The sequence below is a fragment of the Hoplias malabaricus genome, chromosome 4 (assembly GCF_029633855.1).
Source record: "Hoplias malabaricus isolate fHopMal1 chromosome 4, fHopMal1.hap1, whole genome shotgun sequence".
Taxonomy (NCBI): Eukaryota; Metazoa; Chordata; class Actinopteri; order Characiformes; family Erythrinidae; genus Hoplias; species Hoplias malabaricus.
Genome location: NC_089803.1, coordinates 8740665 through 8812753, shown reverse-complemented (window position 1 = coordinate 8812753; position 72089 = coordinate 8740665). Strand labels below are relative to the sequence as shown.

Sequence of the window (72089 nt, the reverse complement as noted above, 5' to 3'; positions counted from 1 at the left end):
AATTTATTTTTGAAGCTGTCAAGTTAAAATTTTCAAAATAAACTATGAACAAGAGCTAATTAATTTTCTTTATGTAATTTTGTAAAGATGGACTGCAGTAAAAAAATATAGCGGGGCAGTGAGAAATGCAGATAGGATTTTGCTAAGCTTCATGTTTGGGAGCCATTTAAATCATATGTAGTGTCTTTACCTGTCCAATTTTAGCTTGGACAAGTAGGTCATCACGTTAGATGACTTTACACATTAAATACCAGAATTAGCTAGAATTAATTATTATTAATGAATTATGCTCATAGGTTCTTGGCTCCGAACTTGAATCTGAGCTAGAAGGAATAATTTGGTACAAGAAAAGTGCACACACAAATAACCAAGGATTGGTTTTATCACACAACTGGTTTATTAATAATAATACCAAATAATGAGTATTGATTATACATTCATATAATGAAATTAATTACAGCGATACATGAGGGGAGATTAATAAATGAGGGAATTTCTCTATGATAATTACCCTAAATTCTAGGAAGGCTATTGTTTATCCCAGCAAACATTCAGCACCAACCTCTGGAGTTATGAAGAAATGAAACCACGTGATCTAACGTATCTATGGAGATGCTGGGAGTATGTCGCTGACGCGCTGTGCTTTCCAGCGCAGGCTCTCCTGGAGCACTGCAGCTGCTGGCATTCCTTTTTTCCCCATTTTTTAGAGACACAGTGACCTCTCCATCGGAGCTGGTGGCGTTCTGTAGGTCTCTGTGGGGATTCTTTGTCATGGTGTGACAACGTCCATGCAGGTCTCACCTGGGCCTTTTTCTAAGGCGGCCATTCTGAGGGTGCATATGGCCTTCTCCATCACTGGTCTGGAATCTAGAGGTCTGAGGTCTCCTTCATGCTCTGGATGGCATTGAATTTTGCTGGAATTAAACTATAGCTTTTCTTAAACTATAGTTTTCTACTAGAGATAAAATTAGAATAGAACTTCTGTTCTATCTGGAACACGCTTGAGGGGTACAAGTCTGTCTAAGAGAGCCATAAGAGAAGCTCCTGCAGGGAGCTGGAGAGTCCTTTCAAAACCCAAGTAATTTCTCTCAAGCCTTGAAAAAGGCTTAAAAAGAGAAAACGTGTGAAGCGTGGAGTAAAACGGAGGCTGACGCCTGAGGGACGCAACAGGGTTTTTAACCAGAGTTTAGAAAACCCGCCTTGAATACCTGATTGGTCCTCAGCGATTAAGGATTGGAGCATTTTTTGCCCTTGATTGGCTGTTACAGGAGTACCTTGGCACCTTGGTAGTGACATCACGCAAAATGTATGACCCTAAAACGATACCTGCTGAATGACTACCCCAAGATTTTGAATCAAACTTTTGCAATATAAAAGATATGTTAACACAACATAATATCATTAAGAAAACCCATGTTTTACACCAAATATCACACAGAGTATGTGGCTATCTTGGTTCTACATAAGTTCATATGAAAAGATGATTTAAAACATATGTAAATTAATTTCCACCCGTTTTGATTGTCTAAATGGAATTCATTTCACACAGTGGTAGACATATGTAACTTCAACTTATTTTAAACCAATGGGAACTAAGATTTAATTCTATAGTTGGAGAAGTTCTGAATTAAGTACTTTTACACAGCATAAACTGATCCTGGGGAGTGTCTCCCAAAAGATTCTTCTCTTGACCCTGTGTCGTAAACGGTCAGTTTTATGACCCTCTGACCCTCTGAGTGCCGGTGCTTGCTGGAAAGCTTATCTCAAATTCCAATCTTGGCTTGTGCAAAGAGGGGGTGTCTCTGAAAACCAGCTAAAGTCGGAGTATTAAAATCAAATCTCAGAAAGTCAAATTTCTTATTAGAAATTGATACACATTCCTCATATCGCATATAGAACTGATGTATGCCATGAATCTGAGCCTAAGTGTCAAATGTGTTGTGGAAGCTCAAACTGTTATAAAGTACCCTTCTGCCATGTAGAATCTCTTCTATTATTGTTTTATTTTTTTAACTTTTCCAAACCTACTAGTGAAATGTTAATTTTTGGATTTTAAGCGTTTTGTTATATGGCCTTAGTTTTAGTACATAAGTTACATATTTTTAAAGAAAAGTCTGAATGTAAAAGTCAGTTCTTAGGGAGTAAAACCAATTATGTTTCTTTAAAAAACAGTATATGAATGTTAATTGGATTTAGGAAATCACGACACTGCCAATTTAAAAATGTGTTTTCTATTTTTATTCCTATCATTACTGCCACCTACTGGTGTATGGTGACATAAACCCCTCACTTCAAAGATAATCACAGAATTCACTGCTGAAAAAAAGGCATTTGTTAAATTGAGATTTTTTGTTCAATTCCATTTTGAAGATTTAACCTCTCACATTTTAATGTATATATAGAAGTAGACATATATAATTAAATAAAACATGAGTAAATGAATGTATCTTTAAACATATTATGCATGTTTACAAAAAGAGGAGGATCTGGAAAATATTGTATTAATAATAACTGTATTATTATTATATAACTTCATAAAATTCTCAAATTTTTCATAATTTTATATCAAACAAGCATCACAATTCTCTCACACTGTGTGACAAATACTGAGACGTAAATCGTCTAATATAATATAAAAACTAATATGCATGTTTACAAATTGTAAGGTATTAAACAGCAGTCTTTTATTGTGAAAAATAAACTTCCTGTTGCCATGGGGATCAGCTTTACTAATATTGCTGTCTTCACACTGCTCACGTAGGGCTCAAATTAGCCATAGGTCAGCGCTTAGCTCACTATGTCACTAATAATTCAGATGAAACTTAGGAACTATGTTCACAAAGGATTTATGTTCCGTGTCAGCTACAGTGTGTGATGTAAATACTATTATGAATATGTAAATACACCTGGATTTGAGGCCTCCCACTGGCGAAACCCTTGAGATGCGTTTAAACGTGTTATTTTTGGTCACGTTATCACGACATAATTGTACGTGTTAATACACAGATTTTCAATAACGTGTTAACGCGACCCCAACGGTGTTCCATAGACTAGGGCCGAGTCATTCGCGCCGCGCCTCAGCCACAACACTCGGCCAGAACTCTCGGCCCGCTCCACGTCCGAGACAATGCCGACTCCGCGTGCAGGCATCGGGCCGAGTGTTTTTGTTCCGGCGTTCGTGAGTGTGGGCCGATACAATTTTGCTAGCTGGGAACGGTGTGTAAGTCTCTCTCTGATCTTTATCTTCAGTAAAACACGGTATAAACGGGGTGTGAAAGTCTCTCTCTAATCGTTATCTTCAGTAAAACACGGTATAAACGATGTGTAAATGTCTCTCTTATCTTTATTCTCAGTAAAAACACGGTATAAACGGGGTGTGAAAGTCTCTCTCTGATCTTTATCTTCAGTAAAACACGGTATAAACGGGGTGTGAAAGTCTCTCTCTAATCGTTATCTTCAGTAAAACACGGTATAAACGATGTGTAAATGTCTCTCTTATCTTTATTCTCAGTAAAAACACGGTATAAACGGTGTGTAAAACTCTCTCTGATTTTTATTTTCAGTAAAACACGGTATAAACGGGGTGTGAAAGCTGTACACAATAAAAACATTTACCTTCAGTAAAAACAGGTCCTGATTTCTCTCCAACACGCAGCTCTCATGAAGGTCTGACGCGTCTGAGCCGAGCTGAAGTTACGAGTCCGGCCAATGCGTCTGTCCAGTCAGAAGTCAGCTGGTGTTTGAGTGACGCGTCCACAGTGCAATGAATGAAGCCTTTCTTTCTCCGTTCAAAATGACCGTGATTCTGATTGGACGATGCTGGGACCTCTGCTCCTCCCTCACACACAGCCTACAAACACCCGCCCCCTGAGATACGATTGGCTGGAGTTTAAGAACAGCTGGTCTCTGATTGGACAGCCCCCACAGAAACAGTATCCTCAGTCCAATAGAAGCTTTTCCACTGGAGAGCACACAGAGGCAATAGATACGAGTTTTTATTGTCATTTTACGTGAATATAACGAACTAGCGACGTTCGATACCATTTCCTTTCCGATCCGATACTAAATAAAATTCTGGGGGTTGGAACTTAGGGATTGGAACAGGGGAACATTATCTTGGCTGAGTGAATCATTATCTTGGCTCGGCCTGGATCCGTTTTCAGGTGAACGTCTGTAATAAAAAGGTTACACCCCTCCTCTCTGATAAAACTACCGAATTTTGTCACATGGTCATGTGTCAATAGCTATTTTGGTATCGCCCAAATGTAGTTAACATTGTTAATGTTATGTACGTTATTCTATAAACTGCTATATGTTACATACGTAATATTGAATTTTTTTTTTTCAAATGACAAACTAGCTAACCTGTTTAACTCTAGCTAGCTCTTTTTTTCCCTCTGACAGAAAACATTTAAATGTCATGACAATTGGTCATACATGAGTTATTTTAATTTGAGTAATTATGTGGTATGATGGTGTATTTTACAAGACAATGTGAGCACTTTTGTGGGGTTTTATGTCACACAGAACCAAATTATTACAGAAATATTACAGGTGTATTCCTGCCTTGCGCGTAATGATCCCAGGCAGAAAGTTTCCCAGACTCGCGCTAGAACTACCGTCCCACTCTATGGCCATACATCACGGCCGAGACAATGCCGAATCCGGGCCGGGTGTTTTTCTTCTGCCGTGCGTGATTCGGCCTGAGTGTGGGCCGATACAATTTTGCTAGTTGGGAACGGAAACCAAACGCTGGGACAACCAAAATATAATTAATATAAAATTAATAATTACAAAATTATTAAATAAATATGTCTGTATTAAGGAGCACATACAACAACGGTTTCTTTCTAGTTATAGCAATTAATAAAATACATTTCTGACTTAAAGCTCTTCTACAGCAATGTTGCAGAACTTGATATCACTTTCGATAGATGTCCGCTCAAAATAGTAAATCCCAAAAGCACAGTAGAACAACTTAACCAAGCAGTCTACTGCAGTTGTGGTTGCCTAATTATGTAGGAGATCATTTTGAAATAAGAGTAGCCTGCATTAATTTGTGCCTAAAAAAATCACTGAAAAGGGGCAATCAACATTAGCTGGACAAGACGATCATGAACTCTGAAGTCAATGACATTTAGATTTTTTAAAAAGTTTGAAAGGCATCTACATTTTGTACTAGTCCTCAGATTTTGACCACTTCAGATATGTTTCAATACCTCTAAAGGTTTATTTTACAAATTTGAAGGGTTATGTAACATTACATCACAATACTGCATCTAGTTTAGTCTCTACTTGAGCATGAACCTTCCAGATTTCCATATGTAATTTCAGGCAGAAAATAGAAAAAAAAGGCCTGGATTGCTACCTGATTAAAACAAAATGAAAGTCCATAACAATTTGTTTGAACATGGCTTTCTTATTTTTATTTTTAACAAAAATATTCAGTATATTTACAAATATATACAAAATCACATGTCTAGTTTTACAGTGACAAACATGCTTCATTGAAACGTTTTCTTTAAAATAAATAAATACATAAATAAACTTTAAAAAACAAAACAAAACAAGCATTAACGAATTAGTAGTTCTATTAATAAAGTAACTCAGTGAATAAAAGTATTTTCATTCTGTCAGTCATGTTGTAGTGTCAAACCACCTCAAATACTCAAAAATAACCGATTAGTTTAATTATAGAAATAAACTAACGTAAAAGTGCCATCAGCAACTGCAGACATGGTAAGTCTCTACTGATTAACCAAACTGAACAGATTTCACAAAGAGCTTAACATCAACAACCCAATTTACATGTACCACACCATGAGTACTGGACACAGTTGTAAACCATGTATTAAAAGTAAACAAAAAAGTAAAGAGCACCACAGCAATATTTATCCAAACATTAAAATTTCTAAGCTACAAGCAACATGTACTTCAATGTCCCCCTCAGAAGCTAGCGATAATATGTTACCAGACAAACTGTTGAGGACTACTGAGCAGGAAGGCACAAAGTTTGGCTCAAGCATTTAGTGATTCATCCAACATTCCTTCGGTGTCACTCACATTAAAATGCTCACTTTCCAAACCTAGCTGGAATGCCTCTCCTGATGATTCTTCCTGCTCATTGCTAACAATTGATGGTTCACATCCTGGTTTCCAACCATGCCTTCAGTATAATTAATTTTAAAAGGCCCACTGACTGAAAGGTGCTCCTCCAATGCTGAACAATCTTTTGTCAAATGTTCAACTTTGTTCTCATGCAAATATTTCAGCAACACAGAAGATGTTAGAATTAATCTGGTTTCCCCAGACTGTGTAGACACTACTGCAGTGCCACTTAGGGTAGACAGATAGCTTTCAGATTTCTGTAATAGTTTGCATCAGTCACAACGGTGACTTAGCCCTTCCCTATTAAAAACATCCTGGTTTTTGTTACAGCAGCGACAACGCTTTTTCTCCAATACCTCGATACCACTAATTTATACTTTGATTATCTGCATCTGCTGTAACAACTTCTCTTCGGCATCATCAGCCACCTCATCTGGGACATCAAAGATCAAAGTCCTGTACCGGTTCAATCTGGGTACTCCGTGTTGTTGTTAAATACAGGCCATTACGCTGTCATGTGGCAAGTTCAGTACACATGTAACAGCCGCTCTCTTGAACCTCAGAAATTTGCTTCTCCCACAGAATCAGCCACGGTACACGCTTGAACTTCCACATTACTGCCATAGACGTTCACAACACCTGGAGTGCTGTTCATCTTCATGATCTTTACCTAAATCCTTCCAACCTGCAAAAGAGCACATATACAATGTTTAAGTAAAACTAAAAATTTTGCCACTTTGTTTGCAATGTTAACATACTAAACAATTGATACAACTCCAACTATTTATTTTTATTTCATTAATTCTTAAATTTGGACAATCTTATTACCATACCAAGTCACAGAATTAAACAACCTTCAGTCACAAAATACATTAATCAACATTCAACTACATTTGTATGAATATATTTTTAATAAAACTGTAGTGTTCTCTTAATTATACACTATACATAGTTGTAAACATAAATGCATATATTATTTTCCTGCACCAACAATAGCTGCCAATAGGGCTGTTAGCCTATACACATGCAAATAATCTGCTTTTATCCATTCGTTTTAACTTACTGTTCTTAACACTGTCTTTTAACATATGAACATATTTATTACTAGATGAACTTACAGAACTGCCTTTATGATGCTTTACTTCAAGTGGAACACATTCAGAGCATGAGATGCACGTGTGCCACGTTTTATTTTCCCGGCTAATGTCCGCAGTAAAACCGGAAGTGATGTCATCGCCAGCCGCTGAAGCCAAATTAAAGCAGTCAAACTAAAAGTTCTTATATGGTTATTATTATATTGTGGTTAATATTATATAATATTAATATATTATTATATTAATATTGTGTTGGTCAATTTTAAACTAAACAACAAATACTTGTTAATTTTAATAGTAGGTAAAGAAGAAACTAAATAAATGCTTCAAGGTCAACGCAAAAACTTAAAATATAAAGCAAAGAGCTGCACAGTGGCGCAGCAGGTAGTGTCACAAACACACAGCTCATGACATTTGTGGATTCAACTCCTGCACCAGTTAATTGTTTATAAAGAGTTTGGTGCATTCTTCCCCACGTGTTTCCTCCCACAATCCAAAAATACACATTACTACATGGATTAGCTACTGGAAAGTGTCCATAGGTGTGACTTTTTGTGTTTGACAAATGGACCCATGTTTCAAAAGATAACATTTTTTTCAGGGACTTACAGACCCTGACACAGCAAGAGACGACTCAAATTAATTTATTTGGCAGCCACAAGCTCCACAAATAATGTGCATGTCTTCAAAACTTATATTTCTTTTATTACCTGCTTTTCCCCTACTGACGCCATTTAACTGCAAAAAGGGTGTGAGAAAGCTTGCCTCACTCTACAGCCAATCAGGATGAAGCTCCCACCTCCCAACACATCTGAGATTTAAAGTGACACTGTATCGGATTACATACAAATTTATAAATATCAGAATAAACTAGGTAAATCACAATGTAATACAGCATGAAAGTTTTTTTTTTTTGAAGATAAAGATACTCAAAGACAGTAAAGAAAAACACTAAGATGTGGGCATTAGAAACCAGAAACACCACACTTGGCAGCAAAGTACAGCAAGTTTGAAATGGCTCAGCCAAGTAAAATGACACTCCTTGGCCTCATAGTGGCGCTATAGCAAAGTGAAACGCACCGAGGTGTATATCTCCTACACCGTGAAGCCTACAGATGAAATAATTTTTCCCCTGATTCATTGGCTTAAGCCAAACTAATTTGCCATTTGGATCATTTAGCCCATTCCACTTAGATTTTTAGCTAATTTGCATAATTTTAAAACCTACTTTTTTCAACTACTCCATGAATTTCCATCCAATTCTTTTGAGCTTGCTGCCAAAACCTTCACATGGGTCAGACCCTCAGTAATGATCAAAATAGTGTTATAATTTCGAGTCAAGATGGCCACCATATGCAAATGAACCTCTTTGGCTTACCGCATGTTTCACTTGAATGTCTGTAACTCCTTCATAATTTACTCAAATGGGTTCAAATTTCAGATTCTACTTAGGAACATGATTTTAAAAGTAGCACATCAGAGATGGCATAACAGTTCATGTAGGGTGCACTACTTAACTTGAAACCTCGTCGACATGTTTTCCCCATTATGCAAGAACCCTGTTAATTGCCACTTGCGGCTATATTTACACTTTGAATTATGCACTGTATTATATTACACTGTTTTATACTCTGTCTTGTGTAAATCGAGATTTTATACACAGTTTATTTGATGAATGTAACACATTTTTGGGAGGAAATAAATCAGAATGTGGCCTGCGCAAAATTAAAGCCCATTTAAAATGTTACATTTTATTACTTTATTAATTTCCCTCCACAGTTTTCATCAAATCTAATTTTTAATAACTGATAATGTATAATATTTCTTTTTATTTTAATCAGAAAATGAGAGAAACCTGCTCCATGGTCTTCAGCAGGAAGTGTCCAGACGTCCTAAAGCTGTACACCAGGGGACGCCATTGGACAAGTCACTGCTCTCAGACACACAGTCAAAGACACTCTCCAAAGGTTTACAGATACGCCTTGTTCTGAATTAATTCTCTTTAAACTTGTTTACACTGCACACACACTTTTCTGTTCATACACCACACAGACTAAAGTCTGTGGACACCTGTTCATTCATAATCTCTTCTGAAACTCAGGGAGTGAATGGGGAGATGGTTCCTCTCTCCTTTTATAATCAGTGTTTCCTTCTGTGTTTATTGTTTCCTACAAAATAAAAGTCTCAGAGGAGAGAAATATTAATGATTGTCTGTTCAGTGTAAGTAAAACATCCAGGCGTCTCTGTTCTGATCCTCATCCTGTAGGGAATGAGAGATGGTTCCTCTCTCCTTTAGTAATGGCTTCTACTCTTCTGGACTCCTAAACAGAACTGGGGGACAGGGAGAGGACAGGGGTCCTGGGGAGAAGACACTGAACAGTTGGAGGATAAAGGACAGGACACTGCCCACAGGACGCTGTCAGCTGGATGTTTCTGTACAGCCATCTACAGAACAAAATGAGGTGTAAACAAATAATGTTTATTCAAAAACAATATATAAGTAAACAGTTTTAACAATAATAATAATTTAATTATAATTCACTTTGTGATCAGTGCTCCAGCGTCCAAGTCAGCATTCGTCTGATTCTGTAACAGCTGCAGTCCTTAAGGTGGAGTAGAAGAAAAAGGAGCAAACATTCCAGATAGCAACAGTACATTGGCCCAACGTTGGCAAAAAAAATACAGAAACATACACCACATTCAAGTGATAACATTAAACAACCTGAATGTAATCAGCACGGACTATTGTCTTTCTGATGAAAGTATGTGAAAGACTATATCTCATTGGTTTATTTTTACTGTTTTACAGCTTTAAAAATGATGTGACAGTCTGAGCACGTGTTACACTGAGCTTTTATCTGTGTGAGCTTCTTTATATGTTTATTATTCATTCATTTTCTGTAACCACTTCATCAGTTAATCTCATGATTTTTGATTTTTTAAATTGAGAAGTGAACATCGTCTACAAAGAAACACAAATCTGGACACATTCAGATCTGAGTTCATAATAATAAAATAATAAAATATAAATGTGCTGACCACGACCCTGAAATGGAAAAGCAGAAAAGAAGATGATGATGATGATAAACGTGCTATGAGTGTGACACAGACAGTGATGAAATTTTATGTCTCTCCTCTCCAGGTTAAACTCTCACCATCAGGCTTTTCTTCTTGTAATAAACACTGACATTTTAAAAATAATTACACATATTACACAATCAAATCTGAAAATGATTCCTCTGTCATTTATTGTTAAACATGTCAGAGAGAGAGAGAGACTTAATAAAGAACAAGGGCTGTTCTCTTCAGTTTTAACAGTATTCATGGTGTTTAACAAAGATTAACAGGGCTTTCCCCAGGGGGAGATGCCATCATCTGTGTCCAACTGAAACAGGTGGAGAGTCCACAGACCCGATGATAAACAAACACACACTTTCACAGAACTGTAACCAGAGGGAAATAAGGCTTAGTGAGGCGTGACATCAGTGAGGTAATATTTAACTAAAGTCCTGTAACAGTATATAACTATCTCTACACACACCGCTGTGTAAAAGTGTGGGGTATTTCTAATCGACTGGTATTTTAGCTGTTATTTAAAATGTAAAAGTAAATGTATGGCCTTTTCTGAGACATTGGCCTGTCACAGTGGAGTGTTTAACTAGATTCACTGGCAGCAACTTCCTTTATTTCTGTGCTGTAGATATACAGGTTTCTGTGAAATTTCCCTCCAACTCAACACGATGCAGACCGCAGCTTGTTTCAAACCTTTCACTCGTTACTTTAAATTGCCTTTGTGTAAGAAAGGTGCTCTATAAATAATGTTGTCTCGCCTAAACGTCTTAAATGTCTGAGAGAAACCTTGCTGCCTTGGTTTGGAAAAACAGTTTAAAAACCACTGCATTGCTGTTACTTTCATTTGGTGTATGTTAATGTTTTTATCACCAAAGAGACAATGTGTAGAACCCAAAATCAGACAGAATTAAAAGGAAGTGATTAATAATTTAAAAGGAAAGTATGGAAAATAAATTTTGTTTTTTCTTACACATCCAGTTCTGCCTTTCAGCCCTGCACCGTATTCTGAAGAAAGTTTGGAAATTTAATAATAAGGTAAAAAAAAAAAGATGTGATTATATGATTTCAAGCAGGTGATTTTAATCATCACTTGTAAAGAGGTGTATTTAGGCATAGTTTTTAAAAGTACAATATGAAAAGTACATACATGAAGCATTAAAAATATTAGAAAAATTGTGAAGGCAATTATACATTTCAAACCAGTTGTAAATTTCCACAAATAAAAATTGTTATAAAACATACAGATGTAATTAAATACACACTAATGTATTATTTTGTAACAGATTATGGCAGTTTAGTTTAAAGTAACTAATATTTAAATACAACTAAAATAGCATAGAAGTTTTAATTTTGCCTTTGAATGTTATTTTCCTGATAGATTCAGCAAACTTAAAGAGAGTAAGTCATTTTTAAACAATAGTTATTTCACATGAAGTACATTATGTAATGGTTTCTCCAGACAGGGTTTAGGCCTAGTCCTGGACTACACCGCATTTTGAATTGTTGTTTTTCACTGAAAGGAGAATATAGCCCAGGACTAAGCTTAATCTGTGTCTGGGAAAATGGCCCTATAGGTGTACTACTCTGTACTGATGCACACGGTGCGTACACTATGCTTTATTCTCAATCTACTCTAACTGACAAGCATTTTAAAATTTAAAACACACTATGATATTTAATTAACTCACAAGTGTAATGTTCATTTCTAAAGTGGAAGCGCTCACATTGCTGTGTTCTAATAAATGCTCATGTTGCATATACTATGCTTTATTTAAAATGCCAAGTAACAAGAACTTTAAAATCGCATTATCACTTATATGTTAAACATATTAGAGGTACACACAGTTCATGTTGCAATTAAGTTGACAAACCTGCATTCTAAGAAAAATTTAGACTTTTACTTACTACATTAGTATTACATTTGTAGTGGAGGACGGATCCAGATCAAGAAATAAAAAAACGCTAGGATTCAAACTTAGACTTTCTTTCATCAAGACCTCACATTCCACAGAATGAAGACTCCTCAAGCCTGATGTAGGGGAGCAGGAGAATCTCACAAATAGCACACATCTAACTTTAAAGAAGTAAAAACTTGCAGTGACACTGTGACATGCACAATTCACTCACCATACAGTGGGCATGTCCTCACACCTTCTCCCCAGCCCCCAACCCCACGACATATGGGGGTTGGCATGTGGTATTTAAATTGACACCGGTGGTTTTCTATGGCTAAACACTTTAAAATGTCTACAGCGTTTGTAAATCAGACACTTTTTATTTTAAATTCAACAGTTACACCGTTAGTTCTAGTACTAGTGAAACCAATTTGGTTTTTGCGCCAAGGAAGAGACGGCATGGTAAAGCATTTGGCAGCAGTCCTCGCAAGTATTTTAGGGATGTTAAAATAAATCTGTTTGATTCTCTGGCTTATGATGTTTTTGGGATGGTCAAAAGTGGATCACCGCCTTCCAGCGATGTCTTAAAATAAACACAAGTCTGCATTGAAAGCACACAGAGTCAAGACAGGACCAACACATAAGCCATCATGTTTGAGGACTTTCTTCCAGCAGACCGTCCTGACACCCATGGACCTATGTGGTATGGAAATTGCACTATTGCACTACTGTGCTATTCACAGCCAATGACACGGTTACGTAGTGAATGTAGAAAAAATAAAACAATAGGCTTCCAGATGACGAGCGACGTTACCGCTGCCTGTAACTCAAATAAAAGAAAAGAAATTAACAGCACATACTGTTTTTTCTAGCACTTTCCCTCTATAAACCTCCCATGGATAGAGGCTACTCACCATTATTCACAGTTTCTGGGACACACAGGTTCACACACAACTCTGGAAAGGGGACTTGGATCATACCACCAGCTAAAGCACGGTTCACAAAAGCCTTAAGGCTTGGGTCAGAGAGGCTTTAAACAAATGGCACAGATGACTGACTGACCTCTGTGATCTAAACCCAGTTCACTGTGTTAGACTGAGCTGATTTACACTTTCCAGCCCTTAGTTAGGATCTAAAACCTGTGACTCCAGCCTTAGAGAAGTCTGTGCCCATCACTCATCTGGTGGGAAACAAAGACTCATCGAGTCCATGATGTTCATCACTGTCCCTCTCCACTGTAGACAGACCGCAAGTGTTTAACACAGGAGTAAAAACTGGACTCAGGGAACTGCTTGGACAACTACAAAGACACTCTGGGCCTTGATTTATCAGATCCACAGGAGGGTCCAGCACAGATACATAAGATTGTTGACCACCAGCTCTCTGCCACGGTACGACAGCTAGGGAAGAATCCACCTCCACACCTGGAGCCTCCCCAGAATATTTTCTTTAATCCATTTCAGCATGTACCTCTCTGTGCCAAAGAAATCTTCAAGGACTTTAAACCCCTCTGTGTTTCAGGAGCACTGCTGAGGGAGACTTGGGCGCTCTCCTGAGACCACTGTAATAATAACAGCTGTGGAACAAGAAGGTGACAGTTGGAGGATCCTGATGGATTTATTGAGTCTTAATGAAGATGGGGGACTTCAGAACCATGGCCGCAGATTTAGACTTATGTTTCTGTTCCTCTCTTTACTTCTCCCCATTTCTGTAGGTGAGTCTTTATTAAATCAGATGTGTACCATCCCACACACACACACAAATACACACCAAGGAACCTCCTGTGTGCTCATTAAAACAGTTTTAACAAAAGCCTTACGTTAACTATGTTAATGAGCAAACAAATTAAAAAAAATCTGAAATAAAGGACACATAATCTAGGTTCATTCATGTGTCATAAACTTTGTGGGAAAATTATTAATTATTGTGGGAAAAATATGTGCATGTGATACTGTGTCATGAGTATTTTTAGTGCAACATGTCCTCTGCTGTGTCTGGCACCAGTTGCTGGGTCTTTAATGCAGTCCAGGAGAAAGGAATAATGTGTGATACTCACCATTTGGTTGATTTGTTTTCCACCAGTAATAAACTTATGTTCATGGTACAATAAGCATCATCAAGAGAGAGAGCCTATTACACTGGACCTGGACATGTTGTGTTTTTTAGCCCTTAATATATATTTTTTTAATTTAAGTTTACTTTATTAATTAATACAAAGAAAAAAATATTACTTACATATTCATGTAAAGATTTTTAAAAATCCAGCTTAAAGTATATACAGATACACATTTAACTACATACATAAACAAACATAATCTCATATATTTAGAGTTTCGCAGAGAATAGAGTCTTTAAAAGGAATATTAAGAGTCTTTTGTCTTTTTAATTCAGTCCTAATGCTTTTCATAATTACATCACTAGAAACAAAAACTCTTCTGTAGTCATTTTACATCGTGTTTTCCACAATTTAGGTTTTACCAGACATATAATTTACCATATACAACTACATTTGACTTCATCAATATTATAATCAAAAATGCCATAATATATACATTTAATTTTCACATCAAATTTAAACCAATATCCTTTACTTTTTCCCACACTTGAGACCTGTAACACTCTAATAAAAATGTTCCAGGGATATGGGGGTTGGCATGTGGTATTTAAATTGACACCGGTGGTTTTCTATGGCTAAACACTTTAAAATGTCTACAGCGTTTGTAAATCAGACTCTTTTTAGAAATTCAACAGTTACAAGTGTCTGGAGCCTTGAAGTGAAGAGTCAAACATCGGAGAAAAAGGGGCAGAAGCCCAAAAAGCTCAAAAAGTTTGAAAAGCTTCAAAAAGCTGGAAAAAGCTTGTGTCATTTGGCGCCACAGGTTTTTAACCAGAGTTTAGAAAACCCGCCCCGAATACCTGATTTGTCCTCAATGAGGGAGAATTTGAGCCTTTCTTGCTCCTGATTGGCTGTTTCCTGTACCTTGGGAGTGGCATCACATAGAATTTATGACACTTGACAAGACAAAGACTTGACCATCCCTGAGTGAATACTTTGCAATATTAAAGATTATAGGTTAACGCAAATTAATATAATTAAGAAAAAGATAACCATGTTCTATATAATTATTAACCAACTAAACACATAGTATGTGACTACCTTGGTTCTACATAAATTAATATAAACAAAAATGACTTTAAACACATGTAAATTAATTCCACCTATTTTGATTGTCAAAACGAGATTAATTTCCTTTAAAGAGGGCATTGTGAGTTTCAATCAAGATTGAGTCTCTGTGTCTCTCTGCATTCTTTTATTGACCCTGGGGGCCCTTAAGTCATAAAAAGGGTCTTTGGAGGGGGTTTTACAGGCCTGCTCTGGAGGTTTATCTCACCTTTCATCTGCTAGTGAGGAGATGTCTCTGAAACGAGCTAAAGTTTGGGTATATCAAATCACATCTTCAGAAAGTCACAATTTCTTATTAGAAATTAATACACATTCATCATATCCACTACATATCCCCCCTTTCAGATCATGCTTTCTTTCTAGAAGCAGTGAGCTGATAATGCAGAGATGAATGTGAACAGCAAGGTCAGGAATCATTCATTCATACACTCAGGGTTGATACCTTTCTGGGATCATTTAATATGAGAATAAACCTTTATTGGACTTGATCCAATATGCTGGTATGAGTGTTCCTCTTACTTTAAAAGTGTCTGTTAACTAGGAAATATTATTTTTATCAAAGGAAATGTTCAAGGGTAGTTATTCAAGCAAATACTTAAAAACATATCTTTGCCTTAGTGATAATTACTGGATAAGCAGGGTGTTCCTCTATAGTTAAGCTAACTACTAAGAACTCTGATTTAACATGACTAGTGGGCATAGGCCTGTTAGGCATTGAATGTGAGCGTTATCATTTTTTATATGGTCTTCTGGGTGTCTGCTGCTCTTTTATGACTTAACAAGGGTGTTGTTGTTCCCTACAAGTCTCATGGTGATTTGGTGAGGTTCCATCTGGTTGTGAGGAACCCATTTGAAGTCAGCACTTTGCTGATCTTTATTCGCATTCCTGAACAGAGGATGACTGGTGGGGGAAAGATTTAGGACCCTGTGTGGGTCTGACTCATGTGGCAGGAGCTTATGAGCCTGTTTCTCACCTTTCATGAACTTTTGGGCCAGTTTAATTGAGTTGTACTTTTGCAACTTGTTCCCCCTTTTCTGCCTTTCACGGAACAAATTTTGGTCATAACCATTTTTGCATCCCCTTTTTGCTCTTTTCCAGTCTCTGCTGGCTGACTGCAAATGCGGCTCTGAGGAGTTTTGCAAGCTGCCCTTATCTTGTTGTGTGTTGTATGTATTTTGCTGGACTATGTGATGTTTCCCTTTTTGTCCTGCACTTGAGAATTGAATGGAATCAAAATCACATGGGAGGTTTTTGTGGTTACCCAGGTTTGTCAGGTCTTTTAATTTATCTCTTTCTGGAGGCCATTTGGGATCCAAATGGGTGTTAGCAAAAGGGACTGTTATTGTGTGGACAGTCATTTGTTCATCGTGAGCTGAGATTCTCTGGCTCATGGCATCCTTTGTCATTGTTGGAGTGTGAAAGGTGTTAGTAGTCTCTGTGTACCTGGTGTTTAGGTGACAGGACTGAGCTTCAAGGTGGTGTGAGTGTGAGATGGGCAGGGGTTTGTGAACCTGGGCCCAGATCTTCAAACACTTGAAGTCAATCAGTGGCTCAAGCCTGTTGAGCAGGTCCTTGCCAATAAGGAAGGGAATGTTTTCAATAGGAGACACATATACAGGGTGAACTAGACTTATAGGTCCAATTGTTATGAGCACTCTTGCCACAGACTTTATTTTGATACCAGTGTATGAATAAGGCATAATTTGGAGGGAGCAGTTTTGTAACTGTAATCTCCGTGGGGCATGGTCTGCTGCAGCCCACACTTCATCAAAGAGTGTGGATGACATCAATGTGATGTCTGATGCAGTGTCCAAGAGAGCTTGTTGTACAAGCTTCTTTTCCAGGACTGTGGTCAGGTTTAGTCTACGAGCACCCCCCTTTTCTGTTAAATGGCAAAGGAACTGTGGTGCAGGTGGATCACCTTGAATAAGCGTGACATTAAGAGGAGTCTGATTTTCACCCCCCTTATTAAACTGGTCAGATGTGCAAGTCTGAATTGCAGGGGTCCTTGGGACATGCTCAGTTTCACCTGAGGTGTCTGAGAAGAGGTTAGCTGTCTGACGCTCCTCTTTACACAGGGGCGAAAACACCAGTTCAGCGGTTACTAGGACAGGGGCTTTTGTCGCGTGTGTGAGAGTTTTGGGACCATCTGTGGTCCAAATTATTTTCCTTGGGTGCTGGACTCTCATGCCTACTAGCGGGGAATGTATTCTGAGGGTGCCCTGACATTAACTGATTAACACAGGGGTTTGGGTGATGTTGAGTTTCACCTGACCAGTGAGGACTGGAGTGAGGAGAACTCCTATTGGATTGTAAAGGGTTATTATTCTCCTGATTTTCAGTAAGCCTGTGAGATGGCATGGGTCTTGGATATCACGATATATCCATATATGAAAGACAACTGCTTTTAATTAACTTGCACTTACACAAGTCATACACAAGAGTGCACCAGAGAAACTTTAAATGCAGTAACGCAAGTCATGCAAAAGGGGGCACTATAAATTGACTTCAGTTGCAATAGCACAAGGGTGCACCAGAGAAATTTTAAATGCAGTAGCGCAAGTCATACGAAAGGGGGCACCATAAATTGACTTCAGTTGCAATAGCACAAGTCAGCCACAGGGCTCCTGGTGTTTCCAGGGCTGGGTCAGTGGCGACACCTTATTTACTTAACTCCTCCCCCTGGGGTAGGTTCACTGGTTTGGCATAATTTAAACCATTCCAGTTCGAAAACTGAAGGGAAAACACACCATTGCCAGTCTTAAACAAAACAGGGACCTTTGTTTGGGCCGCTTTAGAGCAAGTTCACTATTCACGTTGTTTTACAAATTCAAGGCACGAGATTCGTGCAATTATGAGCGCGGGATTCGCGGTCTCACTACTTATGGGTTGACACAAACAATTCTTGCATTTATGAACGTATTTTAACGAGCCGTATATCAGAGGTACAAAATTTGTCGATCAAAAGCTGGAATTCGCAGACTTTTGGGCAATTCAGAACGTACACATACACAGAGATTCGCGCATTGTGATTAATTTAACCTCTCACGGGTGTGTCATACGTTTTCATGCAGGCGATTAAACAGTGACGGAGCACAGCTGACAAACCCACAGTATTACTTCACAATTAGGCGCACGGCGGCAGCCTAATAATTTCACGAATGAAAAGCGTGTTCACACTAATCATTAAATCAAAACAACAGTGAAATGACAATCATCGCTCACATTCAAGGCTTAATTTAGGAACAGGTCCTAGTTATGAATTAGAGGGGATTAAGGTTGGGAGGAACCAGTTGTGAGGCCCGTATCTCTTAAACAGGCTGCTCTTATCGCTGAAGCACAAGGATGCGCTTAACTTACTGGTGTGCATTTTTTTCTTCTAAAGGAATCATAACTTCTGATCACGACTATTAATCAAAAGCCCCACGTTGGGCGCCAAAATTAAATTATATATATATATATATATATATATATATATATATATATATAGTGGAAGTAGTATGCACGGTGGCATTTGCACTACATAGCGGAGTCAATGATAATTAATTATTATTTTATTAATAATTAATTATTTAATTCATTTTGCTAAGCTCCATGTTTGGGAGCCATTAACTAATATGTAGTGTTCTTACCTGTCTTAATTTTAGCTTAGACAAGTAGGTCATCTTCACATATTATACAGCAGAATTAGCTAGAATTAACTATTATTAATGAATTATGCTCATTGACCCGCTGTGGGTTCTTGACTCTGAAATTGAATCTGAACTAGAAGTTATAATTCCATACAAGAAAGGTGCAGAGTTTAGAAAACCCGCCCGAATACCTGATTCGTCCTCAATGAGGGAGAATTGGAGCCTGTTGTGTATTTTTTTATGTTTTATGTCTTTTTTGCACTTTAATGTGTGTGCACTGTTTTATCTTTGCACTAGTTGCACTTTAATGTTGTGTATTGTATTATGTAGCACCTTGGTCCTGGAGGAACGCAATTTCATTTCACTGTGTACTGTAAACACTGTATACTGCTGAAATGACAATAAATGTCTTGAACTTGAACTTGAATTTTGTCTCAAAAATGAGGGGAAAATGTGTATAAAATGATATAAAAACTACATTAAGCAAGACTATGAAAATTGAGCTTTTTAATCTTCTACTCAACTGAATGGAGAATCAACACTGAATTAGGGAAGAAATATGAACATCTGCAATGCTACTATTTAGCAATTATGTAAAGCAGAGCATCATACACATGCTGACTATTTAAACAAATCAAATACAGCTTTGAAGAAATGAGGCAGATGTTTAGAGACTGTGTTCTACTTTGTATCTGAACAAATTTGTCCAGTACCTACAGTTTTAATATGTCTTCTATTTATTTTCTGTTCCCCAAAGATAATCACTCTCTGTTTTACCTCTACACCGTGCAGTCTGAAGACTCCTCACACAACATCTACCAGTTCAGTGTAGAGACTCTGCTGGACGACACACAGATGGACTCCTACAGCAGCTGGGATGGTATCAGGACTCCTAAACAGAGCTGGATGAAGGAGATAAAGGAGAGTGAGTGGAGGACAGGAACTGAGAAGCTCAAGTATGAAGGACAGTGGATTAACAAGGTTCTTCAGTTACAGTTGGAGGTCTTCAGACACAAAGAGTCAGGTGAGAACATTCACCTTTCCATTCATGATATCATTTATAATCTTTATGAGAGTGTTATGTATGTGATCAGCTGATTGTACAGTGTTGAGGGTGTGATGATGATTCCAGGTCTTCTCCTGTTTCAGAGCGTCATGTTCTTCAGTGGAGAAACGGCTGTGAGGGGGAAAAGCTTCCTGACGGCTCAGTGTCAACTTTAAACTGCATTAATGAATACGGCTACGATGGAGAAGATTTAATGTCTTATAACTGGACCTCGAGACAGTGGTCAGTCTCAGTGAAGGAGGCCCAGGAGACGGTGGAAAAGTTTAATTCTGGAAGTGGTCAAGATCCTGCTCTGATTTGTCAGGACTGTGTGAAGTGGATGAAGGTTTATTTACAGTACAGTCCTCAACACACACCCAGTGAGTATCTGGAAACTTGTCGTAATCAGAGTCTTTGATTTCACTCTCATTAATAACAGCAGGAACAGTAGAGTCCATATCAGTGTTGTACATACCACAGCTGTGTGTTGGTCTCTCTCTGTCTCAAACACACACACACACACACACACACAGTGGGAATATTAAAACAGCATTAAAGATGAACTCCACTTGTTTCTTGCTGGTTTAATTATTAAATGATACAATTGGTTTAAGATGCTGTGACACATCATAAGTGATGTTTTCTGTGGTCCCTGGGTGTTTATGGTCTTTCACCATCAGACACCTTCACCCAGGTGACCCAGATAGGAGTGATCAGTTCCCGACTTGTGTCCCAGCACTGGAACACAGACTTAAATTCTTACTCCAAAGCTACCTGAAGTCTTACTCTGGAGCATCACATGTAGGCTTCGGGGCCCTCCTTTTTGCCATCTCAACTACACTAAGCTGAAACAAGACCTTACAGAGCAATCTGCCTGCTAATCCGTGACAGACAAATTCTACAGGTTCACAAGGAGCGTTCTCAGTGGGGACTCTGCAGCTTCCAGTGCCTTGTCTGCTCCTGTTCTGATTTCAATGCCAACTGATGACGATATACCAGAGTGCTTCTCTTGTGCGTGCTACCATAAATTCTTCAGTGAAGCTGCTGAATGGGAGTTGCAAGATGCTACTGCTGCCATAGAGTGTTGTGCTGCTAAGTCTGTGGGGTATACCAAGCTAACTACAAAGGTAGAGTGACAAGTGAAATTTGTCCACTACCTTCCCCCTTTTTAACACCAGAAATCTAGACTTAATAAGTATGACCGTCATTCTTGCCCATGTGATGAAGCCCTCTAGGCCATGAAGGATACATCTAGCCTCAGTTACCGATGTTGTGGTAATAGGAAGATCATCCATGAAGGCTCTAATTGGGGGTTGCCACACTCCAGACAGTCTGTGGGCCTCTATACTCCACCTTTGCAGATTTAACAGTCATGTTCATAGCAAGTGTGATTAGAGTGACTGAAATGCTGCAGCCGATAATAATACCCTTTTCTAACCAATGCCAGTCTAATGTGGAAGACCCAGAAGTGACCCTTAACTTGAAATTATTGTAGTAATCCTATATAAGGTCCTTGATTTTACATGGTGTCTGTGAAGTGTGAGCTCTACCAGCAAATAGGCATTAGCAAGGTCCAACCACAGGACAAGCAGGTCTTCTCTTCCCTCATGAGCTTCTCTGATAAGTTGTGTTACCACCCCTGTATGCTCTAAACAGCATGGAGCTGCTGGAGCTCCCCCATCCTGTACTGATTTATTGAGGTATTTGTGCTGGAGGACAAACTCAGAGGTTGGCAGCTCTCCCTCTGAAGATGTTTCAGAGCTGCTGAACGAGTTCTGGACAGCATTTGTAGACCAAGTATAGTGCACCACTGGGTCCTGGAGCAGAGGTGGATCTTGCAACCTGAATGACACCCTGCACCTCCTTGAGACTAGGTTCTCTCAGGTCAAAGACCACTTTAAGGGGTGAGGGTTTGATAAGAGCCCTGTGTGGGTCAGGCACTTTGTCTCTCTCAGGACTGCTAAAAGTCCTTATGAGGAAGCTGTTCACTTTTTCTGGGGACCACAAATAGACACACAATAAGTTTGTCTCCAAGTAAATTTTTCAAAGCCAAAGAGCTTGGTAAACAAAGCTATACACTTCCAAGCTCTCTCTCTTCTTCATCACTTATGCTGCCTGGCCCTTGGGATGGTCATGAGCTTCTTTGGCACAATGCACCACAGCTCAGTTAGAGGTTGTTTTTGTTCCTCTGGGTGCGCACTTCAAATGCTGTCATTTGTAATTTGTAAACAGCCATTGTAACTATGTGGCTCTATGTTTCTTCCTGTAGATAGTTCCAGGTGTCTTTTTATCTGCATGTCCAAACCTCTCGCCTGCACAGCTGGCTATACTCAGGAAATGTTTCTCGACATCCCCTTTGGCTATGGTCAGTGTGAGGTTTCTGACATCTGTATCAAATTTCTGACAGTCACTCTGCCTGTTAAGCTGGGGGCCACTTTATGCTCTTGGTAGGCATGTGATGGTGGGCATGTGATGAACCAAAGTGCAAAACAATTTTATTTATATCCTCAGAAACAAATAACCTCTAAAAAACCTGAAATATCTATGAACAGAGCTTCTATCTTTTAATTGCTCTTTAAAAAATTTTCCCTTGTGGCTTTAAAGCCTTTTCTTCTCCTCAGTTTAGTTTTCTCTTTTCAGCTATTTTCTCTTAACACTTTAATTTATGTATTTATTTTTTCTCTTTTCTGTATTATCTTTGAGCCTGTGTTTGACACTGGCTTTATATGTGGCACTGCACAGCTGAAGCTGGTTGGTGCTGACTGTTTCTGAGGATTCTGGGAATTTGAGTCCTGAGACCCTCCAGCTCTTCACCTGCGCCGGCCTGGCCCCCTGCTGCTGGCTGGCTGCATCGACCGGACTCACAAGAGACTGATAAAGTTTCTGTAGTATTTTTACATTTGTATTCTCATTTTTGATGTGGTATTGTATATTTATTTTAACAGTGAAATAGAAAAGTATTTAGAGTAGAAATAGAAGGCAGAAATTACTGACTGAATGTATTTTGCAGCTCATCTTTATTGAACTCTTAGATTCACCTCTTCCCCTCAGTGAAAACCGCTTCAAACCTAAAAACACTGCTCAAATCAGAGTGATTTCCACTCCAGTTCATTTATCTCCTCAGTTCAACACCGGTCCATTTATCCCCTCAGTTCAACTTCGGTCCATTTATCCCCTCAGGTCAACTCCGGTCCATTTATCTCCTCAGTTCAACTCCGGTCCATTTATCTCCTCAGTTCAACTCCGAATTTATTTTTTTTTGGATAATTTCAGGTCAATGGCATTTTTCTCAAAACTGACAGTTGTCTTTTTCTTTTTCTTTCTTAAGATGGAACATGTGATGACTGTGAGGAGGAGAGAAGTCAGGTTTTACCTGCTGTAATGACACTGATGGCCCTGGTCCTGGTTTTGGTGCTGATCTGTTTTCTGAAACAGAAAAGAATAATCTGTGAGTAGAGCAAGCTCACTTTAACTCTTCTCACTGTCAGCTTGTCTCCTCTTTTTTCCTCTTAGTTTATTTCAGGGTTGTGGTGATAACAGAGTGAACAGAGAAACCCAGAGTGTGAGCTTGTTTTACTTTAATCTTGTGTGTGTTTAACAGACTGGAGACGTGATGGAGGATCAGATCCAATCAGAAATTACCCTGAGGGATTTACTCCAGTTCCTACAGGTGACTTACTTTTGTAGATCTGGAAGAGTCTTGGAACTTGGCTGAAGTTTGTCTTGAGTTTTAAAGAACACTATGTAATATTTTACACCTGACACGATGCTTAAGGTCTGTACAGACAGTGGATCTGCAACATTTTCATTACTCAATCCATTTGATCTGCAACACTCTCATTACTTCCTGCACCAGAAACTTCCTGTGAAGTGTGCTCTATGGGTAAACCCCAACGTGGGATATAGCCTTGAACCAGTGAAACATTCATTCATTATCTGTAACCGCTTATCCAAGTCAGTGTCGCGGTGGGTCCAGAGCCTACCTGGAATCATTGGGCGCAAGGCAGGAATACACCCTGGAGGGGGTGCCAGTCCTTCACAGAGCACCAGTAAAACATCAGTGAAAAAATTATTAGTTGATTCAACAAGCCATACTTACAAAATTAATTAGCTTCTATTTAAAACAAAAATAGTTTTTTTTAGTTTTACTATATGTACATGAGTATATGCAACTCAAAAATGTTTTTATTCCCTTAACGTTTCTTATCCTAATAAATGCATTGAAAGAACGAATGTTTTTTAGTTGTTTCAAATTCCAGCTAAATACCAGCATTTTTTGCACCAACTTCATCCATTTTTTACCTCCAAACAACGGACTTCAGGTAATCTTCTCAGGTAAGACATCATAATTTAATACTAAGTAATTCTCATTTCAGTTATTATGAATATGCTTAACCGTAATTTGCTCCATGTAGATGAGGCTTGGTTGCATCTGTGCTTTGGTGAAAATCTGCTTCAACTAGTGATGTGCAGATCAATACTGAAATATCAATATTTTTGATACTTCAGTCATTTGAGGTAATATGTATCATTAACAGGAACACAGTGGAAATTAGCTAAACTATTGAGATCTTGTCTAAATGATAGATGGTTGGTGGGAACTACTTTTTCTTTTTTTACTTTTTTTTCTTTTACTTTTTTTAAGTGCGTTATGCGTGAGTGCAGCGGCACACTGCTCAGTCTGTCAGTCACTCAGTCTGTAGACAGACCCAATGGCAGTGTAAACTGAGTCATGTGTGGAGATATTTCAGCTCTGTCTCACTTCAGTTTCTGGCGGAGTCCTTCAGTGCTGCAGACACTATCCAGATACAGAGGGAGAAAATATGGAGCAATAAGTGGTGCTAAGCACTGTTAAAGTGCTTTAAAGTGTTTAAAGTGAATTACATAGACTAGGTGTCATTAAATTATAGCTCGACTGTATTGTAAATGAGGCCGCTACCTCAATATACTTCAGAGTTTAAAATAAATAAATTACTCTGTTGTCTTGTATTCTATGAAGCTATGATTGAAATACATTAATTTAATTTTATTTTTTGAATTTACCAGACACATTGGGTGTATTTGCACAAAGTATTTGTATCGGACCTGTATCGCAGACACAAGCCTGAATTTCACTCAGTATCGGATCAGAAAGGAAAGTGGTATCGACCATCACTACCTTCGACACAACAGGGGACAAGTAAATTTAGTATTAGTTTGTATTTTTTATGATGTGGTCTTTTCTGAGTCTTTCAGGCTTCAAATCGCTCTGAATTCCAAAATCTCCCCCTGCCCCATGGGGATATAGTTAACTTTCACTAGTGTGCCTTCTGTATCAAATGGTAAATGTGGGTCAAAACAACACATTTACGTGCAGCCAACGATGCTCGATGATGTATTTTTATAAAAAAGGGAGCCTTTTGGGATTAGGTTTAAATATTGCTCAATGGCATACTACTTTAGCTTAAAAAAACTTTACTGAGATAACTTTAATTAAATTCAAGTGTGGCATTACCTCTTATTTAATATCATATCAAGGCTAATGTAGAAATAATAAGCAGTTCAGCTGGTTTGAAATGGATCTATACAAAGCATTTTTAGTTTGGATGAAAAAAAGCTTAAAAAAAAAAAAAACTATACTGTTGCAGGGCAAACTATGGTTAATTTAATTTAAACGTGTCATTTGCCTTCCACTCTAGATGACCAAATGAATCCATTGATTCAGATTTGCTGAATATACTTTTGTTGGATAGTGTTTCTATTTTCCCTAAAACATAAAGGAAAGACTTCTCTAAAGACTGAGAATGTCCTTACACCAGTAGGTGCATATAAACAATGTACAGTTGTCCTCCGGTTTCCTCCCACAGTCCAAAAAAACACGTTAGTAGGTTGACTGGTGACTCAAAAGTGTCTGTAGGTGTGAGTGTGTGTTGCCCTATGAAGGACTGGTGCCAGGGTGTATTCCCACCTTGCGCCCAATGATTCCAGGTAAGCTCTGGACCCACCACGACCCTGAACTGGATAGGGGTAACAGATAATGAATGAATGTTTAATCTTATATTGGATTATACTCTGATCAGACTGGTTTACAGTTCCCCACTGGAATGTGGGTTTTTCAGATTTTTTAATAAACTCTATACACACACCATCACTTCAAATCATAAAGGATAATTTATTGGAATAAACAAGGATTACTTATCATTATAGTACAATTATTAAAACCTCAGACTAGGTTAAAACATGTGAAACTCCTCTTATGAGTCCTAATTAAAATAATATGACCGTGAGGTATGGTATACTTGGCTAAATATAATCTAACTCTAAGGTGGGTTAACTACAGTGGATATTTTATCAAGGGGACAAATGGCATCGACTCTGAAAATGGATCCGAGGCTTACTTTGACGCTGTCTCACTCAGTCCAAGGACACCATGGGTCTCATGTGAAGATGATCCAGTTTGGGAACTCGCTGTGAGACTCAAGCGGTCTCGTCCACGGTATTGAAGGCCAGACTTCACTGGGAGGTCTAGGCGGTTGTGTCCACGAATCTGTTCACTTGTTTACCAAATAGGGGTGAGCAGACGATTTCACGGCTCTGGCCGGTTAGACTGGTACCGGCAGGTAGTTGATGTGCCTCGTTAACCAGTTTCAGAATTAATGCCTGGAGCCTGTTGATTCCTATCTGATCTATTGACTAATCTCAGATGTGATTATTCTGGTTGAGAATTAAGTTTCACATGCTTTAATCGGCCTTGGTGAAAATGCTTTACAGGGGAATGAAGAAAAACAAAAAACAAACAACAAACACGATAAGTTGCAACTAATTTTACCAATTTTATTCTTCTTAAAACGGTTTCATCTTAACGATATGTAACTCGTTGTGTTTAAATGATCTAATTTAAATCTCGAAGTTGGTCAGAGCATCCCCTCAAATTCCCTGGGTATTTCATTTGTAGCTACACCCTTATGAGAAGGAGCTACAGTTCTGGATGGTTACTGAGCACAGAGAACATGTAATTGACCAAAGTCTATAGGCAGCAATCCAAACACAGGTTTTGTTAATAAAATGAAAGGGGCTCTTATTTTAACATGTGACTTTCTTGTGATTCAGTCCCAAACTCAGTGTAAAATTATTCACCCATTTTACTTATAATGACAACAGTGGATAAAACCAATTTCATATTTTGGTACCTATTTTTTTTTCCTGGATGAATAACTTGGTTGCCTTAGTACAGGTATACAAACAGTACTCTAGATTAGTAGAGATTAAATACATACACATTTAAATTGAGGAAGGAATTAATCTCTTTCTGGTTACAGGCATTTAAAAACCAAACATGCTGGGTTCTTTCTACATATATAAATACATATGAGCATATATATATATATATATATACACACATATATACATACATGTATGTATATATCAGCATAAAAAAAAAATAAAATTAAAAACAGTTCTCTGGTTTGAGGTAGTGAAGTATTGTCCACTTCTGAGCACTGTTGGTCCATGCTTGATTCTCCAAGAGTCGTATTATATAATTAAATTACGCTGCGGGTCTGTGCTCTCCAGTGTGAGAGAGATCAGTCTGCGTCTTACAAAGTCCTGTGTTTAATTCATGTTATAAAAAAGGAAATAAATGTTATAAAATTCTAAAAATCTTTAAAAGCTTCTCTAGGCTTGAATGGGTGAGAGAGATGTCTGTCTGATGTGGCTCGTCAGGAAACGAGAGGCAATCTTTTATGGCAGTCAAATGTCTGGAGATATCCAAACCTTTGTTTTAACTCTCCATCCTCCAAAGGCTGGTGACGAGGGAATTTGGAGGACAGAGGGAGAGTTTCAGATCCTCACTCAATCAAATAACTTAAATAATCCATAATGTAATCAGCATATTTCATCATTCTTCCACTACAACTGTTACTCATTTTTACATTGAATTGACCCCAACATAGTACTTAAATCCAAATATCTGAAGGCAATCCCGCACACTGAGTACTACTGATTCTGTTCTGGGTTAACACAGGGATGTTTCCGGACAGAACCCTGATTAGTAAAACTCTTCCCACACTCTGGACAGTGATACAGTTTCTCTCCTGTGTGAATATGCTGGTGGTGTTGAGGATTATCCTGTCTAGTAAAACTCTTCCCACACTCTGAACATTGATACGGTTTCTGTCCTGTGTGAATGCGCTGGTGTTTTTTGAGATTAGCATGTCCAGTAAAACTCTTCCCACACTCTAAACACTGATATGGTTTCTCTCCTGTGTGAATGCGCTGGTGGTAAAAGAAAGAATCCTGATGAGTAAAACTCTTCCCGCACTCTAGACAGTGATACGGTTTCTCTCCTGTGTGAATACGCTGGTGGTGTTGAAGATTATCCTGTCTAGTAAAACTCTTCCCACACTCTGAACAATGATACGGCTTTTCACCTGTGTGAATGCGCTGGTGTTTTTTGAGATTACCCTGTCCAGTAAAACTCTTCCCACACTCTGAACAGTGATACGGCTTCTCTCCTGTGTGAATGCGCTGGTGGTAAAAGAAAGAATCCTGATGAGTAAAACTCTTCCCACACTCTGAACAAAGATATGGTTTTTCCCCTGTGTGAATGCGCTGGTGGTTTTTGAGACTAGCCTGTCCAGTAAAACTTTTCCCACACTCTGAACAGTGATACGGTTTCTCTCCTGTGTGAGTGCGCTGGTGGTTTTTGAGACTACTCTGTTCAGTAAAACTCATCTCACACTCTGAACAGTGATAAGGTTTCTCTCCTGTGTGAATGCGCTGGTGTTTTTTGAGACTACTCGGTCCAGTAAAACTCTTATCACACTCTGAACAGTGATACGGTTTCTCTCCTGTGTGAGTGCGCAGGTGGTAACAGAAAGAATCCTGATGAGTAAAACTTTTCCCACACTCTGGACAGTGATACAGTTTCTCTCCTGTGTGAATGCGCTGGTGGTTACGTAAAGAAACCTGATGAGTAAACCTCTTCCCACACTCTGAACAGTGATACAGTTTCTCTCCTGTGTGGATGAGTATGTGTGATTTGAGAATACCCTGGTGAGTAAAACTCTTCCCACACTCTGAACAGTGATACGGTTTTTCTCCTGTGTGAATGCGCTGGTGTCTTTGGAGATTACCCTGATTAGTAAAACTCTTCCCACACTCTGAACAGTGATACGGTTTCTCTCCTTTGTGAATGAGCTGGTGGTAACGGACAGAACCCTGATGAGTAAAACTCATCCCACACTCTGGACAGTGATACGGTTTCTCTCCTGTGTGAATGCGCTGGTGGCTTTTGAGACTACCCTGTCCAGTAAAACTCTTTCCACACTCTGAACAGTAATACGGTTTCTCTCCTGTGTGAACGCGTTGGTGGCTTTTGAGACTACTCTGTCCAGTAAAACTCTTCCCACACTCTGAACAGTGATACGGTTTCTCTCCTGTGTGAGTGCGCTGGTGGTAACAGAGAGAATCCTGTTGAGTAAAACTCTTCCCACACTCTGAACAGTGATACGGTTTCTCTCCTGTGTGAGTGCGCTGGTGGTAACGGAAAGAAACCTGATAAGTAAAACTCTTCCCACACTCTGAACAGTGATACGGTTTCTCTCCTGTGTGAATGCGCTGGTGTGTTTGGAGATTACCCTGTGTAGTAAAACTCTTCCCACACTCTGCACATTCGTAAGTTTTCAGTTTCTGTTTACTTGTCTGAGTTTTTCTGCCAGATGTACAAGTGTAGGGAGTAGCCAAGGGTGTTTCCTGAGAACTGGAGCTTTTGCCCTCCATATCTTCACATTTAATCCCTTCTGATTTCAACATTATGTAATATTCCACTTGGAAATGTTTCTTGATGCAGTTGTGGAAAAACTGCAGAACTGTCTTGGACAACAGGAGCCAGAGGAAATATCCAAAGAGACGTTCTTCTTTTCTGGGGAAAAAAAAAAAAAAAGAAACAAAGATAAGACTGACAAATTCACTGTCACCTGGTTCTCTATTGGTCTGATTTGGGGTAGCGGTTTGAGTCTGTAGTTATTTTACTTTAATGATTTCATTATAGTTTGTGGAGTCTCATTTGACTTGTAGTTTTTCCCTTTTTGTGGTCATTTTTTTTCTCTTTGGAAAAAAATGGTGTAGATTAGCTGATGCTAACAATAGTTCTCAACAAGATGTAGTTTATAATTATGTAATTATAGTTGTGAAACTGTCACAGAGGACACATTATGAATTTGGATTCATAATTTCAGGAACTCCTCACTGAAACATAGTTAGGCTAAAATGGCTGTACTGGGCTTAAATGCTTCCATAGTGATTAATGGTGGAAATAAATAAAAGATATATCTAAAAAATCATGCAGGGATCTTAAATAAAATGTGGACTATGCCTCATAACTTAATTATCTCACATACAGAAACATGAAGCTATTCTCATTAAAATTTAGCTTGGGATGCCTGCTTTCTTGTAGCATTGTGCCATTTAAACCCACCTTAATACAGAGCAGATTTAAAAAAATATATATATATTCCACTGTTCAAAACTACATATTTGCAGACCAATGTAAAATTTGGGGGGATACTTCACACCAGACAATCATTTCAGTTTGTATTGTGTCAATAGTTAATATACATTTTGTCACTAATCAGTTTAATTAAGAAGTATCAACAGAGATAGCAGCCGCATTTGGCCGGTGCGCAGAGCAGAGTAGCAACCAGGAAACCAAATAGACACTCAGTCGACAGTACAGCAGAGATAGCGGCCACACTGGGCCGGCGTGTACAGCAAAGTAGCAGTGGGGATAAAGCCACACGCAGTCGGCAGTACAGCAGAGTAGCAGCGGGGGAAGCACTCTAGAAAGTATCCAGTTCATATAATAACAGATCTCCCACACCACACGAGGTCACCATAAGCCTACATGCTAATAAGCCAAGAAAGCCAACAATAAAAACACGAGGAATGGCATCGGGAAAATCAAGAGATCTGTTGCGACTGGTTTTAGTTTGTTCTATAGGATGTACTTAATATAATAAAAATAGATTTGTAGTATTAACAGACTGTTAATAAAGGTATTATAATCAGAATAAACTACAACAATGTAATAAAAGTTAAAATAGCCCACATTTGAGTTATGGTTTGTTGTAGAGGACGTACTTAAATAAATCTATATTTGTAGTGTTGTATTGCTAAAACTATTTATTATTATAATCATACACAAAACAAGAAAATGAAAAATATCCTATGCCAATCCGTTAGAGCTTCACAGAGGGCCCACCCCATTCTCTTCCTACCAGCAGCAACACAATTTCTATTGTTCCTATCTTATAGCTACACCCTAAAGATGCTGTGGCCCTTTATGATCCTATCAGCAACCAGCTACCCTTAACATCTATGGTTTCATATTGAGCCTAGCCCATGAGTACACAGACCACTCACTGCATCACTAGCTCTTCACAGGGGTAATCAGGTAGGCACCTCTCCTTGTCATTGTTTTGCTGAATTAAGCCTATGACACCTCCAGAAGGTTCCACTCTGGCGTCCCCCCCGAGCCAACTTTACAGTCCTACCTTACACTTAAGCATCAACAATCATAAATCCACACTGTACCTAGCCCCACTGGCACAATTAATACATGCTCAGTACCATGAGATTCTTACATTCTACATCACCAACAGCACCTCTACAGTGCATTACCCCAACTAGTCTGTTTTCTCCTTATCCACAACCACTGACTAGACATTTCAGCTGTTCTAATAACCCCTTCACAGCTGCTGGGATATGGTGATGTGGCCTTACTAAATGCTTTCCACTAATCACCTGAGCCAAGGCCCACTCTTTGGCTTTGCACTTGGCCAATCACGTCCCATAGCTTTAATGAGCTCATGCACTGCCACTTCCTTCCTACAAAAATGGACTACAATTAACTGAAATTTAAAAATACAAATCAAAGGGTTGTAATTTGTCTTATAAAATGTTCTTGTTTAAATAAAACTTATTTTGAAGTTCTGTGTTGGATTACTTAAAAGCAATTGAAATTTATTCCCAACAACCCATCACCATGGGCCAGTAACAGTCATCAATATAAGATGTGTAGTATGTAATTTGGGTTTCATTTGACCAATTATTATTACTACTTCATTTTGTAACATATTCATTCATTATCTATCCAGAGCCTACCTGGAATCATTGGGCGCAAGGTGGGAATACACCCTGGTGGGGGCGCCAGTCCTTCACAGGGCAACACAGACACACACACACACACACACACACCCCTACGGACACTTTGGAGTCACCAATCCACCTACCAACGTGTTTTTAGACTGTGGGAGGAAACCGGAGCCCCCTGAGGAAACCCATGTGGACACGGGGAGAACACACCAACTCCTCACAGACAGTCACCCGGAGTGGGAATCGAACCCACAACCTCCAGGTTCCTGGAGCTGTGTGACTGCGATACTACCTGCTGCGCCACCATGCCGCATTTTGTAATACAGAATAATATAATTATTTATAAGTAATTCTGTTTATTGGGGACAGCAAATCCAACTACCAGCAATGCCATACATTGCAAAATTTTATTTATGTACTTCATTTTTAAATATTTTACCCTCTCCACAGAGCAATTATTATAAAACTGCTCTATTATTATTTGTCTCATAAGTCCCAATTTTGTATAAATCACCATTGTGATTTATTCATTATAAGTCTGCCCATGTCATGCATGCCAAATCACGAGTGTACTGTGTAGTTTGCAGACAGCCCCTTACCTCCCGCAGAGGTAGCAGCAGCCCATAGAAACCAATATGTTTCGTGGTTTTCAAAAGGCAAATGTTTCTCACATAAACCAACTTGTAGCTGCTTGTCTTGGATCCCAAAGACAATGATTTGCCGGTATTAACCCATTTGCATGCACCGTTCGAGAGCCATTGATGAAACAAATCGGAATATGAAACCAACTTTAATCGGAGTGTCTCTTATCTTTATCTTCAGTAAAACACTGTATAAGCAGTGTGTAAAAGTCTCTCTCTGCTCTTTATCTTCAGTAAAACACTGTATAAACGGTGTATAAAAGTCTCTCTCTGATATTTAAAACATGGTCCCAGCTAGCAAGATAGATCTGGGGCAATTTTGGCTCAGGTTCGGCATTGTCGACTGGCTGCCGTCTCAGCGTGAACGCGGGACCCTGCATCTGTCCCAATTCCGGTTGCACGTTGGCACATTCGGCTGGCGAGGCGATTGCCATTGCAGATCAGAGCATTTTATGTTTATTTTATGTTAAAGAAATAGAATCATTATTTTAACTTGTTAAATGCCATACAGTTATAGGTAAAATTTGTTAATATTTTACAAAATGTATGTAATGACTGAGACATGAACGACAGAAATGATTAGGAAAAATAGGGTTAATAAGGAGACAGTGTCCTGCTGAAGAGAGGAAATTGTTATTTAAATTTTTGAAGACAACTGCACTGGAACAACAGCTTTAAAATGAACGAACGCTGAATGAGAAAACGGAAGGTGGCAGAAGCGAACCGCTGTAAAAACACAGAAGACGACGATGAAGATTCATGCTCTTTTCTGTGACTGCCGCATATGAGCAGCTCTCACCTGCCTCAGGGAACAGCTTCCCGTAAGTCTTTCAGTTTAACATTCTATTTTGGAATCGTCCAAAACTAGTTAACATCATTAATGTATGTTATTCTATCAACTGCTGTATGTTACATACATAATATTGAATCGCCTTTTCAAATGACAAACTTTAGCTAACCTGTTTAACTCTAGCTAGCTCATTGTTTTCCTCTGACATAGAAAACATCTAAATGATATGACATTGGCTATTTTTAGAGAGTTTCATTTTTAATAATTATGTTGTTTGATGGCATATTTTACAAGACGATGTGAGCATTTTTGTGGGTTTTTATGTCACAGAACCGCTTCCCTCAGTATAAGAAACAAAATAAATAAACCTGCCTAAACACAAGACAACAAAGTAATAAGTAGGTTAAATATAATTCCACATACAATAATCCTTTGTTAGGAAGTAGCACTGATTTTGGGCTAGTGATTAATGAGTTGAAGGAGGTTATATTGAAAACAGAAGCCTATATATTGAGAGAAAAAAAATAAACAAAAGCATGTGAAATAGTTTACTTTTGGAGCTATGAAGATAGTTAAATTTTTTAAAATTAACTGAACATGAACCAACTCATTTTATTTATGTAATTATGTAAAGATGGACTGCAGTAAAAAAAAAAACTAGTGAGCAGATAGGAGGTTAAGTTATTTATATGAGATCTTTAGCATCAGTTGAAGCATAATCATTTGTATAATCTTTTGTACAATCGTTTGTACTATAACCTGATAATCTTTTACATTTGAAGCTCTGTATTTAAAGAATTTGCAGTTTACAGTTTGTCATTAAATATTTTTAAAGAAAATATATTAAAGAGAACAGAAAATGTACATAATCTCTGTTTAATTATAGAGCTGGAATTCAACAAGGAGTACAACTGAGGTGACTACACTTGAGCGTTCTTTCACTACAGAAGATCTTTGTTGTCCAGGCTGACAGAGATGAGGGTACGGCTGATATTTCCATCATTGTTGAGGGCAGTGAGGTATTGACAAAGTGTGACAACACAGCAGAGGCTTGTAAACTGTTGATGGAACTGATGTATGCCATGAATCTGAGTCTAAGTGTCAAACGTGTTGAGGAAACTCAAACTGTTGTAAAGTACCCTTCTGCCATGTAGAATCTCTTCTGTTATTATTACTATTATTTATTTATTTTTTATTTTTCCAAACCTTCAGGTGAAATATTTTTGGATTTTAAGCGTTGTGTTATATGGCCTTAGTGTAGTACAGAAAGAGGATGATCTGGAAAGTTCATTTCACTATGGGTTTGTATTGACACTGTAGTGTTTAGCAGTATGCTATTAAAAGAATGCACATAATTTATCAATGTGAATGAATTACGCCTCAGTATGTGTCACACAGTGTGAGAGAATAGTGATGTTTGTTTGATATAAAATTATGAAACATTTTAGAGCATTTTATGAAGTTATACTGTAATATGCATGTTTACAAATTGTAAGGTATTAAACACCAGAGTCTTTTATTGTGAAAAATAAACTTCCTGTTGCCATGGGGATCAGCTTTACTAATATTGCTGTCTTCACACTGCTCACGTAGGGCTCAAATTAGCCATAGGTCAGCGCTTACTCACTATGTCACTAATAATTCAGATGAAACTTAGGGACTATGTTCACAAAGGATTTATGTTCCGTGTCAGCTACAGTGTGTGATGTAAATACTATTATGAATATGTAAATACACCTGGATTTGAGGCCTCCCACTGGCGAAACCCTTAAAAAGCGTTTAAACGTGTTATTTTTGGTCACGTTATCACGACATAATTGTACGTGTTAATACACAGATTTTTAATAACGTGTTAACGCGACCCCAACGGCGTTCCATAGACTAGGGCCGAGTCATTCGAGCCGCGCCTCAGCCACAACACTCCACGTCCGAGACAATGCCGACTCCGCGTGCAGGCATCGGGCGGAGTGTTTTTGTTTCCGGCGTTCGTGATTCGGTCCGAGCTGCTAACTGGGAACGGTGTGTAAAAGTCTCTCTGGTCTTTATCTTCAGTAAATCACGGTATAAACGGTGTGTAAAACTCTCTCTGATTTTTATTTTCAGTAAAACACGGTATAAACGGGGTGTGAAAGCTGTACACTATAAAAACATTTACCTTCAGTAAAAACAGGTCCTGATTTCTCTCCAACACGCAGCTCTCATGAAGGTGCGACGCGTCTGAGCCGAGCTGAAGTTACGAGTCCGGCCAATGCGTCTGTCCAGTCAGAAGTCAGCTGGTGTTTGAGTGACGCGTCCACAGTGCAATGAATGAAGCCTTTCTTTCTCTGTTCAAAATGACCGTGATTCTGATTGGACGATGCTGGGACCTCTGCTCCTCCCTCACACACAGCCTACAAACACCCGCCCCCTGAGATACGATTGGCTGGAGTTTAAGAACAGCTGGTCTCTGATTGGACAGCCCCCACAGAAACAGTATCCTCAGTCCAATAGAAGCTTTTCCACTGGAGAGCACACAGAGGCAATAGATACGAGTTTTTATTGTCATTTTACGTGAATATAACGAACTAGCGACGTTCGATACCATTTCCTTTCCGATCCGATACTAAATAAAATTCTGGGGGTTGGAACTTAGGGATTGGAACAGGGGAACATTATCTTGGCTGAGTGAATATGAGAGCGGTAACTTCCCCAGTGGCTCCACTTTGGGTTGTGGATGAGGAAGAAGCCTGAGTGAAAAGGTAACGTGTTAAATGACTACATTTTAAGTAGTCCCATTCGGCCTGGATCCGTTTTCAGGTGAACGTCTGTAATAAAAAGGTTACACCCCTCCTCTCTGATAAAACTACTTACCAAATGATATCACATTGTCACATGGTCATGAGCTAAAAGAGAAAAGTTGATGAAAAGGTGCATATCTGAATGTAAAAGTAATGCTGTGTGATCTCCCTTTTCTCAGTGAATAACTTTTCCTTAACACTTTCCCAGGTGAAATCTGGAGAACGCTTAATACCTTAACCATTGTAACTGCTGCAGTAACTGTTCCATGTTCAAATTAATTTGCTGCTCAGAAACTATTTTCAAGTATCTATGGAAACACACTCGGAGGATAAATATGGTACACAGCAGTGCTCAAACTCCTGTTTAATCCAACTGTGTTTATTTAAACACATAGATTTGCATCAGGATAGGATTAAATTTTAGACGACCACTGAGTTCAGTGAAAAGCCATAAGTAGTTCAGCCTGTAATTTTCTTTGGGGACATTGGTGAAAAAACACATACATGTACCACTAGACTGTAAATGAAGAAATCCATAAATTCTTTGCAATTGTACGTTGAGTAACGTTGTTCTTAAACTGTTGTGGACAATTTACTCATGCAGTTGTTCACAAAGTGGTGAACCTCGCCCCTTCCTTGCTGACTGAACATTTTTACTTTATTTAACACTTCATTTAACTGTGTCCCAATGTCTTAGATGTCACATTTTATATGTGTTTTTTTTTTCTTTTTTTCAACAAATGACCATTTTTCAGTGAAAACCTTGGGAATCATTTCTTGAGCATCTTTTAAAATAAAGCTTCATGAAAATTAGAGCCTCACAGATTCCTGCTTTTTTCACATTTTACACAGTGTCCCTTGTTTCTGTAAATGGAGTCTGTACATCTTTTCTACACTAATGCAGTTGAAGGGGGGAGATTGAGTGGTATTTTATACAGCGTCCAAACCACGCTCTTCTCTGACTGTGGGGTCAGTGTGAACGCTCAGTGAGCCTCTGTCTTCACTGTAGGTCACTGTAAGTCCACTGTAGTGTTATATTAGTATAATACAGTGTAGTGTACAGTGTACTGGTGTAGTACTGTTAGCACTGGGAGGTCATTTACTCTGTGTTGAGTCCGGTGTGGGTCAGAACACCACTTCAGACCAGAGTTAGATCAGGAGTTTACTGAGGGTCACAGACATGAGGGAGTGATGTAAACTGTGCTCAGGGAGAAACAGATACAGATAATACTGTGAGTATTAACACGGGATGTGGTAGTGTGCATCATAACAGTAGAATATACAGCTTAAGACAAAATGGCAACAAAAACATACACTATATTGCAGAAAGTATTTGTTCATCAGCCTTCACACACATACGTATTTGAGTGACAACTGATTCTTAATACATAGAATTTAATATGTCGGCCCTTCCTTTGCAGGTATAACAGCTTCAACTTTTCTGGGCAGGCTTTCCACAAGGTTTAGGGGTGTGTTTATGGGGATTTTTGGCCATTCTTCCAGAGGCACATTTGTGATGTCAGACATTGATGTTGGACGAGGCCTGGCTCACAGTCTCTGCTCTGATTCATCCCAAAGGTGGTCTAACGGGTTGAGGTCAGGACTCTGTGCAGGGCCAGTGAAATTCCTCCACTTCAAACTCACTCATCCATGTTTTTATGGACCTTGCTTTATGCACTGGTGCCCAGTCATGCTGGAACAAAAAGGGGCCGTCCCAAACTGGTCCCACAAGTTTGGGAGCATGAAGTTATCCAAAATGTCTTGGTGTGCTGAAGTATTAAGAGTTCCTTTCACTGCAACTAAACCCACCTCCACCAAACTTTACACTTGGCACAATGCAGACAGACAAGCACTTTTTTTCCTGGCAACCGGCAACTCAGACTCCTCTATTGGATTGCCAGACAGAAAAACACAAACACACACGTCATGTGACCTAGCTCAAACCAGTCTGTCTGTCTGTTTGCTCTAGCCCTCTGTGTTTAGTTTCTTATTTAGTACTGTGTTTATGTTTAGCGTTAGCTATCTGTGTTTAGTTTCTTATTTAGCACTGTGTTTATGTTTAGCGTTAGCTATCTGTGTTTAGTTTCTTATTTAGCACTGTGTTTATGTTTAGCGTTAGCTATCTGTGTTTAGTTTATTATTTAGCACTGTGTTTATGTTTAGCATTAGCTATCTGTGTTTAGTTTCTTATTTAGCACTATGTTTATGTTTTGCGTTAAGTTTCTGTGTTTGTTTATTTATCTTTCTAGGTCTTAGTGAAGTATCTCTGTCTAGGTCTCTGTCAAATATGTCTGTCTGTCTTTCCTGTTTGCTATAGTTCTCAGTTTTAGGTTTAGTCTGCCCAGCTCTTTGTATTTTAGTTTAGCCTGCTTAGCTCCCTTTGTCTGTCTCTGTTAGCTCCCTGTGTGTTGCCTTTCTGCTAAAGTCTCTTTGTTTTTTTTATAGTCTTTTTTTAATAAAGTATCTGTGTTTTAGCGTGTGCGTCCGCCTCCATCAGTCCGCCATCCGTGATTCCTGACACAATTAAGTGAATGATGTCAATATCAGAGCTGAAAATGTTATATGACTGGACCCATCTGTAGTTTAGTACGATTTATTAATTTTACTAATCTGTAATATATTAACTGTACTCAGTCAGTTATAAATGTGTGTGTCGTCAGTGCTGCAGAGATTAATATAACATGTTAAGTGTAAGCCCTGGTGTCACTGACAGCAGTTTATTCTATTCTTTCTGCTCTGGAGTGTTTGTGTTTTAGTCTGTGCTCCTACCCACTGTCCAGTCACAATACACTTTGACCTATGTATTCTGTACTGTATTCTGAATACTGCCTTTTTCCAATGTTAATCAATCAGAGCATGGTTACTTATGATTTGTATTCTGAGTATGTAATTCTTTTACATGTATTCATTACTCACCAACACTGGTTTAAGCCGAACATTTAATGCTCTTGACTAGTAATTTTAACAATGATGGAAGCTTAAATAAATTATAATTTACTGTCATAAGAAGGTAGAGATATAGATGAGAGTCAACACTTCACACTTAGTCATTGAGTGGACACTGGTGGGGTCAAAGGAAAAAATCAAGAATCTAAGGAAAGCAAAAAATGCCTTGGATATTTTATTGAAATACAGCAAGTTACAAGATCTATTTTTTAAAATTCAAGTTTAATGCTAATGACAAAAAATTCACACAGAATATAAAGTAAAAAAAATAATGAAAGGAAACAAAGAAATACAGGTCATAGATCTAATTAATATGGTGATTTTTAAGTAGTTAAGTATACAGGAAAATGTTTCTATTAAAGCTTGAACAAGGAAAATATTTAGCCTTAGCTTTGTCACTTTTCAATAGCAGAGGTTGCCAAATTGCCAGAGACCTTAAGGTTCTCAAGCTGATTTTTCACAAGGTCATATTGTTTCTGCCATTCCTCCGTGGACAGGGAGGTGGGGTTGATCTCCAGGAACTTGTAGGCATCTTTAGCCTGACTTTGGAATATCTTAACAGATTTGTTACAAGACACTCCAAACATGCCCCAAATCTGTGAAACAAATATTTAGTCTCCATTAATTCAAAATAACAAATAAGGAAAATTCAAATACATTAAAATCCACGAAATTTATAAAAGATTTTATATTACAACTGGTGTCAATAAGAACCTTTACTTATTTACAACTTCAACAAAGCACTAACAAGACCAGAAGACCTCAAGAAGAGCCAAGACATATTTGCTCTTATATCATCCAGAGTTGCTGGAGCAGTTGTGGGCAAACTAAGGCCCACGGGCCACGTACGGCCCCTTAGGCTGTTTTTTTTCCGGCCTCTGAGTATTTAATATATTGTCCTAAAACCGCATTGATTTCACCTTTTCCTGAAATTCAACTGAGTCCATTAGATGTCACACTAAAACCATCACACAAATTCTTAACACAAACTGTAGTTAAAAATGCTGCTTTAAACGCTGTACTGGTTTTGTTTAGACTGTGATACACCAAGCAGAAACAAAGAAAAAAACTATATCAGAAACTATAGCAGAACGGTGATGTTTATGTGACACTACATCTGTTATCTTCCTGTTAGGTTTGAAGAAACCTAATATCAATTTATAGGGACGTAAAGTCAAAATATATCCGATTCTAATATTCCCTGTATTTGTGTTTTGATGCATTGGAAGAAAGAAAAACTACATTAAAATTAAGTGGCATGTGTCTTAATCATTTTAAAAAACCCTCTTTCTTCCTCACAGTCTTGCAACATGGTGCAGATATTGCTCTGAAACATTCATCATCCATTATTTTCATAGTCCTTGTTCCAAAGCATCCTGTTGAGATAGTGATCTTTGAGCATCTGGAATTTGAATTGTAATTTAAATGCAAAGGGTTTTCCAAAGTGTTCCCAAGCCCATGTGGCCATACTAATCATGGCAGCATGACCGTTTCTCATGCCATGTTCTCAAAGGCACTGCAACAGACAGAGATTTCTCTGCATAGCCTCAATCGTTTTATACATTATTCAGAGCAGATGGAAAAATATATTGAATCTTACACTAAACTGTTTTTGAACAGTTTAACAGTTTTCCCACCCAATTTGGCATGAAGTGCTGAGCCACAACACATCTTTGATTGCAAAGAATGAGCCTTTGATGGAAGCTCTTTGGTATCCATAACAATTCAACTGCTTATTATGGATGGTTTTAAGTTTTAAGGATCTTAAAATTCTATCATTATTTTACTTGTGCCTGATGGATGATTTGGACATTCCATTTCCAAAGTTGTGTGGGAATTTAACATTCCTTGATCCACAGTGTGACATGTTTACTGGAGATATGCCATACAAGGACATTCCAAAAAGTTGCATCTGGGATAGTGTTTACCACTTCACCATCACTTATAAAGCTGTTTGAATCAGATTCAAATCTGGTAAATATTTGTTTTCAAAAAAAGTCTTTGGACTATTTTAAAGAAAACAAAAAACAACCTTATTGTTCAACTAAATTTACCTCAGAGGATGTATGCATTGACTTCAGAAATTCTTCCTTAAGGTCAGGTTCATTGATGAGATCTTCACCCACAAAAGTCTTATTTTTGATGACACCCAACAAGCTGTGCACATTGTTCCAGAAGGCTTTCAGCTCAGTGAGGACTTTCTGATTTTTACTCAGGTATATCTGGACATCTTGAAGGTAGGTCGGTTTGGGAATGATGCCTAGTGAAAGTGGAATTGACATAGATGCATTAATTAATAATCTGTGTTTTTCTGCATTTCACACTTGAAAATGTAGTGGCTGTAACATTGTGACTTGTGGTGGGATTAAAACTGTTTTCAAGTGTGACAGACCAGTGAATTATACCTAAACGTGCTCTCCCAGGAATTCTCAAAATTCAAACACACAAATGATCTGCGGGGGGGGGCACAAGCAAATGGATTATTCGCGGGGATCTAGAGCCTACCTGGAATCATTGGGCGCAAAGGGCGCCAGTCCTTCACAGGGCAACACAAACAAACACACATTCACTCACACCTACGGACACTTTTGAGTCGCCAATCCACCTACCAATGTGTGTTTTTGGACTGTGGGAGGAAACCGGAGCACCCGTAGGAAACCCACACGGACACGGGGAGAACACACCAACTCCTCACAGACCCGGAGCGGGAATCGAACCCACAACCTCCAGGTCCCTGGAGCTGTGTGACTGCGACACTACCTGCTGCGCCACCGTGCTGCCCTCAAATGGATTAAGTGTTGGTAAATGGTAAAAGGTGAGAGATGAGAGACTCGAGAGAAACCAAACACCTTTAACAATTACTGGACATTCTGGATCGCGGGAACCAATGGAAATGATTGAGCACTGAGCTTCTACTATGTAGAGGTAGAGAGAGGTGTGTAACTGATTACTTTCTAAGTCCCACTCCAGTCATTGATGCCCCCTAAAATCTCAGTTTGTAAAAATTACAAATGTAGAAGCTATTAGCAAGATATATGTCCCTGTAATACTGTAATTCTACACTTTCACCTTAAATCATCACAAACACTCATGCTAACAATGTTAAAAACAAGATTTTCATTGGTTTTGTCCTTTAACTTGTATGTCCCTGTGGTGGTCAGGAGCAGTGTAGCAGATTATTTCAGCAGATCCACTGACCATCAGATTGTACACACTGTACCTCCAGTGTAACTACAACTGTGACCCCCATCATCATACACTACATCAAAAATGTTTATGCTACTGTTATTGCAGTAATGGATAAATTATATATTAATTGTCATGCTTGTATAGCGTTATGCACATCTTACTAGAATAAATTTAAAAATTATACAAATACAAACAGGATTCAAAAAAGTTGGGACACTAAACAAATTGTGAATAAAATCTTAATGCAATGATGTGGAGGTGCCAACATCCATCCATCCATCCATTATCTGTAACCGCTTATCCAATTTAGGGTTGCGGGGGGTCCAGAGCCTACCTGGAATCATTGGGCGCAAGGCAGGTGCCAACATCTAATATTTTATTCAGAATAGAACACAAATCACAGATCAAAAGTTTAAACTGAGAGAATGTATCATTTTAAGGGAAAAATATGTTGTTTCAAAATTTCATGGCATCAACAAACCCAAAAAAAGTTGTGATAAGGCCATTTTTGATCACTGTGTGGCATCCCCCCTTCTTCTTACAACACTGAACAGACGTCTGGGGACAGAGGAGACCTGTTTCTCAAGTTTAGAAATAGGAATGCTCCCATTCATGTCTAATACAGGCCTCTAACTGTTCAATCATCTTGGGCCTTCTTTGTCGCACCTTCCTCTTTATAATGCACCAAATGTTCTCTATAGGTGAAAGATCTGGACTGCAGGCTGGCCATTTCAGTACCCGGATCCTTCTCCTACGAAGCCATGATGTTGTGATTGCTGCAGAATGTGGTCTGGCATTATCTTGTTGAATGCAGGGTCTTCCCTGAAAGAGATGATGTCTAGATGGGAGCATATGTTGTTCTAGAACCTGAACATAGTTCTCTGCATTAATGGTGCCTTTCCAGACATGCAAGCTGCCCATGCCACAAGCACTCATGCAAACCCATACCATCAGTGATGCAGGCTTCTGAACGGAGCGTTGATAACAACTTGGGTTATCCTTGTCCTCTCTGGTCCAGATGACATGGCGTCCCAGTGTTCCATAAAGAACTTCAAATCGTGACTCATCTGACCACAGAACAGTCTTCCATTTTGCCACACTCCATTTTAAAAGACCCCTGGCCCTGTGCAAACGTCTGAGCTTGTGGAGCTTGCTTAGAAATGGCTTCCTCTTTGCACTGTAGAGTTTCAGCTGGCAACGGCGGATGGCACGGTGGATTTTGTTCACTGACAATGCTTTCTGGAATTCCTGAGCCCATTCTGTTATTTCCTTGACAGTAGCATTCCTGTTTGAAGTGCAGTGATGTTTAAGGGCCCGGAGATCATGAGCATCCAGTAGAGTTTTACGGCCTTGACCCTTACGCACAGCAATTGTTCCAGATTCTCAGAATCTTTTGATGATGTTATGCACGATTGATGATGATAACTTAAAAGTCTTTGCTATTTTACGCTGGGTAGCACCATTCTGGTATCACTGCACTATCTTTCTGCACATTACATTTACAGTTACATTTACTCAGATTACACTTTTGATCTGTCATCTATGTTCTATTACGAATAAAATATTGACATTTGCCATCTCCACATCATTGCATTCAGTTTTTATTCACAATTTGTTTAGTGTCCCAACTTTTTTGGAATACAGTTTGTACAAAAACAAATAATGTAACAGAGTAAATCTAACAAAGATTATATTTTGTAAAATAGTAGATTTGTTGTGAGCTTAACGTGGTGAAGGAGTTTGTGTGCCTACATGAGTTAAGGAGGTATGTTGTCAGGGGTTAAGAGGTACTGCAAATGCTGGAGCCCTATTGTTTTTGTCTGTTCCCAATTTTTCAACATGCAAATATGGAATATCTCAGCGAAATATAAAGATATTTACAAGCAGTTTGCTTTATTTCATACTCTGCAAATTGCCTTACAACTTTGCAATTACAACTATTGTCAAAAAATTCATACTTTATCCACAATAGTCAGGTATGTGAAAATGGAGCTTTTCGAACTCCTCCCTGGAAATTTGTCTTAGCAATAAACAACTGGTATTTTTGAAGTCTGTATAGACTGTAGGTAAATAATTATCAAAAAAATGTAGAACCTTTGACACGCTCTTGTGGCAGTTATTTAACAAATATGCATGGGCGGGGCTCGATGCACTCTTTGAGCTATAACTACAACAAATTTCACTCAAATCAAACAAAACTTGGTACACATATGTACGTCATTACTCTGAAGTAGTGTGCCAAATATGACCACATTGCACAGAAAGGGGGCGCTACAATTAGACAGCAACTGGTTGCACAGGTTATTAATTGATTACACTGCCACCTAGAGATGCAGTACCAGCAAGTTGAGATAGATATATTCTGAAGACCACGGGAAAGGACCTTGTGCATTTTCGTAACATATGCCAAAAGCATTTTTGAGTTACAGCTGTTTTTTATGTGATGTTTCAAAGGCAAGCTGCACATCTCTATTTAAGCAGAGGCTGCAATCACAGTAACGAAAGTTCCACATTTTTTTGATAATTACTAAAGTTCAGGTTCTTACGATTCTCATGATACCACATATGTCCAAGGACTAGTTCTTGATCAAATATTTGTCCGTTACATCTCATTTACACCTGCAGACTCGTTATGCACAATCCCCCCTCAGCCCCTCCCTCTCCTCCACACACAGACTTTCACCTCTCCCCCTCCCCTCCCCCTGCCAGTCAGAGAGGGCCAGAGGACACAGACATTTGAAAGCAGATCTGAACAAATCAACAATAAAATTATGACCACATCTTTATTTTACTTTCAGTGTTTTCAGCTCCGCTGTCCACAGGAGAACTTTGTAGATCTAAAATGAGAGAGAAGGGTCCACTTCTTGCTCTGCATACTTTCATTGCCCTTTTTCATATGTTCTTCAATGGTCAGGACACCTACATAGCAGCTATGCTGAAAATGTATAAGCTATTGCCTCTGCCTTCATTTCTATAATGTGGACCAGCAGAGTAGGTGTGTGTAACAGTGTGGACAGTGAGTGGACACAGGTTTTAAAGTCTCAAGCAGCACTGCTCTGTCTGATCCACTCATAAAAGGACAATACACACGGACATATCACCACAATGTCAGTGTCACTACAGTGCTGAGAATGTATGAGCAACTGTCTCTGAATTTATGTCTATAAGTTTGACCAGTAAAATTGGTGTATCCCAGTGTGGACAGTGAGTTGACACAGGTGTTAAAATCTCCAGCAGCACTGCTGTGTCTTATCCACTCATAACTGCGCTACACACACTGACCTATCACCACAATGTCAGTGTCACTGCAGTGCTGAGAATTATCCACCACCTAAATTATATCTGCTTTGTGGGGGTCCTGAACATTGGGTCAGAATCCACGGTGAAACTCCAGAGTCAGTTCTGTGCTCTGTGCTGTCTCTGTAACCCAAGCCACACGTTCACCTGTCTACAGACCAGAAATTCACCCACTCATTCACTACCACTCCCTCTTAAAATCCTGCTCTGCTGAGACACCAGAACACCAAGGATCATACGTAAAAGCTCTATAAAGTCTATACTAAAGTGTGGCTCCTGTATGATGACATGTCATATGCTAACCCCTTGCTCTGCAAAGGATTTCTCGCTTTCACACTGGTCTTTAATGATCTGGACACCCATACAGCAGGTATGACTCAAGTGTTGGAGTTGTAAATCCCTCAGCATCACTGCTGGACTGAGAATAGTCCACAACCAAACACTGCCAGCAGACAGTGTCTTGTGTCTACTGATGACTCGAGTACAAGCAACTCCACATCATATCTGCTGTTTGTGGGTCCTGAACATTAGGGTGAAAAACCAGGGTTCAACTCCAGAGTGACTTCTGTGCTCTATACTGTTTCTGTCATCCGCTACTCCTCCATCTCATGCTACACCTCCAAAGAGATGCTAGGACAGCATGGAACACCTTACAAACACTACACAAACTTCCCCAAAAGCCCCTACTATCTCAGGACAGCTCATATGCTAGCACATTGTCCTTCTACCAGCTTGGACCCCGGGAATGGTCGCTTGTGGCTATATTTATAGTTGGGTTCACCTCAACATAAAACATGGGCTCTGGAACCAATCTACTTGAGAGAGGCCGGATGCTCTTTCACACTGGAGGTATAGGGCAGGAGTAGGCTTACTCATAGACCCCGGGCTCAGTGCCAGTACAGTTTCAGAAAAAAGGTACAGTAAAAGTACAATGTTGGTCACTAAAAATACAGAGAGGTAGGTACATTACATTCTCTTCTCCAGCACGGTGGCGCAACAGGTAGTGTCGCAGTCACATAGCTCCAGAGGCCTGGAGGTTGTGGGTTCGATTCCTGCTCCGGGTGACTGTCTGTGAGGAGTTGGTGTATTCTCCCCGTGTCCGCGTGGGTTTCCTCCGGGTGCTCCGATTTCCTCCCACAGTCCAAAAACACACATTGATAAGTGGATTGGCGACTCAAAAAGTGTCTGTGTGTGTGTGTCTGTGTTGCCCTGTGAAGGACTGGCGCCCCCTCCAGGGTGTATTCCTGCCTTGCCCCCAATGATTCCAGGTAGGCTCTGGACCCACCGCAACCCTGACTTGGATAAGCGGTTACAGATAATGAATGAATGAATCTTTCATTATAAAACTGTTTCATATAAAAACATAATATATGTCCTGGAGATGAAACGGGGCATATGAAATCAACACAATTTTAAAATCTACAATTATAATAATATAAGGTACAATTATATTCCCTAATTAAAGATACAGATATGTTCCCCTTGAGGGTACCACCACAGTGACAGAATTTCTGACAGTGTGTGATGGGGTTTATCTGGATGAGAGGGTAGTTGCCATACACCTTTGTGTAGTTTGTGCTTGTGCACTGAATAGTAGTTTAGTGTACCCAGCCTTCTTGGGAACCCAAGATGGGGTGCTGGAAAGTACTCATTCTGGCGACTTCATTGTCTTGATGGGGAACTTTAATTTTAATGCTCACATAGGCAATGACAATGAGACCTGGAGGGGCATGACTGGAGGGTGCATGGGAATTTAATCTACCAATTCTCATGTGCTTTGTGGATCTAGAGAGGGCATTTGACCATGTCCCTTTGGGGGAGCTCCAGGAGTATGGGGTGAGCTACGAGCTATCCAGTCCCTATCTAAACAGAGCAGGAATCGGCACCTCCAAATCTGAGACCCCACAACCCAGACCCATATAAGCAGTAGACAATGGAAGAATGGATGGTGTTGTGAGCTAGTATGAAGAACAAAGTTTGTTTCCAGATGTACTCCTTGATAATATGGATTTTTTTTAAATCACCTGCAGACCTGATTTAACATAATGAAGCATTGGTTAATGAAACTCGGCACTGGATGATGACCACATAATACTGGACTGCCATGAGGAGAGATGTGGCAAAAGTTAAACAAACACATTCATATACAGAAAATCACTGTATATATAAAAATGCACTGCATTAATTTTATTAGATTTTATTTTAATGTTATTTATCCATTTTTCTGAGCCAGTGTTTACTATCCAAATTAAATAGATTTTTTATTATCTCAGGTGCTTAAAATTTTGCACAGTCCAGTGTTGTGTGGGGATGGACAGATCAGCAGCTCATATACAGAAATTACTCTTAAAAACTTTTTTTTCATATTACTTGCAGCATGTAGCATATAAAGTAACAAGGCCACATAAACAAATACATATTTATGTATCCATATGTAAAGAGACTCACCCAGGTCAGTTTGGATTTTGGCTAGACTCATCCGCTTGTCAATCAGCTGTACCTGCAGGTTCCATGCTCTCTGTTTTGCAGATGCCTTCAAACTGTGCAAACCATTCAGTTCTGCTTCAAGTCTCCTGATATTGGCAGTAGCCTCAGGAACAAATTTTGATTCTGTAGCTGCTTTAATTATAGGACCAATGAAGGGCACAAATACAGCCACAATGGTCATTTTTTGAGTTTCGGCTGCCAAATCTCTCACTGCCCTCTGAAGCTGATTATTCTTGACATCAATTTTCCTCTGGATCTCTTCAGTCTCAGCATTGGTGTCATTCAGCTGCCCTTCAAGTTTCTTTATAGAGTCTTTTATTGCCTGCTGCTCCTCTGAGAGCCTCTGCAGTGCAATTTCTGTTTCTTTCTTTTCTGTAATGATGTCACTTGTTGTTGTAGCTACATCCTTGTTGAGTGTTTCATACCTAAACATTAGTCATTGGAATAAGACTTGAAAATTATTAGTGAGTCCCTTTAGTGTGTCTTGTTTTGTAAGCTGTACAAAGGAGGACAAAGAGAGAAACAGCGGCTGTTCAAAAGTTAATATTGAACCAACCTTATTCAGTAGAGAGAGTTGAAACAGACATGAAGACACCAGTTGGAATATTAAGTATCACTATGTTCATGTGTTGTGGAGTAGTGTGTAAAATGCACTTAGGTAGACAGCAAATACTTCACATACACATTTCATCCACTGGGGGTCACTAGCTTTCTTTCTGTGGTTTGGGGCAGCATAAAGGCCTCAGAATGATGGATGTCCAGGTATGCTTGTAATGGGATGTGTTGGATGATGTACGCCAAACTCCCTATCCTTTGTTTGTTATGCAGATCTGTTTTTCTATATCTATATATTTTTAAAACAAAAACTTTCTTAATGTGACTGCCTAGCGACTACTGGTCGCCCTTGAGAGGGTCATGCTTGGATTGACTGAGACCCCTGGTGGTAAGCTCGCATTCCCCCATTTCCATTTGCATCATACATGCATCCACACGCTTAGGTTAAGGAGTAGGATTTACGCCCTAAAGAGATTCTTTCTTAATTGTCCGAACCTCAACAGGTGCTATTGATAAGTTTTCTATTACGAAAGTGTTATCGGGTTTTTGAGAGTTAGTAAGCAGTAAGCCAGGGTTTGTGTCTGCTAACATTAGCATACTTTTTAGCATTTAGCATTAATTCTGGTAGTAAGTGCTGTGTGTTATAATGGCCAGAGTGTCGGTGGAACCCAGGTTTTGTTGATGACAAAGAGTTAGAATGATATTTTTGAGAGTTACTCATGAATGACGACCAGTGGTAGCACCTGCTAACTTAACTAGATAAGCTCACTTTGTAGCTTTGGACATCAATTCTTTTTTTGCCGGTTTTAATACCAAAGCTGTAATAACACTGTCCAGTGTATGTTATGAGCGATATATAGGTTTTATCATGTAGTCAACATCATTTTACACACATTCTGCAGGATCAATACTGAGGTAGTATGTGTGTATCACTAGAAGCCCCGATTGTGTTTAGCAGTTGACCGATGCGAGCGATATATTTAATATATTAGTAATGTTATTTTAATCACTTTTTGCTTATTTTAAATTTGGTTTGTTCATCTTAAACTCTTGGGGGAAAATGTAGATTCCAATTCTTATTAATATACTGTTTTAAGTCTGAATATCACAAACACAAAATTGACAAAATTCAAATGTACTTCTTACAGACCAAAGATTTCAAATCTTTAATATAAGAGAAATTGTATTACCTTTGGACCATCTTGTCCACATCTTGAATAATCTCCAAGATCCTGAGTCTTGCTTCCTCTAAGGCTTTTATAGCTTCTGTTGTTTTATTATTCTTGATTGCATCGATCAGCTTGGGAAGTAGTGAAGAAACTAAGTTTTGGCTGCCCTCCACACACTGCAGTGGAAAGAAAAATATGACATATGTAAATGTTACTTTATTTAATTTTTAACTGATAGTTAAAAAGTGCAACTTAAAATGCATCATGTGGTAAGAAGCGTAACTGAACTGATTTGAATTAACCAGTCCAAAACAAACTTAGTTTAAATGAACAAAAGTAATATTTCACATCAGTTCAGTTGGGATATTATGTCTTTGTAAACTTGCTTTAATTATATTTTACAGTGTTCTTGAATTGCCTTGTGTTTCTTATATTTTTTTTTTATTTTGATCACAAATATAGCATGAATATGAAGTGAAGTGCTTTTATTTGTCCAGATGCGAAAACCTCGTTACATTCAGAGGGCTTGAAAAGCAAAGCCAAGTTACTATTTAAAAAACTTCAGAAGAAAGTTCCTGGAAAGGAATGCCATCACATTTTATGATGAATATTCATTGTGAAGCCTCTCACATACATGATAAAAATCTGCTTGGCTGTGGACCAGTGCAAAGGTCCAATATTGGGATTATTACAAACCATAGCTCAATAGTGCAATGTGAAAATACTTTTCTGAAACCTCACTGACATCCATGTGACAAGACTGATGTTCTTAATGATTTGAGCAAGAACAACTGGGGTCCTGCACCTTTAGTATTTGGACCTTTAGTTACTATTACAGTGTTAACATATACTGAAAGGTTACCACATATGATGCTGCTTACCTCTGTCATGAGGTAAATTGGTGTTACAGGAACCGATTTAATAAAATTTAAACACATTTGAAAAGATGTAACGTACCTTCAGCATGACCGCTTCAGAAGATTTAAAGACAAGCTGTGTTTCCACAGCTCGCATTCTGAGGAGCTGCTCCAGTTTGGGGAATTTAGCCAAACACAAGTAGGAGAGGTGAAAGAGAAGAGAGATCTGCTGCGACGAGGGGAGAAGTCTCTCAATGAATCCAGGGTCCCATGTGATGGGCACGATTTCTGTGATTTTCACAAAAAAAATATGGATCAATATATATATTTAGTTATTAAGAAACATAACGTAAAACAAATCTTAAACTGCATTAGACACCTTAAGAAATGACATTAGAATAGATTAAATTATTGGTATGGTTTTACTTGCCCTTGCTGTCAGCCATTGTATGTAAAGGTGGATTGGTGATGGGTGGTGTCCTAAACATCAATGATTGAATATTTAGAGAATGGAGTAATGTTAAAAGGTGACAAAAGTTATGAAGCTGCAGAGAGAAGCTTACGTGCAGAGATTTGACCTTCTTCAAGGTGTAGAGAACTGAGCCCTCACTGAAGCAGTTTTAGACTATAATGCCCCTCCTCCCTAAAAAGAGGGTAAGACACAGTCAGAGCATTGATGAAATTTGACACTTCCAACAGGAGCTGTTTATTTGAATTATATGGAAAAGTAATGTGACACCACATATAAAATAAAGACTGACATTTTTGTAGCTATTTGAATTAAATTTTTTACATTTATATAAAATTTGATTATTTCATTAATTTGACAAAGGACTTAAGGATAACATTTATAAAACTGAACTATTTTCTATTACATTGCTTATAGGTACAAAAACAGTTTAGCCCTAGCAAAACCAGCACTGGGTCAGAAAGGAAGAGGTTCAGGAAAGGTTTTATGGTGAAGTCTGTAGTGCAGTTTTCTGTCTATGCTGATTAATAATAATGTGTCTCATTTTCAGCAAATGTCTCTGTGCCACATTCATCCCTCAAAAAAAATACATATTCTTTAGAGTTTTATTGTGATATCTGTCTTGTAAAAACGCAGTCCAATGACTGCATCTGCTAAAATCTACTGCTAACAAATGCTGTCTTTTTCACTCACACAAGACAACTTCCTTGTGCTTTCACTGATACACGTGTAAACAGTAGGAACTTTATAGATTGTGCCAAACATAGAAATGTGCTTGGCAGATATATTTAATTTAGATTTGTTTCTAGAATAATGAGACTTCACTATAGTTGTTTATGCTTTTAATTAAAAATGTGCTAAAACATATTTGGTTGAAGGTTGAAGCTGCTTCTCACCACATGCCATGTTCAAACAGGTCCAAACACACACAAGAATAAACAACACAAAGCACCCCAGATATGTATTCTTCATAACTACACAACTACAATAAAATCTCCTAAAATAACCCCAAGACACTCATTAAAGGGGGGCTGCTAGGCATGCTAGATGCTCCCTTCATGCTTTTGCATCAGACACAGAAGTTTGGTGCTCAGATTATAAAAAAACATCCATATTCCTGTTCCAACAATGTTTTAAGAGTTGAAGGTGAGGTAAGAGAGAAAACCAACAAGAGCAGCAGCTGTGTGTGTGTTGTAACACTCTTTACCCAGAGAGAAGTGTGATGTATAGGGGTCTCGACTTTGCAGTGGGGAGCAGCAGGAAACACATGGATAGCACACAGACATGGTGGTAGATACTCCAAAAGGCTTATTTATTCACAGCAGCAACCCTGTAAAGCCAGGTCTCATAGCTACTAACGTTCCATACATGAAAAGAGAACGTACAAGACACCATGGTAGTGTTACTGAACAATAAGAGAATATTAATCTAAAAAATTAAGAACCTTGGAGTGCCATGCTATTCCACATACTCCCAGATTCTCCGGGGAAGGCTAGGGACGATAAGCCCAGCTGGTTTCCTTTGGCTTGGCTTTGTGAGTTGGCAAACTGTGCAGGACATGACATACCTCTTTACGTCTGAGGCCACCTTAGGCCAGAAGAATCTGAGTTTCAGAGCTGCCAAAGTCTTCGAAACAGTTCTGAAAATGAAGTGGGCTTTATAGACAATTTATAGACAAAGACAGTTACTTTTTTTAGGGCAAGCCTGATTTTATAGGTAGGGATGGTATCCAACACATGCAGGAGGGTGCTGCCTTACTTTCTTGCAGCATAGCAAATAGTCTTTTAGCAGAGTAGTGTAAAAAGCTGCTGACAATCCAGAGCCGGGACCAGGCCACAGACAGACAGGCTAAACTGACCATCTCCGAACTGGCTTGAGGCTTCACCTAGGTTCTACTGTACTGAGACTGTGTCTTTCCCCTGAATTAAATGTAGAAGTAGAAAAACAAAATCAGCCTGTTTCAACAACCTAATCAATATTAAATCATACACATGATAGCAGCAACACCTCAGAACTTAAATTTGAGTTACTCAATATAAGATCACTAAACTCCAAAGCAGCCATTGTAAATGATATTAGTTATCATAAATTTGACATTTTCTGTCTCATGGAAACAAGGGTTAGACCAAATGAATATTCAGCACTAAATGAGCCACCACTCTAGACTATAATTATGTGCATAGCCCAAGATTATCAGGCAAATGAGGTGGAATATGTGTAATTTACCAAAATACCTCAGACGTCAGTCTTAAACAATGTGACACCTTCACTTCTTTTGAGGTTCTCTCCACCGTTATTACAAATCCGGTCACAAAAAAGGACGCATTTTTATTATGTAACATTTACAGACCACCAGGGCCTTACTCTCAGAGAATTTCTCTACAAACCTAGATGTGTGCAATCACAAAGTTATAATTGTAAGGAGATTTCAATATCCATTTTGAGAAGGCAGGTGACCCACTAAAAAAGGCATTTACTTCAATCCTATACTCTATTGGTATTACTCAAACTGTAACAGGGCACACATACTACCATAGTCACACTCTACATTTAGTTTTGACACTTGGTCTTAACAAAGACAAAATTAATATCATACAGCAAACCTCAGCAATCTCCGACCATTACCTAATTTCATTTGAACTACGTCTTAGCCATAATATATGTACGTCCCCTCGCTATTCTACAAAGTGTATTATAAAACCATCTACCATGCTACAATTTATAGAAAACCTCCCAGAACTATTAACTCAAGTTCCCACTCCATCAGACCCAATGGAGCTAGATGTACTAACTGACTACTCAGAAAATACCTTTCTATCTACTTTAAAAGGTGTGGCACCACTTAAAAGAAAAAGTATGAGACAAAAAAAGCTCACCCCATGGTACAATGATAAAACCCATACCTTAAATCAAACATCACGGAAACTAGAGCAGAAATGGCGATCAACCAAGCTGGAAGTGTTCCATTCTGCCTGGAAGTACAGCCTTAGAGTATAGAATGCCTTCACTAAAGCTCGCTCAGCTTATCTGGCCTTGCTGATCTCCAATAATAAAAATAATCCTAGAGTACTGTTTAATGTGTTTTCCAGAATTACAAAAATCAGGCAGGTTCTGAACAACAAATTCCGGCAACTCTCAACAGTAAAGTCTTTATGGACTTTCGTACAAACCAGATTCCAAAAAAGTTGGGACACTAAACAAATTGTGAATAAAAACTGAATGCAATGATGTGGAGATGGCAAATGTTCTATTACGAAAAAAATATTGACATAGATGACAGATCAAAAGTTTAATCTGAGTAAATGTAACATTTTAAAGGAAAAATATGTTGATTCAAAACTTCATGGTGTCAACAAATCCCAATAAAGTTGGGACAAGGCCATTTTTTACCACTGTGTGGCATCCCCCCTTCTTCTTACAACACTCAACAGACGTCTGGGGACAGAGAAGACCAGTTTCTCAATACAGGCCTCTAACTGTTCAATCATCTTGGGCCTTCTTTGTCACATGTTCCTCTTTATGATGTGCCAAATGTTCTCTATAGGTGAAAGATCTGGACTGCAGGCTGGCCATTTCAGTACCCGGATCCTTCTCCTACGTAGCCATGATGTTGTGATTGCTGCAGAATGTGGTCTGGCATTATCTTGTTGAAAAATGCAGGGTCTTCCCTGAAAGAGATGACATCTAGATGGGAGCATATGTTGTTCTAGAACCTGAACATAGTACTCTGCATTAATGGTGCCTTTCCAGACATGCAAGCTGCCCATGCCACAAGCACTCATGCAACCCCATACCATCAGTGATGCAGGCTTCTGAACGGAGCGTTGATAACAACTTGGGTTATCCTTGTCCTCTCTGGTCCAGATGACATGGCGTCCCAGTGTTCCATTAAGAACTTCAAATTTTGGTTCATCTGACCACAGAACAGTCTTCCATTTTCCCACACTCCATTTTAAAAGACCCCTGGCCTAGTGCAAATGTCTGAGCTTGTGGAGTTTGCTTAGAAATGGCTTTCTCTTTGCACTGTAGAGTTTCAGCTGGCACGGTGGATTGTGTTCACTGACAATGCTTTCTGGAAGTATTCCTGAGCCCGTTCTGTTATTTCCTTGACAGTGGCATTCCTTTTTGAGGTGCAGTGATGTTTAAGGGCCCGGAGATCACGAGCATCCAGTGGAGTTTTACAGCCTTGACCCTTATGCACAGCAATTGTTCCAGATTCTCTGAATCTTTTGATGATGTTATGCACGGTTGATGATGATAACTTAAAAGTCTTTGCTATTTTACCACTTATTGCTACTTGTCCCAACTTTTTGGGGATTTGTTGACACTGTGAATTTTTGAATCAACATATTTTTCCTTTAAAATGTTACATTTAATCAGATAAAACTTTTGATCTGTCATCTATGTTCTATTACAAATAAAATATTGAAATTTGCCATCTCCACATCATTTGCATTCAGTTTTTATTCACAATTTGTTTAGTGTCCCAACTTTTTTGGAATCCGGTTTGTAATGATAAAATTGAGACAACAAACTCAATCCACACTATTAAATCTGATCTGGCTGCCACCCGATGTGGCTAATGTAATCATAAAAGAAAGATTTGAAACCTTTTACCCACTCCTGCAGTTAGAACTAGAGAAGATTATCACCACCACAAACTGTACAACTTTCACACTTGAAGCAATTCCCAGAAATCCTGGGCTATGTACCCAAAGCTTTTAAACTAGCAGTTATTAAACCCCTGATCAAGAAACTAAATTAACTTGATGCTAGCACATTGTCTAATTACAGGCCTATTTCTAAATCTGCCATTTCTATCGAAGATCTTAGAAAAAGCTGTGGCCCAACAACTTAGTTCATATCTACATAAGAATCATATATATGAAAAATTCCAATCTGGATTCAGGCCACATCATAGCACTGAGACAGCTCTAGTCATGATAACAAACTATCTTCTTCTAGCCTCTGATCAAGGCCACATATCCCTGTTGGTGCTTTCTCAGCGCAGATTTTGATACAATAGACCACAATATTCTCCTAGAAATGTTAGAAAACATGGTTGGAGTCACAGGGACAGCTCAATTATGATTAAAATCTTACTTAACAGAATGTCATCAATTTGTAACAGTAAATGATTTATCTTCAAATTATTCTAAAGTAAAATTTGGAATACCACAAGGCTCTATTTTAGGACCATTATTGTTTACATTATACATGTTACCGCTAGGCACAGTTATAAGAAACCATGACATTAACTTTCACTTTTACACAGACGACACGCAATTGTATATTTCAGCCAAGCCTGATGACAAACACAGATTAAAGAAAATAGAGGACGGTGTAAAAGACGTGAAAGGCTGGAAATGTTGCATAACTTCCTCCATCTAAACAGCAACAAAACAGAGGTGCTGCTTTTGGGTCCAAAGGTGGCAAGAACCATAACTACACAAATCTAAATGATCAGATTTAATTTTAAATCTTGCTGACCTTCCAGTTAAACCTGGTTCAGCAGCAAAAAATCTTGGCGTTGTAATTGACCCAGATTTATAATTTGATCAGCACATAGGCAGTATCACTAGGACAGCCCTTTTACATCTTCGCAACATTGGCAAGATAACAAATGCCTTATCCCTGCAGGATGCAGACACATTAGTGCATGCTTCTGTCACTTCAAGGCTTGACTATTGTAATGCACTACTGTCAGGATGCACAAGCAGAAATTTAAGTAAACTGCAACTAGTTCAAAATGCTGCAGCCAGGGTCCTCATTAAAACTAGAAAATTTGAACATATCAGTCCAGTTCTATCATCACTTCATTGGCTGCCTATTAAATTCCGCATTGATTGCTAAATTCTGTTATTAACGTATAAAGCCCTGAATACCTTCGAGATACTATTTCCTATTAGGGGTCCAAGCACTGCAAGTGCTGGAGCTCTATTGTTTTTGGTCTGTTTCCTCTTCTTTAAGGGTCCAAGCACTGCAAGTGCTTGAGCCCTATGTCCAAGCACTACAAGTGCTGAAGCCCTATTATTTTTGTTCTGTTTTTTCCCCTTTTTTGTGTTTTTTCTTCTTTTTCTGCAATAAAATGCGATGGGCAGCCCAAACCGTAGGTCCTAAAGTCTCTTCATTTGGTCAACTGGTAGTAAACCCTCCCGCTACTCAGGCACAAATATTCAGCCCAATAGTGGCTCCCTATATCTCCTACCCCGTGTGGTGTAGAGATGAAATTCTTTTTTTTCCCTGATTCCTCACGTCAGATGCTACAAAAAAGCCTCAAGAACCCATAAGCTCCGCCTACTTAGATTTTGAGCTAATTTGCCTAACATGCAAAATCGCATACATATTTAAGCGCGAACTAGTCTGTAGAAATGTACCCAATATGGACATATGTGGAATCAGCAGAATCCTAAGATCTTTATTGTCACATACAAAGTTATACAAGTACAACATTGCAGTGAAATTAGCTTCCGTCTGTACACTCACATAAACGGGTTAGGTGTGTGCAACAGATGCGACCGCAGCAGGTTACCCGCGCCATCGTACAGTTAGAAGAAACAGCTAGATTAACATCTGGGAAGTGATGGTAAAAAAATAAAGGTCCCAGACTGTGCCTAAGAAGCAAAGTGTGTGATCTTGAAAAAAACAACACCTATAGCACACAAAGCAATACATACAAATAGTTTCAGTGACATAGACAAAAAGCAGTAGGAGGCGTGTTCAAGGAGGAAAGGGGGTGGGGGGGACCAGGTTCAGTTCGTGAAAATGTCCAGATGTAGTAGCGGTCACGTGTCCTTGAGCCCACAGCTCAGACAGGGGAGGTGCAGCAGATCTCCATGACAACCATTCCTTCTGGAGGAGTTGAAATTATCAGCAGCCAAGACCACTGATAGCAGGGGCAGCCAAAACAGATAAAGTTCAGCTTGTTAGAATCAGAGATGTGAGCTGAATTTTGAGCTAATAGTCCCTCTGATTCAAAGTTCCAATTTTGCACGAGTCTTCCAGACATTCAATCTTGGCGTTCAAAGCCGTTAGTTGCTCCTTGATGGAATCGAAGCTTCTACTCACAGTCCCAGTCTGTGCGCCAACGGCTCTGCCCATCCCATCAATCATGTTGGTCAGTTTCTTTGGGCTGTTTACAACTGACTCAACTCTTCTAATTTTCCGATAAACCAGGGCAGCACCTAATCCAATCAGCAGAAAGCCCATGATCATAAATCCAAATAGGTATACATCTTCGATGTCCTCAATGGAAAGAGGCATCAGACATACCACGCGCCACCTCTCCCATCCATCCATGGCATATCCAGCCAGTGTCATTCCATCAGGACAGGAGGGCTCCCCCGTGCCCAAACTTCTCCTTGAGAAGATGGTGTCAATAGCGTTGAGAGACCAGTTGATCAATTCCATTTCTGATTTGTAATTCAAAGAGCGGCATTAGAGAGATCTGGGGTAGACAAGACAAGACCAGAGAAGCGAGCAGGAGAGATAAGGAGCGGATAGGGAGAAAATGCGACTGCCTCCCACGGAGCAAGAGTAGAAGTAGTACATAAGTACTTGGTTGTGCAACTGCAAGCCTAGGGGGCGCTATAGCAACAAAAAATGTTTACACTTCACAGGATTGTCTGATTGACATGCCGATTGGTATACATGTAGTGGGTGATGAGCTGACTCTGATTGTATGACGATGATGTCATACTAGAAAAAACATGTCCGCCATCGGCCCATCAAATTTCAGCAGCTGTTTCATGACCTTAACAAGGTCCTATCATCATGACACTTGCATGGTATGTCCATGGCACCACTTCCTGAGTACATAAAAATTGGCATTATGATAGCCACTAGGGGGCGCAATTTGAATTTTCAACATGCAAATATGGAATATCTCAGCGAAATATACACATATTGACAAGCAGTTTGCTTTATTACATACCCTGCATAGAGTCTTACAACTTTGCAATTGCAACTATTGTCAAGAAATGCATAGTTTATCCACAATTGTCAGGTATGTGAAACGCATTTAGGTCCATATCTCCTAAATCGTGAGGCGTAGAGATTAAATCCCCCCCCCCCCCCCCCACATTTCCTTGGGTCCTGACAAATCAATATGTTTTCATATGTTTTACTTAAAAATTCATAACAATGTCATACTTTACTCAATAGTATTCAAATTTCAAATTCTATTTCCAGACAGGATTCTGAGGTAGCATGTCAAAGGAGGAGCCAATATTGATATAGTGTGCGCTGTAGATGCTACAATTTATATCTCAGCATCCGCAAAGCTGATTGGACTGCCGTTTGGCATGCTGCTTCTGTGGGCAAGGCTATAAGTGGAATTAAGGACAACTTGATTCGGGCAAAATTGTAATCGTCATTGGCCAATCAGCTGTCAGCAGCTGTTTGACAACCTTAACAAGGTCCAATCATCATGGGATTTGAATTGTATGTTCCTGGTGGGATTTACTAAGTGCCTAAAAATGTTCGTAATGATAGCCACTAGGGCTCTATATCAAGAAAATATGATATATCTCAGAGAAAATTAAGTATATCAACACGTATTTTGCTTCTTTGTATACTCTACAGAGGGCTTAACAACTGTGTTATTGCAAGTGTTGTCAAAAATGCATCATATATTCTCAATCGGCAGTTGTTCGAAATTAAGTCTTTTTAAATTAGTCCATGGAATTTTGCTGTATTCCCAAACAATTGACCTTGTTGGAATATGCAGTCTGTAGGTAAATAATTATCAAAAAAAGTTCAACATTTGGACAAATAGTTGTTGTAATATATCAATTAATCGAAGTGTGTGGAGCTTTAAACATTCTTTGAGTTGTAACTCAAAGAAACTGAGTCCAGTCCAGACCAAATTTGACATAGATTTTTTTGATTACATTGATTACATTAGGGGCACATAGGAAATTAAAAAAATATATTCTTTTTGGTGAACTAGCCATCTAAAGGCTAGATAATATGCATTTGTATTTACAGTCCTATAAATTATGAAAATGGATACAACGTTTAAAACAGAGTACGCAGTTAGACAGTTAAGTTAAGAATATTACAAAAAATATTAAATGATACTTGTGGGTTCTGAGCAATAAAAGCATTAAATCTGAATTTACTTACCAGCAGTTTCCAGTCATTGAAAGAAATCTTGCAGAAAGTTGATCATCTACCTCTCAGCTCTCTCCATAGGTGTTCCCTTTTCACTGAACTGTGGCTTACAGTTCATCATTATGAAATCAGCATCAGGCTGGAAAAAAAGGTGAATATTTAGTTTTAACAACGAAAAGAACAAACAAGAAAATCAGGAAAACCACATGACAATTGTCATCAAAATAACTTTGACGATTTTCCCTGGAACAAAGAGGGCTTTGCAAACTTCAGAGTTGGTAGCCATCAGATCCACTAGGCCATGCAGTTCCAGTCCTTTCCATAGCTGCAGCAGCATTGGCATCATTCACGCTGTAGAGTACAATACAATAGTCCTTTGAAGAACGAAATGACAGAAAAATATAATACAAGTTTAAAATTTCTATACCAAACTACCAATTATATTAAAGTACCTACCGAATGATGTCTTCTTTGTACTCCTGCTTAATCTGGGCAGTATAGCCACAGCTTAGAATTTCGTCAACCATCAGCATCTAAGATTCAGTATCTGCAGTAACCTCAACCTATAAAAAAATAAAGTATTGAAAGTAGACTTAGATGAATGGGAAGATACATTCTGGACATGTGCAAGGATGCTTCATCAGCGATATCACTTTAGGGCATCAAGTGATTTGGGTGTAATTTGAGCAACGGTGTCTAATGCTGAAAGACCTGAAACACTTGATGACCTTGCATGACAAAACAAATTGTCTGCTTACCCTGCTAATGAGAAGAGAGGACTCCAGATCGGTCACATCCTCCTTGGTCAAAAGATTAATGTTTACCTCTCCTGTGCAGAAGAAATTGTAGGCCCACTCCCTAAAAAACACAGGAGCTGGCCCCCCTTGTGCGAGGCTTGCTGCTAATATTTCACCCACAGTTATGTATTTGAAAAGAGAAATAAAATTGTATATTACTCCTAATGTACATTAATCCAAAATAAAAATTCCTGATCAAAACACTGTTTTGATACATCATTAGAGTTAAGCTTGTCTTTTTTTCAGCCAAAAGTTTTACTTTTTTGTGCAACTTTTGAGCCTAAATGTTTTGGTGGAGAAAATTTCAGTTCAGAGTTCATGACCCTACATGATATAATTAAAATATAAAATACTTGTGTAACTGACCTGAAATTCTCATTATCAATATCTGTCACAGAATACTTGGGATTTTTTCCCTGGCTCCCAGCTCCTTCAAAGAACCTGTTTTCATTGCCTGAAATCATATCTAAAGCAAAGAACATTACCTTGTTTTAGACAATCTGGTGTTATTTTTATATATCAGAGAAAATAATTAGTACAAATAACTCACTTGTCAGAAACTCTTTTTTCAGAGCTCCATTATCAATGCCAGCTTCTCCTATAAAGACCACCTTAAGGGCACTTCTAGGAGATACTGCTTTATTTTGTTTCCACTGAATAATGCCCTTTTCTGGAAGGTCTTCTCTGTTGACACACAATTTAAATTCAGTTGTGGTGTCAACTTGCTCTTCAAGGATCTGTAGTACATCTTCAAGTCTGTAAAGAATGCAAGATATATTGAACCAATCTGAAATTGAAAAATGTTGTAAACCATACTCCCTTTAAAATAATAGGGATAATAATAATATAATATTATGTAAATTGTTCCATAGGCACTTTGCAGGTATGAGGAAAATAAAGTAAACTGGAGCATCAGAGTTCCTTATGCATTACTACTTGCAAGAGATTGTTAGTTATGCGAAGCAGTGAAGCACATGGTCTCCCAACCTTGGTCCTGGAGTACCCCCTTCCTGCACATTTTTGTGTTTTCTTGTTGTAACATGCCCACTGTAATTCAGGAGGACTTGGTAATAAGCAACTGATTAGTTGAATGAGGTGTAATGAGTGCAAGAAAAACATTACAATATGTAGGGCAAGAGTGTGCTCCACTACAAGGGGGAGAGAGAGAGAGAGAGAGAGAGAAAGAATGGCTGAAGGAAGTAAAATGCAAAAAAAAAAAAAAAAAAAAAGAACACAAATAATTTACCTTTTTGGTGTATTCAGGGGGGCACAAGCATAAGTATCGTCGTTGGCTGCAGTGCAACTCAGTGTACCTTTAAAACTGCACATGAAACGATCAGAGAAAAATCAAGGCGCACATATATATATATATATATATATACACACACACACAAGTAGTAAGATGCACCAAATGTTTATGATACAAAACACCACAAGCAATACATGTCACCTTTCACCACACAGACTAGCATGGAGTAAAATCTCATCTTCTGGCTGGACAAACCACCTGAAAGGACAATAGAGCTATATTGCAGAAAAGGAATGCAGGATGAATACAAACCCAAACTGAACCATGATGGTTTTAATGTTACCTTACTCTTGTCTTCGACTATCCATAAATCCTTTGAGGCCTGCGGAGGTTTTAATAAACATTTATGATTTTCCTGGCACAAAATGTTCAGTGACATAAAATTCAAACAAACACACAAAAAACAATTTATACTCTTACCTGATCCTCATTCTCAGTCTCAGCAGAGGACAGTTTTCCTTTGCATGTCTTGATATGCATTGTCAACATCTGCACTGCACTGAACTGATAACGTGTTCTTTGGCATTTTTGAAAAGAAGTGCGAGTCAGGAGGCAGAGGAGGGATGTCTAATGTTTCCTGGAGTGGTACAATGTAGAATGTGGCTTTGCCGCCCGCTGACATGCCCTGCAGAGCTTTTGCAGTATACCCTTCTGCATCTGGTGGGATTAAAACAAGTTTTCGTCGAACACTGCCACCTTTTAGGACAGACAAATACACAAAACCAAAAACAAATACAAATGTTACCGGATATAAGATCTGTTAAGAACAGGATTCACTGTTCCCTGCAAAAGAATGACGAAAGCTAAATCAGTTGTGCTACAAGTATTTCATGTACAATTAAGTCTGTTAACTGTCTGCAAACCTGTTGCTTTTTGCAAGAGACACCCTCCACAAAGATCTTCCATTTTTGGAAATGTATCAGTAAGAACCCTAGAAATCTTGGATACAGACAAAGAGCAAAGTGGAGTGCAGGAAAGAACATACAGCACATAAATAAAGACTTACTAGAGCTGGGTTATTTTTCATGGGGAGGTACAGTATTTACTGATTATCAAGGAGATCAGTGATTTTATTCCAGTAGTTTATTCATTTTTAAGTAAGTAAGTATTCTTACTAACTCAAAAAATCCCTTGGGTGACTATGAATTTATTATTTGGTAAAGGAAAACTGAATAAACAAATGAGTAAGTATGGACCTAGTCGTATCCTGCTGCACAGAAACACTTGGAACGCTTGTACATGGTCTCTCAGACACCGTGCTGTGTGTGCCTATGGTGTTGAACAGTAATGAGACCAGATTCCTTGCTGCTGACTCAACTGCACCATGACCCTAATTCAAACTAAATGATTTAAGATGTTACACAATTTCAATTTTAAATGTAAAAAATATATATATAGTCACACAACTACTTAGACATTATATAACTGCAAGACACAGTTAGCTTGCGGTTTGTCCTGATTTGTAAATTCAGATAATGTCATTCTGCACAACGAAATCCACAAATAGGCAATTGATTTCTAAAGTGTATAACTTCAAATGTTGGCCACTGAATGAATTGACTGATTCATTCATTCATTCATTATCTGCAACCGCTTATCCAGTTCAGGGTCGCGGTGGGTCCAGAGCCTACCTGGAATCATTGGGTGCAAAGCAGGAATACACCCTGGAGGGGGCACCAGTCCTTCACAGGGTGACACAGACAAACACATATTCACATTCACTTTTGAGTCGCCAATCCACCTAACAACATGTGTTTTTGGACTGTAGGAGGAAACCAGAGGACCCGGAGGAAACCCACACGGACACAGGGAGAACACACCAACTCCTCACAGTCACCCAGAGTGGGAACCGAACCCACAACCTCCAGGCCCCTGGAGCTGTGTGACTGCAACACTACCTGCTGAGCCACCGTGCCGTGAATTTTTTGTGAAAAATTTTATTAAACTGAATATAACTTTAAAAAGCTGACATAGAGGCACAAATCAACCAGACTGATTTGTGTAATGCATTACTGTCCTGTTTTTTTCCTGTCAGTCATTCATGAAATGAAAAAAAAAAATGAAATGTGCAATTATTTGTCATTGTACAACACACACTAGTGCACTAGGGGCTGTGAACACACCCCAAGATCGGCAGGCAGCCATCCCCGGGGAGTATTTGCGGGTTCATTGCCTTGCTCAAGGGCACTTCAGCCATGGATGTTCTTACCAGACCTGGGGATCAAACTGATCCTAGATAAATACAATTAAGGCAACAAAAAAAAAATATAAAAACTCTACAATGTTGCCAATTCAATGAATATAATATAAAATTACTGGCTGTGGTGCACTGGTCTGTTGCCGTCCGGAGGACATTTTCAGATTTCCCCCTAACCATAACCTGTAACCGGTGTCTCACTATTTACTGGTCTAAGGCCTGTATGTCCCGCCCATTTGGCGGTAAAGCCATCCAATCAGAAATTACCTTTGTCATTTGTCGTTTCTGATTGGCTGAAACTGAGGCTCTTTGTAATGACTTTAAGTGTGTCCGCAGAACAGGAGAGCAAGATGTGTAGGTTGTAGTGTGCGTTCAAGAAACCTCCTTGCTTGCTCAAAATATCCATACGCACTTGCAAAAACCTTTTTGCTCGCTCAAAATATCCACACGTGCATGCTGAAACCTTCTTCCCAGTAAACAAGGAACATCCTTGGATGTTCAAAAAAGGTCTAAATGTAGTCAGTCCATCAAGGACATATTTTAAATATCAGTGGACGTCCAAAATGAGTTGAAAACAAGTCAGTTATTTTGGGACCAATTGATAACCTCAATGGACATCCGAAATGCGTTGAAAACAAATCAGTTATTTCGGGACCAATTGATAACATCAGTGGACATCTGAAATGTGTTTAAAACAAGCCAGTTATTTCGGGACCAATTATTGGACATCCAAAATGCATTGAAAACAAGTCCGTTATTTTGGGACCAATTGATAACATCAATGGACCTCTGAAATGCGTTTAACACAAGTCAGTTATTTTGGGACCAATCAGTAAAGAGTATCTTCTTTCATATAGACAACAATTTGGTTTCCCTCTCCCCTCAGGTAAAGAGTCTGGGTGTTGTCCTCAATAGCACTCTTTTCAAAATCTTTCCTAACTCAACAAGTAATTGGATAGTGATAGGGAGTGGCTGACCATTAGCTTAATTTTTCCTCATTTGTGTTCAAAATTATAGCAGTCCTGTATTTTTTATTTAAGAAATACCTCAGTGAGAAGATGGCATGTTTTTAGATGCCAACTGGTGTTGTAAAATAAAGATAATCTGGAGACAGCCATCACCTTGAGGTTAGAGAAGGAAGCTTGAGGCCGGAGATTTATCGGTCCATTTCCTGGGACTGGCAAGTAAAAGTTAATTCATGGCTGAAGTGCCCTTGAACAAGACGCCTGAACACCAAACTGTTCCCTGGGCACAGAGGTGGTCACAGCCCCCTGTTCCAGCTGTGACTGTGTTAATTGCTACTAATGTGTATGAAGAATTGCTCACTAGTGTGTGTTTGTGTTCACTACAACGGATGGGTCAAATGTAGAGCAGCAATTTTCCTGAGGGGATTAATAAAAAAAAATTCTTCCTATAAAAAGCTATAACAATAAATTTGATTCAACATTACATATTCAGTATCCAGCTCTACATATTTCTCTTCTACTCAAATTAGACTGAGGCAACTGAGGAATATTCCTTCTGCAACACTAAAACACTCCCATCATTTCATTCACGGGACAAGGCTCTTGTCCTTGTCCCTTCAGAATTTCACAAAAAAGTTAGGAACTCTTCATTAGCCTATAGCAGGAAAGGAATCCAGTTTTGACTAGAGACTTGACTTTGCAATTTAATTCCCAAGATCAGATTCTATGTAGTTGATTCATTTTTGTAAATAAGGGAAAAAAGAAAGCATGAGTCTCAAATATTACTGCGGCAGTGTTCGTTTTACTTCTGCCAATAATTTCAAATACTATTGATGCTTGCTCCTGTTGTCATTGTACTTCACTTGGTAAATTATTTCAGTGGGACGTTTTCTGTATATTTCTGTGCATATGTGTGTAGATAAGTTTGTGTTTATTGGTCAAAGATGTCCAGGAATGTGGTGAACCAGGGGCTCTCCCTTAACTGACTACCCTATCTAAGAAGCATTGCCCGCTGGAAGCAGGAAAGAAAAGTTCTTCCTACATTTTCTTTCTGTTCTTCTCCTGTTCCATTCTGAGTGTGATTTTGAGTGTAAGCTCTCTAGAAAGCTCTCGCTTGTTCTGTCTCTCTTTCTCTAGAAAAGCCAGAGTGATTTCGCACCACTGAGTTTTTAACCAGAATTTAGAAATCCTGCCTTGAATACCTGATTGGTCCTCAAGGATTAAGTGGAGCATCTCTTGCTTCTGATTGGCTGTTTCCTGTACCTTGGTAGTGACATCACATAAAATGTATGACACTTGACAAGAAGATGATCCCTGTTGAATGAATATCCCAGAATTCTGAATCATACTTTTGCACTATAGGAGATTATATATTAACACAAAGTAATATCATTAAGAACATTATTCTTAACCAAATAACACACAGAGTATGTGGCTACCTTGGTTCCTACATAAGTTCATATAAAAAAGTGACTTTAAACACATGTACATTAATTCCACCCATTTTGATTGTCCAAATTAATTTCACACAGTTGTACCCATATACAACTTGTTCACCAGGTAAACTTAGGAATTAAGGAATCCCTTGGTTTTTTACAGTCTTTCAAATGTGTAAGAGAACATGGAATTAAGGTCTGTGTGTCTTTCTGCATTCCACATTTGAGAAGAGGTGCATGACCCTTCAAGACCCTGTGTCATTAACTGTCCTGGAAAGAGCCTGTAGTGTCAGTTTTATTACTCTCTGACACAGACCTTCAGGCACCAATTTGGGGCCAGGGCTTGCTGGAAGGGTTATCTCAAATTCCGATCTACTTGTGTGATGAGAAGAGAGACTGAGAGTGCATATTAAGATAACTTTCTGCATATTAAGATCCAAAAAGTATATCTTTTATTAAAAATGGATAAAAACCTATTCATCTCCACTACACCAACACTTACTCAGCTTTTCAAGAATGATCTTGTCTTCTTTCCTAAAGGCTTTGTTGTCTTATTAGCTGATTAGCGTTTTTAGAACACACATTATCTTTTCCAGCATCAATAAAATAAGCTCATACATTCATTGCCTGTAAGCGCTTATCCAGTTTAGGGTCACTGTGGTTCTGGAGCCTACAACAAAGGAATCACCAAACCACCATGTGTTTTTGAACCATGGGAGGAAACCCACGCAGACACAGGGATAACACAACAAACTCCTTACAGACATTCACCTGCAGCGGGACTTGAACCCACAACCTCCAGGACTCTGGAGCTGTGTGACTGTGACACTAACTAATGTGCCACCATGCTACCCTACAATACACATTATAACTAAGAAACCAAAACCAATTACTCATTCAGCAGAGTATAAAAATACAGCAGTAATCTCCAAACATGTCACACACACATTCTTCTCAGCAAGGACCATGCTGAAATAAATGATTCTGCCAAATTATCAAAGAGAGTTGGCAGCTTACTGTTCAGTTAGAGCATAGATAACATAATGGGTGTAACTGATAAAAAGTGTTAATTATAGCAAATGTAATATATTCAGCTTTGTTAATGCTGCATAATTCAGCATAATACATCAGTGTATCCCTTTTCAGCAGAGCCTTCAAGCAGGGTTTGATAAACCTTAAGTGTTTTACTTTTGCCTTCTGTTTAGGTCCACCTACCTTTATATCTGAACATTGATTTGGGATGTTTTCCAAAATTTAATTCAAGACAAATACCAAAGTAAAAAGCTAGAATTAACCTAACTCTAGCATATTATCCTATCCAGCCTGCAGCTACACTGTTACATAACTCTAGGTTCCCACAAGCCCAGTACATGTTTGGAATGGTTCTGCTATTATTGTGAAGAATTCCATACATTGGCCACCTGTTAAAAAAAGAAAAAAAAAAAAAGAAAAAGAATTTGATGCTCATTTGTTTTTATTCAAGGCCCATATTTTACCACACTGACATATTCAGACTAGAATGGAAAAATGCTGATTTTATTACCATAATATTAGGAAGGGGAAACAATAGTAATATTATTAGTAATAGTAAAATAATGTGCAGAATGGAACAGTAATGTAATGTAATGTAATACTTGAATTAGCTGTGGATAGATGTTATTTAAGATGTGGCCAAATGGTTAACAGAAAAATAATTATAAAATTAGTAAAATAAGATGGTGGTCACAATATTTTATCTAAAGAGTCAACCAATAAATGAACATGCAGTTTGTCTCCAATTTAATATCAGAATATCAAATAGGATTGTACCTACCGGATTGGCGACTCAAAAAATGCTATAATTAACCAACATGTCTACATTGGGCCTTTTTTTGACTATTTACACGTGTGGCCTGAGAGCTACAGTATGTATGTTGGCTCTTACAGTTATCATTATAATTGTTCCAACACCACATCCAATTATTCAATTTCAGCAAATTATACAAACTCATCAAGCCATTCTGCTCCCCCATGGCCCAAAAGGGATGTACAAGAATGAAAATAAGTTACCATATGAAGGATTGTGTTGTCTGCACTAAAAAAAAGAATTTGCTTGTTTTTTGGCTTCTTCCATTAAATTTCAGTCAATGTGAAGCACATTCCTTGCCCTTAACCATTAACAAATGTAAATCCACACTGGCCTCCCTGGTTACTAAGGCTGTACCAAGCCCCACTGGCACCATTAATGCATGCTCAGTGCCACCAGTTCCATGTGATCTTTATGTGCTGCATCACTAATCACCACAACAACACCTCTGCAGTTCATTTCCCTGCAGTGCTGAACTGCACAAGCAGGGATGTGGCAGAGTTGGCTACAAAAACCCTAACACCTATCTCCACCAGTCTTACATATGCCTGCCACCCATGTTCCTTCAGTTTAGCCGTCAAGTCCACGTACTGCAGCATTTTCCTTTCAAATGCTTCATCAACTGCATCCTCAAATGGACTGTTAACTCTATGAAATAAACCTATCCGTTTATTTTCAGAGTACAGCACCATATCTGGCCTCAGTGTAGCTAACGCATTACAATCTGGGACCTGCAGTTTTGTTTACCTATGTCCACATGTAATTTATATTTATATATAGGTAATAAAACCTGCATTAGAGCAATGTGGTATAATTCCACTTTTTTCCCATTTTATTAGGTGATCTGGTCTGGATGTGGGAATATTTGGTAAAATATGGGTTTTGAATAACAAAAAAAGGGCCTATGTTGCATGGAATTCTGCACACCAATAGCATAACCATTCCAGACATGTACTGGGCTTGTGGGGACCACAACGTAGCTGCAGGCTGGTTAGGATTATGTGGTAGAGTTATGTTAATTATATCTTTTTTTCATTCTGTAGGTGACAACTACTTGTTTCAATACTTTGGAATGAATAGGAAAGTTGGAGATGGGCCTGGAATTTTTGCAAAATGGCCAGTCTTGAGTGGGGATCAGAGGACTTATTCCAGAGATATTCTTCCTAATGAAGTCCTCAATATCTCACCCTCCTGGAAGTCTCCTGGGAGAGAGTTAAGGGGCTGAAGGACCTCACACTGTGAATAGGGAGTCTGCACAGGTAAAGTGGAGGAACTTAGAAAGGACAGAGCAAAATTTAATCTATTTTTATTTATTTATACATAATTATGTCAAATACAGCACAAATAAAAAAAAACACAAATGATTATGATAGATGAGTCTCCGAGGATGTTTCTTCAGTTGTTTAATTTTGTAGAAAAAAAGCAGATCACAGATGTGACAAAAAACTAAAGGCATTTCAAATGGCAACTTTCTGGGTTTAGGAGCACTAAAAGAAATCAAGAAAAATAACCGTGGTAGCCAGTAACAGTTAGATGTATATAAACCTCAGGCATTAGTTTGATTTGCCCTTGGTTGTTGAAGTGAGTGGTATCACCATTGTGAAATAAAGGCTTCAGACCAAACGCCATCAGTCCAAACTCCCTCAGAAAAGAAGGCTTCAGACCAATCTCCCTCAGAAAAAATGGCCTCAGCCCAAACTCACTCAGAAATCCACCATCAGAAAAAAAGGCTTCAGAATGTCCAACAACAGTACTGCTGTCCATGCCACTGACAATACAGCCTCTCATTTTTATATTCAATATTGGACACACATTAGCATTACCGATGTCAATGTTGTTAAAAGTAAGCTCATGACAAGATCTCAAAACAATTTAAAATCAGCTATTCCACTCTCCGGAAAATGATTTACAAGTGAAGAACATTTAAAGAAACTGCCAATAAGGCCAGGTTGCTCTGTCCTTTCTAAGTTCCTCCACTTTACTGTGCAAACTTCCTATACATAGTACGAGGTCTTCCAGCCCCCTAACTTCTTTTCCCACCTACATGAATTTAAAAACACATGATGAGAGCTGACACTTACTTATGCTCCTTGATTTGGCTGCTGCATTGGACACTGTTTACCATGGTATACTCCTGAAGGATACTAGCTGGTGAGGAACTGCATTATATTTCTGTGTTACAGACATATAATTATACGTGAAAATTGACACACATACCTATGCAGATCTGCCATTGTCATCATCATCAACTGACCTATCAGTACTCACTGCCAATTTGGATAATAGGAACACAACTTTTGCCAGTTGAGCAGTCTTAGTTGGCACCCCATATCAGATTCAGTGATTTTCCATAAAGACTATCACACTCTCTGGTGAAAATATTTTTCTCTCAAAGGTAGTATCCCACTGCACTTGAAAGAAAAACTCATCCCACTAACCCCATCATGATACCTTACATCTTTTACTAATCACCACCTTCCATAGAATGAAGATTGCAGTGGGTGACTGGGACATCAGTTCTACCACCCGTCATCTGTGAAATATCCTCCCTGACCATCTGAGGGTGCCACAGGCATTACAGAGTTAAAAAGTAAAGCAAAACATTTGAATCATAATTAACCTGTTTATCTTTTGCTATTTTAAGATATAAAAGATTTGTTATTATATTTTTATATATCATATGTAAAGTCCAATATAATATTATGAAACGAAAGAAACAATAGTATATTATGCCACACAAGGGGATTTTTAAAGCTTTTGTATTAGTATTTTATCCACAATTCTTGCAAAAAACAATGTAGGAAAGGGAACAATAAATGAGAAAGAACAGAAAATTTAACAACTTACATTCCAACACCCTCTGCAATCCAAAATGGAAAAATAAAGATAATTAGCAGGTGATACATGCTAACCACCACAAACTGAAATGTCATGACTGAGTAATGCCTATGAGAAGAAGCTGCCACTAGGTCCCCAGCTTTCATTGTCTGTAAGCTCATATATGCCTAATCATCAACAACAGTCAATCAGGAAACAAGTTTTGATAGAACTCCCAGGTAGTGCAAGATCAAACCAATCAGGAGAC

General features: G+C 38.7%; 3 protein-coding genes across 4 annotated transcripts in view; all 3 read right to left on the bottom strand.

The window, feature by feature from the left end:
- LOC136694112 (zinc finger protein 850-like) overlaps positions 1-3738 on the bottom strand; it is a 14418-nt gene extending 10680 nt beyond the window's left edge. For both annotated transcript variants that reach the window (XR_010802146.1, XM_066667497.1), the window contains exon 1: positions 3616-3738. The gene's annotated coding sequence lies outside the window, so the exon portion shown is untranslated. The remainder of the gene's footprint in view (positions 1-3615) is intronic.
- Positions 3739-26190: 22452 nt separating this feature from the next.
- LOC136694113 (zinc finger protein 850-like) lies at positions 26191-35874 on the bottom strand. Its single transcript, XM_066667498.1, has 2 exons — positions 35750-35874; positions 26191-29932 (listed from the first exon to the last, which is right to left on the bottom strand). Exon 2 carries the CDS (start codon positions 29821-29823, stop codon positions 28006-28008), a length of 1818 nt encoding a protein of 605 aa, XP_066523595.1. The 5' UTR covers positions 29824-29932; positions 35750-35874; the 3' UTR covers positions 26191-28005.
- A 3742-nt stretch (positions 35875-39616) lies between these two features.
- Positions 39617-51051, bottom strand: LOC136694120 (paramyosin-like). The gene is made up of 5 exons (XM_066667506.1): positions 50972-51051; positions 50036-50190; positions 48252-48715; positions 41372-41577; positions 39617-39913 (listed from the first exon to the last, which is right to left on the bottom strand). The coding sequence occupies exons 1-5, from the start codon at positions 51026-51028 to the stop codon at positions 39713-39715; spliced, it is 1083 nt and encodes a 360-aa protein (XP_066523603.1). The 5' UTR covers positions 51029-51051; the 3' UTR covers positions 39617-39712.
- Between the last annotated feature and the right edge of the window lie 21038 nt (positions 51052-72089).

Coding starts and splice junctions, on each gene's coding strand:
- LOC136694113 (XM_066667498.1), bottom strand. CDS start 29,823: ATGTTGAAATCAGAAGGGATTAAATGTGAAGATATGGAGGGCAAAAGC.
- LOC136694120 (XM_066667506.1), bottom strand. CDS start 51,028: ATGCGAGCTGTGGAAACACAGCTTGTCTTTAAATCTTCTGAAGCGGTC. Junction 48,716..50,035: donor GTGGACAAGATGGTCCAAAG/GTAATACAATTT, acceptor ACTAATGTTTAG/GTATGAAACACTCAACAAGG. Junction 39,914..41,371: donor CAATGCATACATCCTCTGAG/GTAAATTTAGTT, acceptor TTTGTTTCACAG/ATTTGGGGCATGTTTGGAGT.